This window comes from Talpa occidentalis, unplaced genomic scaffold, assembly GCF_014898055.3.
Source record: "Talpa occidentalis isolate TD23 unplaced genomic scaffold, MPIMG_talOcc4v2.1 talOcc4.2, whole genome shotgun sequence".
In the NCBI taxonomy this organism is placed as follows: Eukaryota; Metazoa; Chordata; class Mammalia; order Eulipotyphla; family Talpidae; genus Talpa; species Talpa occidentalis.
Window position 1 is genome coordinate 2,565,689 of NW_023602073.1, and position 71,640 is coordinate 2,637,328.

Genomic DNA, 71,640 nt, shown 5'->3' on the forward strand with positions numbered 1-71,640 from the left:
AGGAGGGTCCCACATGGCACAGCAGACCTCTCCTGCCGCCCGCTGCTCCCCTCAGCAGTGTCCTTCGGTCCTTCTGCCTGCTCAGCTCTCCGCTCTGGCTCTGGTGAATTCTCTCACCCTCCCGCGCTTCTGACTGTACCCAGTGCATGTATAAACAAACAAAGAAATAAATAAACAAATAAATAAAACATGCCTCTATTTAAAAAAAAAAATTAAAAAAAAAAAGACAAGAAAATTGTCCAGTATGTCCTTGTTCCAAAGCATTGATGGCCAGTGTGCACAGGTCAGAGACAATGGGACTTACATACATAGATGTTCTAGAACATAATTCTGGAGTTGAACCCAATTAAATTTGAGCACAGATATTGATCAAGAAATGAATTAATCTGTAAATGCTTAAGAAGCGCTCCTAACATTTTTTAGTGTTTCATTTTCACTCAAGGCTGAAGGGAGCGTTTGGTTGGTTCAAAAGAAGACAGAACTCGAGTAAAATCAGGAGAGAAATGTGTTTCCAGAATTAGGACGGCATTCAGAGGAAGTCCAAACACCAACTTCGATATGGTGATCTCATTTTGCACAGCCTTGGCTGGGCCACATCCCTGCTGCAGAAGCAGTCACAGGTCAAGTCACCTCACAGGAATTCACCCAGCAGATGTAGACTCAGAGAGTGTTCAAGAAGAAGCCTGAACTTGAATGAACATGACAAAGGACTCTGAATGTTGTGCATCAGCATTTTTGTAGAATGTAGACGTTTTGGTCACACACACCGTACCACATCTACCTGGTTGTGACTTAGCCCAAACTCTGCGAAATGACATCTTTGTCATCTGTTGTCTAGAATTCTCGGACAGTCTTCTGGCAGGGGCCACTGCAGCTGCCAAATGTAGAGACGGCCCAGGTATATCTAGGCAGAGGGATCTTCTCTGCTTAGGTGACATGAAGGTAAACATGGGTTAATAAAGTGGGAGCCTACTACTTGGAATGAGGTGAAGTGATTTTTTTCTTCATTTCTACACAAAATTCGACATACTTCGTATATGTGTAATTCATTCTCATGCCAACTAGTGCAGTCATGTCATTTTTCATATGGAACCACCCAGACTTGTCACACCAGGTGCTAAAAAGGCATAGGAGAAAAGCAGCAGGAAGTAAAACTGGAAACTGGTTGTGCCTGTCTCTGTGTGCAGCAGGAGAGGGTGGGGGATACATGGGCATGGCAGGACACAGACTTCTCTTTAACCAGGAAACAAAAACCTGAATGACTTGTAGTATAATGCATGCGTTCTAATTAAGCAAGTGCCCCCGAACTATGGAAGCAACACTGATCTAGTAGAAGAAAATTTAATTCCTGGTCTCCAAAACAAGAAATGGGCCTAATTTGAGAGAAACCAACATCACAAACAAATTGTAGATTTGGGAAGGAACGACGAGCTCCTACATTGGATCTAAAACTTGGGACAGTGGAGTCTTCCATCAAGGGCTGCCTTCCAGGCCACCCCATGGACAAAATTCATCATCACATTTTACTGTTGAGCAGTTGGTACTTTGACCTTTGGTAACTGGGTGGTTCCCAGGAAAGGGGGAGGTTCCAGGTTCCCTGCCCCACCCAAGGGAGGGTGGAGCTGAGCAGGGAGAGAAGAACCTGCAGAAGAGACTGAGGAAGGAAGGAAGCAGGATGGAGCCAGGAGACCTGGAGGTGGCGCATGGAGCCTAGAGACACGTGAAGAAACCGCGCTTGTCCTTTGGTCGTGGATGGGGTGACACAGATGTGGGTGAGACCCGTGGGGAGGTGACCATGGTGGTTTTTGTCTTGATATTGATTTTGCTCTTTTCCCTCCAGACTTGTCTGGTTGTTTCTGCTCCTTTTCTGTGGGTCCCCACAGGAAGGTGCTTTAGACCGTGGCAGGCTTTGGGGCCTTGCTCTGGGCCAATTCCCTCTGGATGGAATTTTACCCACGAGGGGACGGGTCACTTTGGGTGCTTGATTTAGAAACTAGATTCTTTGCCTTTCCTGTATTGTTTCCTAATTGTATTAAAGTTCCATCCCATTAAAGTCTCATATGTTTTGTGCTGATGAGGCGGATGGCAGAACCCATTTAGAATAGGCAGGTGTGCGGGGTTTGGGCTGCCCCTCTCCCTGCCCTATAACATTTTGACTAAGTGCTCTCCCTTCCTCACTTAGTCATGGGGTCTGCAAATTCCAAGCCAAATTCCGGCCACTCCACGGGGATGCCTTCTCTCAAACCTCGGTCCGTTGGGACTTAGGCCACATAACGCCCTAAGCGTCTCAGTATCAATTGGACAACGGTTCCCACTGGCCCAAACATGGCACTTTTGACATCTCGGTTCTCACAGACCTCAACAATTCTGTCCCCGCAATGGAACATGGTCAGAGATCCGTAGGGCCAGGCTGGCTTTCTCTTGTGCCCGCCCCTTCCCTCCCTCCTGCAAACCTGCTGCACTTTCTAAGTCTCCAGACTCCTCTCTCTCTTCGCCCTCTCCAGACCCCTCTTCTGCATTCTCTGATCCCTAGATTCTCAGTCTTCACCTCCTCCAGCTCCCCAATCCAGCCCCTCCCCCTTTCTTTTCACCTCCCAGCCGCCACACCCTCTCCCTGCTGATCCTCTTCTCCCTCCCCACAGGGAAGTGGGTGGGAACTGGAGGAAGACTTAGAGTCCATGTTCCTTTCTCTGTCTGATCTCTCCCAACTTGAAAAGCGTCTTGGCTCTTTCACAAACGATCCCACTACCTACACCTAAAAATTTCATTATCTTACCCAAGCCTATGACCATACATGTCATAATTACATGTTCTCTTCTCTTCCACACTGACCTCTGACCTGTCCCCTAGCCGGTCTCCAACCGGCAGCGCCTAAACCTATAAACTTTCATAAGCTCAGAAAGATTACCCCGTCTGCCTCAAAAAACCCTCCTGACTTCCAAAGGCTGAGGATGGTCCTCAAACCCCTATCCAGGACCTGCTGAACATGGCCTTTATGGTATTTAACAACTGGGGGAACGGGACAGGGCAGAGAGGGAACTCCGTAGTCGCCAGAAGGCTGAGCTTCAAGCTCAGGCCCCAGTAGCTGCCTTGAGACCGCCAGGCCCTGCTCCTCCAACGATCACAGCGCCTGCTGCCCGACAGAGGATGACAATGGGCCCCATGCGCCCCCACCGACCGCCACCGAAGCCTGCTACAAATGTGGCCGAGAAGGCCACTGGTCCAGACAATGCCCCACCCCCCACCCTCTGCCAGGACCGGGCCTCATCTGCAACGTCCAGGGTCACTGGAAAAGTGACTGTCCCCCCACGCCTGGCTGTGGTGGGCCAGTCCTTCCAGTGCCTGCAACTCTTGCCACCGGCGGTCTTGGGTTCGGCAGCTGAGGACTGAAGAGGCCCGGACTCATCAACTCCAATAACCTTTGAGGAGCCCAGGGTAACGGTCAAGGTAGCAGGTAAGACCATCTCCTTTCTGGTTCACACGGGGGCTACCTTCTCTGTCCTCCCCTCTTATTCCGGTCAAGTTTATCCTTCTCAGGCCTGGGTTATGGGTGTGGACGGCCTTCCTTCTCAGCTCAGGGCCACTGGTCCGCTCTTTCCTAGTCATGCCTTCTTTTTTTTTTTTTTTTAAGAGGCATGTATTATTTATTTGTTTGTTTTGTTTATACAAGCACTGGGTACAGTCAGAAGCGCGGGAGGGTGAGAAAATTCACCAGAGCCAGAGCGGAGAGCTGAGCAGGCAGAAGGACCGAAGTACACTGCTGAGGGGAGCAGCGGGCGGCAGGAGAGGTCTGCGCGCCATGTGGGACCCTCCTCTGGTGGCCGGGGAGCAGCCGGGGATCGAACCGGCGCTGCAGAGGCCGCGGGCAGCTTCGCAACCCAGCGCTCAACCGCTGCGCCACCAGGGAGGCCCTCTAGTCATGCCTTCTTGCCCCACACCACTCCTGGGTCACAATCTTCTGACCAAACTCAGGGCTACTCTCTCATGGTTCCACCACCCTAGCGCTGCTCTCATCCTCCCACGGCTCCAAACATCTCCTAATCCTTCTCAGGACTCCCCGCTCTCTCCTTCCACTGTCAACCCCATGTTCTGGAATATCTCTATCATGATTGTTGCCACCCATCGTACCCCAGTCCTCATTCGCCTTAAGGATCCCTCTTCTTTTCCCTCTCACCCCCAGTTTCCAATTTCCCTCACTCACCGTCAGGGTCTCAAACCCATCAGCCAACGACTCCTGGGAAAGAGACTCCTTACTCCTGTCAACTCGCCCTGTAATACTCCCATTCTCTCCATTGAAAAGCCTGATGGTTCTTATCCCCTAGTTCAAGACCTTCGCCTCATTAACGAAGTGGTGGTGCCTATCCATCCCGTAGTGCGAACCCCTACACCCTTCTGTCTCATCTACCGTCTTCTACCACACACTTCTCTGTACTTCACCTCAAAGGTATTTTTTCACCATCCCTCTAAATCCTCCATGTTACTTACTATTTGCTTTTACTTGGTAAAATCCGGACACACACCTCCCGGCAACTGGCCTGGACTGTCCTGCCTCAGGGGTTCCGGGACAGCCCTCATCTGCCTGGTCAGGCATGAGCTAGTGACCTCTCGTCATGTCATCCTCCACCCCGCACTCTCCTCCAGATGTCGCTGGCCTCCTCCTCTGCTGTCCTTCTCTGCCACCTTCTCAGCAACACACTGCACAACTCCTCACCTTCCTGTGCTCAAAAGGAGACCGTGTCTCCCCATTCAAAGCCCAACTTTCAGTTCCCACAGGCGTCTATCTGGGTCTTCCACTAACTCCTTCCTCCAAACAGCTGACGGTGGACCACAAACAGGCCATTCGGGACCTTCCCTCCCCTGAATTGGCAAAACAAATCCTTTCTTGTCTAGGTTTGGCTGGATTCTTCTGTCATGGGATCTCTAATTTTGCTTTCCCAGCCAGGCCACTGCACGACGAAGCAAAAGCCTCCTAAAAAACCTTTCCAGGGCCTCCCAAGTGGCACAGTGGTTGAGCGCTGGGCTGCGAAGCTGCCCGCAGCCTCTGCGGCGCCGGTTCAATCCTCGGCTGCTCCCCGGCCACCGGAGGAGGGTCCCGCATGGTGCGCAGACCTCTCCTGTCGCCCGCTGCTCCCCTCAGCAGTGTACTTCGGTCCTTCTGCCTGCTCTGCTCCCCGCTCTGGCTCTGGTGAATTCTCTCACCCTCCCACACTTCTGACTGTACCCAGTGCTTGTATAAATAAATAAATAAATCTTTTTTTAAAAAAAAAAACCTTTCCAATCCCCCGGAAAGTCTGCAGGGTCACACATATCCTTCTTCAGGCACCTGTCCTTACCCTTCCTGATCCAGAAAAGCCTTTGCTCCTGTTCACAGCCGAACATCGGGGTAAGGCGGCAGGTGCCCTTTCCCAGCCTCTCGGGCCAGCCCTGCGTCCTGTCACTTATCTCTCCAAGCAGATGGATCCCACCATTAGGAGCTGGCAACCCTGCCTTAGAGCCCTGGCGGCGGCAGCTCTACTCACCCAGGAATCCCTCAAACTTACTCTGGGAAGACCCACCCAAGTGCATTCCCCACACCGCCTTCAGGCCCTCCCGTCTCCCCGCTCGCTCTCCACTCTCACTCCTGCCCGCTCACAGGACTTCCATGTGCTCTTTATTAAAAACCCTCTAGTGAGTCCCACTCAGTCTAATTCTCTCAACCCAGCCACTCTCCTGCCTGTCTCTGGCCCCCTTCTGCCACTCATTCGTGTCCTAAAATCCTGGACGAAATGCAAACCTCCAGACTGACTCCTTTGTCAGATGCCTCCTGTGTTTGTAGACGGCAGCTCTTGTGAAGATGCGCGCGCGCGGTCAGCGGAGGGCCGCCTAGGCCACGTTACCATCAATCAGCTCACCAACTGCGTGGACACCTACCCGGACAGGATTGGCCTCTCCCTACTCAGCCAACTGCTCCAGGAACACGCAGACCGGTACTTCCCCAGTCCTGCCTCGGATCTCGACCTCCTCAACCAACCTTCCCCACCACTGCATCCGGGAGACCAAGTCCTGCTCAAATCGCTTCAGCCAAAGCCACTGCAGCCTCGGTGGACCGGCCCATGCACGGTTATTCTCACCACGCCTACAGCGGTAACACTTCTGGGACACCCCTCCTGGCACCATCTATCAGGGGTCAAACGTGCCCCCGAAGAAAAACAGTATGTATGTCGTAACCTGGGTCCTACTAGGATGTGCATTTCTTGTCAAAATCTCCCCTAGCTCAGTGTCCTGTGTATGGAAATTCAAAGTTAGGGAGACCTTTGTCTCAGGATCCACTGAGATCACCCACTATGTGGGTACTGCGGAGTGCCCACAGGCCGGATGCACAGCACCCATCACTCTCACCCTAACTCTTTCATCGATTACTAACCCTATGAACGCCTTGTTTTGTTTCTTTACCATCAAACCTTAGATCACTGCAAAAATACCTATAGAGAATATGGGGGGTGCCCTTACCAGTCATGCACAGTGCACCTTCCAGACAAAGGCCAAATGTTCTCTCTGGTCCATCATAATAGGGGCTTCAATATGAATCAAGTTAGCTCTGCTATTTCAGATCCTTGGGACCAACGTTGGGTACAGGGAGTCCAAGCCGCAGTGTGCACTGGCTGGCATTCCTATCCAGTGGCAACACTGTCCATCTCAAGGGAATATGTCCCGACACAAAATGCCACAGTCCAAGTCTCCCAGGACATCCTCCATTCAGAACAAATCCTGTAAAATCAGCTAACAGCATCAGAAAAGACCGAGACAACCTCAACCTGGATTCATATAATCCAAAACGCTATAACCTTCCTGAATGACTCTTGTGGGACTAACACCTCCTCTTGTTTCCTCTGTGCTTCCCTTCAGAGGCCTCTACTGGCAGCAGGTCCAATGAATCTCAGTACCACTACGACCAAGATAACGGACGCTGCTTGCCAGACTCCCCAACTCTCAGTCCCCCTATGGGACTCCAATCACAGCTACCCCTGCCAGCAAACGGATGCCCTTGTCAGCTTTCATGCCCGTGCTTCTAACATTTCGGTTACTTCTGTGCTCCGAACAACAGCAAAGGGAAACTTTTTCTGGTGCAGTGGCTCTCTCTCTCGGTGTATTAATTCTGCTACTCCAGGCCCACGTATCCAAGTCCTCGCGGTCCCACAGTTAGCTCTGTACGGACGGTCTGAGCTAGGTTGGTTATTCTCACCACATCGGACTAAGCGGGCGGCCTTTCTCCCAATCATGGTTGGAATCAGCCTGGCATCATCGATAGCAGCCGCAAGAATGGCAGGTGGGGCCCTGGGACACAGCCTGATTTCTGCCCAGGAATTTCATGAAAGAATAGATACCTCCTTAGAAAAAACCTATGTGTCTTCAGCATCATTACAAAGACAGCTCACCGCCCTGGCACAGGTCACTCTCCAAACCCGGCGGGCTCTGGACTTGTTAACAGCTAATAAAGGGGGTACCTGCCTGTTCCTCAGGGAAGAATGTTATTACTAGTAAAACCGGGGACTCCAACTCTCCACTGACAAGGTTTCAAAATCCTAGTGTCATGGCTCCTCCCACTCTTGGGGCCAATACTAATGATCACCTTATTTTTTCTTTTCTCTCCTCGCCTCCTAAAATTCATACAGGCTCGCATTCGGGAAATGTCTCCTACCACCTTTAACCAACTCCTTCTCCACCCATATTCTCGCGTCCCTGCAGAAGACCCTCATCACCAGGCCTGAGCCACCCCCTTGATTTTTGCCCCTTTCAGCCAGAAGTAGCCAAAGAGAGAAACTTCACCCCTTTTCCTATCAACAAAAGGCTGGTATGAAAGGTCCATGCAGGAGGCAGGAATGCAGAAGCCTACCAGGAAGCCCACCTGGGGGGCAGGAATGCGGATACCTGCCTGGAGGACTCAGACAGTGAGACTCCCCCCTCCCCGGAGAGTCTCTTCTCAGACAAAGAACCTCTACCTGCCCCACAAGACTCCCCCTGCCCAACAAACTTTTTCCTGCCAGAGGAGCCCAACTTCCCACCTGACCCCTGCTCACCCTTTAAAACCCTGCTTCCCCCTAACAACCTGCGCGGCTTCACTGACACCCACCTTGGGTGCGTGAGGTCTGCGCGGGGCGCAATAAACTTTCCCTCCCTTTGAGAAACGTAGCCTAGCTCTCCTTGTCTTTACCACACGGAACCTTTCAGTCACAGCCTCTGCGAAAGGTCAATCAACCCTTGCTGCTCTGGGAAAGATGTGACTGTTCCCTTCCCTCATGCCTGTGCTCACGCGCTCTCCCGGGTTGCCTGAAATGCATAAATGAAGGGCTGCAGAGACCCTCAGCAGCACGAGGCCCGCACCCTGACCCAGTGTCTGCGTCTCCTCATGCCCCTCCCTTATCATTCTCTACAGTTGCGCCACCGCTGTCCTACTCTGAAGAGACATCAGGACTTTAATAAACTGTCAATGTATTCCCTAAGGACAAAAGGATGAAATGATTTGAACTTCAGCATGTTTCTCGGTCTAATTTCTATGCCAATTGGGTGATTTAGATCAATCTTTTGAGTCAACCAAACAGCATATCCATTCACATTTTCTTCATACATGATATATGACACCACCTTAAATTTGCAGGAGCAAGTCAGATGTGAGCAAATCCATCCATTAGAGAAGGATCCCTTAGATGTTTGAGGCAGCAACAATCAAACACATGATGTGACGTACATGAGAAAGTCATAGAATGAAGTAATTTAGGCGTGAATTACATTCATCATGTCTATTCATAGCTCAAGTATGGCTGATAGAAAATAACTATACATGACCCAAACCATTGTCTTCAAGTTTTATTTATGTTTTTTAAAGATGTATTTTTATGCATACAAGAACTGGGGTATAGGCCAGAGGTGAGGGGGGTGAGAGGATTCACCAGAGACAGAGTGGGGAACAGAACAGGCAGATCCACTGAAATACACTGCTGAGGGGAGCATCAGGCAAGACAGGAGAGGTCTGCTGCTCCATGTCGGTCAGCTCCCTGGACAGGGATCAAACTTGTGCTGCAGTGGCTGCCAACAGCTTCACAAAGCTGCAACTTAACCCCTTGCGCCACCAGGGAGGCCTCCTGAACTTTTAAATTATGCTAATATTTAGTGTTTTAATCTTGGTTTATGCTCCATGACCATATTCTCATTTTAGGTTATGTCTGGCCAAGTGGAATTAACTTACTACTGCACTGCAATGTCTCAATATGCATCTAATTTTCATTATAAATTACTTTCTCCTATTTTTGCTTCTTTAAAGTTTCCAGTATGAAAATCTGGTGGTTTCATAATATATATTTGGACAATCCATTGGTCATTTTCATTTACGGGTTCTCTCACTAGGCACTCCGATGTTTAGGATGATTTGACTTCTGGATAATCACTGCCACTTCTGGTGAAACTTCTGGACTTCTGGTTAAAGAGACTACAGTAAAAAAATGACCTTTGAATTTTAACATTTCTCTAATGTGAATTCTGTGATGTAGAATAAGACTTGACTTCCAGTTAAAGGCTTTGCCACAGTCTTCACATTTGTAGTTTCTTCCCAGTGTGAATTCTATGATGTTGACTAAGATATGACTGTTTTTTTAAAGACTGCCACATTCTTAACAGTTCTAAGGTTTCTCCACAGTATGAATTCTGTGATGTCGATTAAGATGTGACTTCTGGTTAAAGACTTTGCCACATACTTTACATTTGTAAGGTTTCTGCCCAGTATGAATTCTATGATGTTGAATAAGTTTTGAATTATTAATAAAGGCTTTTCCACATTCATTACATTTGTAAGGCTTTTCCCCAGTATGAAGTTTATAATGTTTAGAAAGATTTGACACCCAGTTAAAGGCTTTGCCACATTCTTCACATTTGTAAGGTTTCAGGCCAGTATGAATTCTCTGATGCTGACTAAGACTTGACTTCACCTTAAAGGCTTTCTTACATTCTTCACATTTGTAAGGTTTCTCACCATTATGAACTCTCTGGTGTTGGGAAAGGCGACACAAATATAGAAAGGCTTTACCACAGTCTGGACACATGTAAGGCTTTTCTCTAGTATGACTTCTTAGAGATCGAGTCAACTGTGAATGCCAATAAAAGCCTTTACCATGCTCTCCACATTTACGCCGTTTCTTTCTCTGATGTTCATTAAGGCTGGAGCAGCAAGTGTTATCTTTGCCATAATCTTTACAATTGTAAGGTTTCTCACCAATTGTCTGATATTGGAGAAGTTTTGAGGACTCCTCAATAGGATCCTCTGTAGATTTTTCATCTTCCTTTCTAATTCTCTGATGTTGAGAATGATTTGACACAAAGTTTAAACCTACCCCATGGTGACAATGTTTTGAATAATCATTTCCATTATGGACTAGGGGACTTCCCATATGTTCCAATATTCCTCTGTGAGAATGTGTGGTTAAAAATGCCACATGGATCTTTGCTAACAGAAACATATTTATCTATACATGCAACACACATAAAATGGAGTTTTACCCAACATGGTTTACACACTGGATCAGTTTTTGCAGGAGAAATTTTACTATGGATAATTGTCGCTGCTCGGCCATCTTCATCGCAACAACTGTTGTGCCCTTCACATGCCTCTTGACATGTCTGATCTTTCAATAATTCTAAATTCTCAGAGGTGTCGATTCCATCTCCTCCCGGTCCCACATTTAGGAATAAATCTTCTGTGCCTGACTGTGGTATGCAGTCCTGGTCGTCTTGAGAAGACATGGCTGGGAGACAGCAAGGAATATTTACCGCACTCACAGCACTCAAGACAAAATAAAATATTTTAACTATTTTATACACAAAATTAATACCAAATAAAGACCCCCGGCCTGATGTTAGACAGGTAACATGAGCACTAGACAGCAACACACATGCTTATAAAAGGTGATGTCCTCAGGGAAAGGTAAATACATAGCAAACAGAGAAAAAGGTATGATATAATCCTATAGCAAAAATACTGTTTCTGCTTGAGAACTTAGAAATGTTAAACAGTTGGGTTTTGGTATGCAGTTGAATGTAATTGTTTTCAGTTTAGATAAGGCTAAATAACTTTTCAACATGGTATATAATCCCCATGTGACAAAAAAGAAACCAGTAAAATACATGGAAAAGGAAATGAAAACAGAGAATGATGTCATATGTAACAGGTTGGGTGACAATGCTTTACAATGTTTGTAAATAAGATTACAAACCAGTATACCTCAATTAGCATATAAAATGAGAGCAACTGGAGGGAAATCACCCACAAGAAAGGAAGAGAGGAATAATACAGAGCTGTACTAGGGAGGAAATGAGGTATAAAATGGCTGAGAATACAGGAATCATTTTTTAATAAAGTCAATGCCTTCCTTTCAGAAATCCTTTGTGTGTAAATTAATTAAAAGTCCACATGAAAATGACAAATGTGTCTGAAGGAATTAAAAATAAGACCAATTCAATCTTACCTATACGAAACTCAACACAGACATCAGCACACCATGTAGAACGTAAGGTTGGAACTAGATTCTATGAAAACTGATCCATGGAGTCACGTTGATCACACTAATATCAGAATTATATGATCTGAGTTTAAAGCCTCACAGGATGAAAAGAATGCCCCAAGAACATAACAGAAAACTACATGTATTGGGAAGCACTGTAATATAACACATGCACTAACATGAGGACCTGAATGTGTGCAGCACACAAAGACAGAACTGAATGCAGAAGAGGAAAACATAAGATCAAGGAGGGGTTCAAGCCCCAATTGCAACTGGAAGGAAAATAATGGTATAAATTCAGGAACCGGAGTTGACAAACAGGGGTGAAAAATAATTCTAAAGAAAGGTGTGGTATATACACAGGGTGGAATACTACTGAAAAAGGATACATCTGGCCATTTGCAACGACAAGGATGGAATATTGGGGGAGGATGATGCTCAGTGAAATGAATCAGAAGGGGAAAGACTTACTGGATGAATTCACTCCTGTTTGGAATATGGAGAAACAAAGCAAAGAAACTGACAATACAAACCAAAATGAACTCGAGAATTAAGACTGCAGAAGTGAGGGTACTGAAGAGGTAGGGACACTGGTTGTGGGTACGAAAGTGGGAGTGGATTCAAAGATCTACGGTGAGGCCCATAAGTGCACTGGTGGTGGGTGTGGTGGTGACAAACATTTGAGATGATGAGAATCTATTCTCGAATCATATAGAGCAAGGTAAACTCGTGTTTCCTAGATTCTAAATAACTAAGAAATACTGAGACACTGAAAGGAAGCAAACTTCCAAAACATGTGGGATTCAGAAAATAATACTAAGAAGTAAATTTAAAGCATTAAACAATTACACTATCAATAAGAGGGATCTCACCTGAGCAACATAACTTCACACCTCCAGGAATTAGAAAAAGAATAATTTAAGCTCCATATTGGCAGAAAGGAGGACATTTAAAATGAAATAAAAAATACATAGATGTAACATCATGGCCAAAAAGCAGGTGCTTCTCTATGAAAGGAAGTCTGGATTTTGAAAGATCAACAAAATGGACAAAACCTAAGTTCAATTCAGTAAGAAGGAAAGGCAGAGGACTCGGTGTCCGAGAGGAGACGCCCCCAGGGAAAGTAAGACTAAGACTCCAGGACAAAATAGGAGCATGTCTGCAACCCCTGAAACAGAGCTTCCTAGACATATTTAGGATGCTTTCCTGTACCATTGCACCTGCCAGCTGCGGCCTCTGCCAGATTCATTCCACCTACCTGGGAGGAGGACGGGATTTGCACTTCTCTTCACATCCCAGGGCTCCACCTTTTGCTCCAACAAGACGACCAGGTCAGGCTTAGACATAGCAAGACCTGTTTATTAGGACAGGTGATATGAGATGGCCTGCAGATTTTCAAATTACCAATACAGGATTGTGCTCAGTAGAGAGGAGAATACAGAAGGTTCTAGAAAAGGATCACTGCAAATACTTTTTCTGACACCACCTTTACCAGAAATCATTTAAATTTTCATATCCTGGGGCCTCCCTGGAGGTGCCAGGGGTTAAGGAGCATCCTGTGAAGCTGTCCGTGGCCTCTGTAGCGAGAGTTCAATCCCTGGCCGGCCAGGGAGTGGCCTACATGGCGAGGTGGACGTCTCCTGACTCGACCGCTGCTCCCCTCAGCAGTGTGCTTCGGTTGATCTGCCTGTTCTGTTCCCGGTTCTGTCTCTGGTGAGTCATTTCACCCCTCACACCTCTGGCCTGAACCCCAGCTCTTGTATGCATAAATAAATAAATCTTTAAAGAAATAAATTTTCAATCCTGAGAACCATTTCCAGACATCTGAGTCATAGGAATGTGCAATAACACACTGATTTTAGCTTGTAATAAGGAACTGATTTTCTTGAATGAGCACTAATAGAGCAGGCTGCAGATCACCTAAGAGAGGAGAAGTTTAAGTCATGATCAAACAGCATGAGACTTTCTTTCCAACAAACTCACACTGTTTTTCTGAAAATCAGGGATGTAAACGTAGCCTACAAATCTGGACATCCCAGGAGCACACACACACAGCACAGGAAACGGTGAGGGCAGATGAGGAAATCTGGAGGGATATTCTCCTCACCCAAGGACGCCAGGTTCCTGTAAGTCTCTAACATCACGTCTCGGTAAAATTCCCACTGTGCCGGGTCCAGGTAGTCCTGCACCTCCTGTGAGAATTCTACGGCCACATCTCTGAAGGTCAAAGGTTCCTGAAATCAAGATATACAGTTACCATGTGGCCAACAACGGAGCTCTGAATAGGGTATGAGGTGAAAAGAGAGTTTTTTTGAGAGTATCCTCATGGTGGCACAAAGGGTTCAGTCTCAGCACTATGAAGCTACGACAACTACCGAAGGATGAGTTGGATCCCTGACCAGGGATCTGACTCACATGGCGCAGCAGACCTCTCCTGTCTCCCTGCTGCTCCCCTCAGCAGTGTATTTCAATAGATCTGCCTGTTCTGCTCCCCACTCTGTCTCTGGTGAATCATCTCATCCCCCAACCAATGCCCTGACCTCTGGTTTATATATAAATAAGTAAAATAAATCTTAAAAAAAGGGAGACCTGGTTCTAAGAGAGAAGAATGCCCTTATGAGACCCATTTTACATAGTAACAGTCTAATGCACCCACTGAGCCCAGAAGATCACATATGCCCACAGAACCACCATGGACGCTATAATTTCAGTGATGTCAAATCTGACCCAGGGCACACATTTGTACAGCAGGGAGGCAGGACAATTGGAAAATTCATAGTAGACTGACCTGAAAGACTGGAAGGAAATTGTAAATAATGATCAAATACTAAGCAGAACAACAAGAAAACAATCATATTTGAACCCTTGGTGTCCATTATATATGTTGAACTATGTTATCACTTTTTACAATTGAATACATGATAAAATTTGTTTATTTCTCTGAAAGTATAAACAAGTTATGAAGAGAATGTGTGTGAAAAGACTGGCATTTCCATTGATATTCACACCAAAAAGAATGAAATAGCTGTGATTATTTCATTCAAGTTAAAGAAGGAGGGGCCTCTCTAGTGGCACAAGGGGTTAAGAGGCAGCACTATGAAGCTATCTGCAGCCACTGCAGCATGAGTTCGATCCCCGGCCAGGGAGGTGACCCAAATGGCGCAGCAGACCTTTCCTGTCTCGCCCGCTGCTCCCCTCAGCAGTGTATTTCAGTCAGTCCGCCTGTTCTGCTCCCTACTCTGTCTCTGGTGAATCCTCTCACACAACCCCTTCTGCCATACCTCTGGCCTGCAGCCCAGCTCTTGTATACATAAATAAATAAATCTTAAAAAAAAAAGTTAAAGGAGGTGAAGGACCTGAACACTGAAAATTATAAAACTCTAGTAAAGGAAACAAAAGATAAGAAGAAATAGAAAGATGTCCTGTGCCCCTAGGTGGGAAGAATTAACATCATAAATGGTTTATTGTCCAGAGCTATTTACAGAGCTAATACCTATCCACATACCAAGGAGGTTTTTTGTAAGGAAAGAGAACAATCACTGCATTTATGTGAACCCACAGAAGGTCCCAAATAGCAAAAAAAAATCTTGAGAGAAAAAGTGAAATGTAACGATCACACTTCCTGACTTCAAAATATATTAAATGCCAATGGTAATGAAAACATTATTTTACTGGAACAAAACCAGAACTCAGAGCAATGGAAGGCAATTAAAAACCCAGAAAGCAAATACTATAAATACGAAGAGTTCATCTTGGACAAAGGAGCTAAAATCATACAATTCAGACAAGACAGCCTCTTTAATAAATAATACTGGGATGGGAACCCCTGGCGGTCAAGGAGTTAAGAGTCAGTGCTATATATACAGCATGGCCATTCCAGGCCAGAGAGCTGACTCACATGTGGCACAGCAAACCTCACCTGTCTCCCTCACTGCTTCCCTCAGCAGTGCATTGCAGTGGATCTATGTGTTCTGCTCCTTACTTTCTTTCTGGTGGACCCTCACAAACCCGGAACATCTGGTCTACACCCCAGTTCTTCCATGCATAAATATATCTTCCTAAAAAATGGTTTCAGGAAACATGTATAGTGACTTGCAAAACTAAGAAGCAAGACCCATTCAAAACTCCATATAGAAAACTAATTCCAAATGGCTGAAACGTTTGGATATAAGAGCCCAAAGCATGAAGTACTGAAAGCAAATAAGGGGTACACTATAGGACAGCTGCTACAAAATGCATTAGGGAACACAACCCCAACACCAAGGGAAAGAAAAGCAAAATTCAACATGTGGGACAACACCAAACCTAAAAGCTTTTGGAACTCAAAAGAAACCAGCATAGAAACAGAAAGGCACCCTATAGAATATAAAAAATATTTGCATGTCACACATCTGACAAGGAGTTCATTCCAAAATTTATAATGTATCCGGGCCTCCCTTGTGGCGCAAGGGGTTAAGACACAATGCTAGGAGGCTATTCCCAGTCACTGCAGCATGAGTTTGAGCCATTAGAGCAGTACAGTCCCTGCGGATAACGGTGCAGAGATTTCTTTTTTTTTTTTTTTTTATAGAGGCATGTTTTATTTATTTGTTTGTTTGTTTGTTTGTTTTGTTTTGTTTATACATGCATTGGGTACAGTCAGAAGCGCGGGAGGGTGAGAGAATCCACCAGAGCCAGAGCGGGGAGCAGAGCAGGCAGAAGGACCGAAGTACACTGCTGAGGGGAGCAGCGGGCGGCAGGAGAGGTCTGCGCGCCATGTGGGACCCTCCTCCGGTGGCCGGGGAGCAGCCGGGGATCGAACCGGCGCTGCAGAGGCCGCGGGCAGCTTCGCAACCCAGCGCTCAACCGCTGCGCCATCGGGGAGGCCCGAGATTTCTTAAAGAAATAAAAATAGAAATTCCATATGATCAGCAACACTTTTTACCCCAACGTGAAAACTCATTATAAGATTCATCTAGACCTAAGAGTAGAGCAGCACTGTTCCCAACTGCCCAGCTAAGCTAAAGAAAACAAATCACTCACCAGAGATTTATCCATTGTCCACTGCTCTCAAAGATGCCAGAGGACTCTGGAGGCGGCGCTGGGAGAGGTGATGGAATCCTGCAGGAGAGAACTGAGGCAGCTGGTCCCGGGTCCTGGAGTCTCCTGTCCAGAGCGCTCCACACACTGCCTGGGAGAGACCAGAGTCACTGCGCGTGACAGCTGTGCTTACACTCTGAGAAGGAGCAGGAAAGGACCCATAAGTCCATTATTAATACTATTTGGGTTTACCATTTACCGCAAGTTAATAAAACTGATGATTCCTAAGACTGACTAGTAGTTCATGTGAAGAACTAAACAAAAGTTTCAAAGATGATTAATCACTTAAAAAGGGCTTTCCCTGGGCCTCCCTGGTGGTGCAGGGGTTGAGCACTGGGCTGCGAAGCTGCCCGCGGCCTCTGCAGTGCCAGTTCGATCCCCGGCCGTCAGCGAGGGTCCCACATGGCGCGCAGACCTCTCCAGCCTCCCGCTGCTCCCCTCAGCAGTGTATTTCAGTCAGTCTGCCTGTTCTGTTCCCAGCTCTGTCTCTGGTGAATCCTCTCACCCTCCCGTGCATCTGGCCTGTACCCAGGTTCTTCTACGCATGAATAAATAAATCTCTTTAAAAAATCCCTTAAAAAAATTGGTCAGAATTTCAAAGGAAATGATGCACCTTGTCCACTTCTTTGGCAGGACACTCCCAGGAATGTTCCAGAGCCCGGCTTCCCCGGATTCATGTCCTCGTACACCCCGGTGCCCATGCCCTGGATGTGCCTGGGGTGTCCCCCCAAGGGAACGAGGGCGCACAAGCACGGGAGGAAAAGCTCTTTCCCAGGGGTCTGGCCTCCGGGACACCGTCCTCCTGGGGAGACCCGGGGTACCGGCCAGGCACGCGGCGGGGCGGCGGCCACGATAAACGGGCACAAAGGACGGGAAACTCTTACCCGCCGGCCCGGTCAGGGCCCGGGACCCCCGCAGCCACGCCGAGAGGGACGCGAGACCCCGGAACGCAGCCCCATCCGCGTCCAGGCGGGAAACGGCCGCGCGTGCCCCAGGGTGAGCTCGGGGTCCCCGCGGAGAAAACGCCCGGGGACCCGCGGAAGCCACACCCCGGGGCGGGCGCTCGTGGCGGGGGGTTCCGCATCCCACGACAGCCGTCCCAGGGCGTCACAGCGCACGGAACTCCCGGAAACGCGGAGGGGCGGCCGTCGGGGGGCTCGCCCGTGTCCAGGGCGGGGACCCCGCTCCCCTCGCCCCCGAGCCTCGGCCCGGCGGACCCTCCCGGCGCCTGTTCCGGGCCACGGGCCCCCCTCACCCGCCTCAGGCCTCCCCCGGCGCCTCCCCGCCGCGCCCGCCCCCCGCTCCCGCACGCGGGTCCTCAGCCTCACCCCAAGCCCAGCCCCGGCGACAAAGCCGCTCGCAACCCGCGGGGGGGGGGGGCAGCGACCGCGGAGGCCCCGGGGCCCCGGGAAAGACGGGGAGGACGCGGGGCCGCGCCTGCGCAGACGAGGCCGGCGAGGCCGGACGCCCCTGGGCGGAGCCCCGGGCGGGAACCGCGTGTCCTCGGGAGACTACATTTCCCACAATCCCGCGCGCCGCGCGTCCGGAGCGTCAGGGCGGGTCCTCCCCCAGTGGGGCTCAGGGACATATTGGGTGGTGGGGCCACGTGAGCGCAGCCTCGCAGACCGCCCGGCGCGCCGGAACCGAGTCTGTTTGGCGAGGAAAAGGAGGAGAGTGTTTTGATGCCAGAGAAGTGGGTTCCTCTTACTCTGCTCTCTCCCTGCGCTTGGGGAGCTGCACCCCCAGGAGGGTGTTTAGGGCACACTCCCTGGACAGCATCTTGAATAAACCCATGTAACGGCCTTTCTTGTGTCGTAGCTTTGCCTTTCTGGGCGCCAGTGAGAGACCAGCTTTGGAGGCTCCCAGATGGGACTCTGTACCCTCAGACCCCATTCTCTCCATGCACCGTGTTGTTAGGAGTTGGCGCCTCAACTCCGTCCGGGGTTCCCAAAAACTGCACGGAGCCAGAGATGCAAAAGCAAAAAGGCTTTATTGCTAGCTTATGCTAGGGCCCGACTCTGCCTGGTGTACTGACACAGCAGTCTCATCAGGTTGAGAGAAGGACCCCTTTAAGGGTGACAAGTTGTTTTTTATACTCTGTTACAGCAGAAAAAAGGGACCTTTCATATCAGAAAAAGGGGACCTTTCACAACGGGGACCAAGTTCAATCTGATTGTGTACCTTTCTTTGGCAGCCTTTAAGTTTCGTTCACCCTGGCCTCGTGGTTCTTGTGGTTTTACCCTGCAACGGACAGCTGTGCTCTTTAAAACGGTCGTTTTCCTTAAAATGGCTGCTGTCTTGCTATGTTTAGTCCTTTAACATCTTACAGTGTGAGGGCTTAGAGCTGCTGGAGGCCTCCAGGCTGAGCCAGGGTCCTTCCACCTGTATCTTAAAAGGTCTGAGTTTGAGGGGCTCGCAGTCTCCTCATTTCTCGCTAAATGGGCTTTTAACGACATTTTCCATCCTGCCAGACAGATTTTAAGAGTTACCGCATCCTGACCAAAAACTAAGCAACTGCTGCGTGACCCACTACCAGCACTGCCTGCCTGTGACGGACATCAGGCCCAGAGACACACACTCTCTTCCCACACATTCTGTCATTCCTAAATAATGCCTCCTAATATATTTACATGTAGCGTTCAACATGTATCACAGCCATGAGAGTGTTCGTTGTATAGGCCATGAAAATGGACTGTTAAATAGGGTACGATTTTATAGGTCCTGATTGAGAATTGCCGTGGCATTGCTTCTCATTGTACATGTGACTAGTTAAAGTAGAAATTGTTAAGAGTCACCGTTCAACAGAAGACCAGACAAGGAATGGAAATAGAGGAATTCATGACACAGAGATACTGATAAATGTCCACTCACACCTTGTGCAGCTATGTGGATGCGTCAGAGTTCAGAAGGAGAGAGTTGCAGGAAATGGGGCATGTGAATGTATTAGGCTACCTAACTGGAGTGCTTCAACTTTTCTGAACTGAGATTATATTATTTGAGGTAAACCTAAAACAGTAAGACTATTGCCCACTCTGTGGAGGTCCAGGGCCAATCATGGGGAGGGCCTGTGAGGGACTACCATTGCCAATATGTGCAAATGAGCTCATGTAATGAAATTATATGTACTTGTGATTCTTCAGGGTGTGATTGAGGCAATGTAGCAAGATCCTCTATGAGGGTACCATGGAGTGTTGGACGAAAGTTCTTGACAATACTTCTACATAATTATCAATATACACATTACAACGTCCACTGTTACTAAACAGACAAAAGTGTAGTTGTTGCAAAATACAATCAAAACTATTTGAGATTTGAGGCCTGTGTGAATGGAGCCTGACACTGTGTTGACAACCAGTTTATTGTTCCTATAGTTTACCGAATCCTTGAACAAGGAGGAATTGGTTAATGTTGATGAAGGATAATGTAATCAGGGTCTCCCTGGTAGCCTAGAAATTAAGTCTCACCCTTATTACTGCTAAGGCCTGAGTTTGATCCAGGCCAGGGAGCTTACCCACATGGCACAACAGACCTCTCCTTTCATGCCCGCTGCTCCTCTTCGCAGTGTATTTCATTTACTCTGCCTGTTCAGCTCCTAACTCTGTCGCTGATGAATCCTCTCACCAACGGCACCACTGGCCTACATTCTTGTTCTTCTATGCAAAAAAAAAACAAAATTACAAATAAAGTTATCAAATATACCTGAGGATATACACATAAAAATCAGTCGGGTTTATGGGCCTCCCTGGTGGCAGAAGGGTCAAAGTCTAAGTGGTATCAAGCTGTCGCTAGACACAACAGCATGAGTTCGATCCCCAGGCAAGGAGCGGACCCACATGGTGCAGCAGATCTCTCCTGTCTGGTTCGCTGCTCCCCTTCACAGTGCATTTCAGCAGATCTGTCTGTTCTTCTCCCTACTCTGTCTCTGGTGAATCTTCTCACCACCGCCCCAACCCAACCTCGGCTTCAACCTCTGATCTTATATGCATAAATAAGTAATTTTTTTTAAAAAATCAGCTTTATTAAAACATACTTAGTTCAGCTACCAGTGTATGCTCTTTGGTCAAAATCAAGTTGCAGGCATTTAAGAAGCATTCTTGTTCTTCTGATTCCTGAATCCCATTGTTGGTGGTCAACACAGAGGCTCAATACTTAGCTAATGTGCACACACACAATTCTATGCTCTGTTTTTGGAAAGTCACCTGTTCTTTCATCATATGCCTGTGAAGATTTCTTTTGGAAATGTTAAATAATAGTCCTGATCCCTATTACTACCATGAAGATACACCAGGATTTTAATCAGCTGTCAGCATATTTCCATAAGGAGAAATTGATGAAATGATTTGAACTCCAGCATGTTCCTATGTCTGACTTTTATGCCAACGATGAAGGCCATACTCGTCGTGGTGATTTATTTTTTTTTTAAAGATTTATTTATTTATTTATTTATTTATACAAGCACTGGGTACAGTCAGAAGCGCGGGAAGGTGAGAGAATTCACCAGAGCCAGAGCGGGGAGCAGAGCAGGCAGAAGGACCAAAGTACACTGCTGAGGGGAGCAGCGGGCGGCAGGAGAGGTCTGCGCGCCATATGGGACCCTCCTCCGGTGTCCGGGGAGCAGCCGGGGATGGAACCGGCGCCGCAGAAGCCGCGGGCTGCTACGCAACCCAGCGCTCAACAGCTGCGCCATCGGGGAGGCCCTCGTCTTGGTGATTTAAATCAATGTTTTGGGTCAACTAGAAGCAGCACCTCCATTCAGATGTTCTTGATACATGGCACATTACTGTCCTAAATTTACCTGCAAGATAGACATGAACAAATCCATCTACTAGGAGAATCTCTCAGATGTTTGAGGCAGCAAAAAAGCGAACGCATGACTTCACACACACAAGGGGAGAAAGCCAGAGAATGGAGTGAATTAGAGCTGTGTTACATTCATCCCCACTTCATAATATCCCAAGTGTGACTGATAAAAAGTACACAAAAATAATTATATCTCAACCATCATATTGAATATTTTCTACACTCTCGACATTCATAGGGTTTGGCTCCAGTGTGAGTTTCTGATGTACAATGAGGTGTGATTTCCTGTACAATGTTTTCTTACACTTTAGACATTCATAGCACTTCTCATGTTCCATGAGGGTTGATTTCCAGGAGAAAGTTTTCCTACACTCTTGACTATCATAGAGTTTCTTTCCAGTGTGACTTCCCTGATGTACAAAGAGGAGTGATTTCCGGTAGAACGTTTTCTTACACTTTGGACTTTCGTAGGGTTTTTCTGGTGCATGAGTTGTCTGATGAACACTCAGGCCTGACTTGTGACAGAATGATTTCTTACATCCTTTACATTTATAATGCTTCATGCCTGTGTGAATTTTTTTTAAGATTTATTTATTTTACAAGAACTGGGGTACATCCCAGCCGGGGGCAAGGGTGAAAGGATTCACCAGAGAGAACAAGAGCAGGGAGCAGAGCAGGCAGATGGACTGGAAACATTGCTGAGGGGAGTAGGAGGAGAGACAGGAAAGGTCTGCCTGCACTGCAGGGTAAATGGTTTTTCAGGCTTTTCTGCCCTCCCACAATTAGGATTGCCCCTGCTTGAGGGGGCACCTATAGAGTTACATTATTGCAAACTATCTTATTTACCTCTGTGGGCCATGGGAGGAGTATTGAGAGAGTCACCAAGAGAAGCAGAAGCAGAAAAGCAGGAGAAGAGGCAGGAGAGAGAAGGGTAGAAAGGAAGTCAGAGAAGCCCAGACTTGCTGGGAGCTTGGAGGCCTTCTGGCCTCCTGGCCCCCAGGGAACCTCTGCCTGCCATGTACCTGTTTGCCACACTACATGAGAAAGCTCAATAAAAGCCTGAGAAAGCCACCGAGGGCTCCAGGACTCTCCTTTACCCGTCTGCTGGATCAGAAAACCTGCTCAGTGCCCATCCTGCCCCGACAGGCACCATGTAGGTATCTCCCTGGCCCGCCCAGAAGCGAACCGGCACTACAGAGGCTGCAGACACCTTCACAGCACTGTGCTCAACCTGCTGCACCACCGGGGAGGCCCCCTTATGAGTTTTGATGTACACTGAGGTCTGTCTTCCAGGAGAAAGGTTTCCCACTTTCTTTATAGCCAAAGAACCTTGTAGTGACACTTCCCTGATACCTTTTGTGTAAGGAAATATCAGATGTTTCAGAAGGTTTATCACCTCTTTGTATTTTCTCATGCTCAGTAAAAAGACATTTCAGACAACATTTCACCACATGTATTATATTAAAAAATATTCTGTTCTAACAGAGTTCTCTCAAGCTGACTGGCATGAAATTGAAGCTGAGTTTACCCCCACTTTCTTTTTTTTTTTTTTTTTTTTTTAATAGAGGCAAGTTTTATTTATTTAGTTATTTGTTTGCTTGTTTGTTTGTTTTGTTTATACATGACTGGGTACAGACAGAAGTGCGGGAGGGCGAGAGAATTCACCAGAGCCAGAGCCCAGAGTGGGGAGCAGAGCAGGCAGAAGGACCAAAGTACACCGCTGAGGGGAGCAGCGGGCGGCAGGAGAGGTCTGCGCGCCATGTGGGACCCTCCTCCAGTGGCCGGGGAGCAGCCGGGGATTGAACCGGCACTGCAGAGGCCGCGGGCAGCTTCGCAACCCAGCACTCAACTGCTGCGCCACCGGGGAGGCCCACCCCCACTTTCATTACATGTATGCTGTTCATCTTCAAAATGTTGATGAGTCAAATGTACTGGTTTCTCATCAATACATTTCCTCCTTTTGTTACATGTACAGGGAGTCTCCCCTATTTGAGTTTTATCTTAACCAATGAAAGGTACCATATCATAGGTATGCTCACATTCACTGTATTTCCAGGCAGTCTGTCCCATAAGAGCACCTTGATGTGTAAAGAATATTGCGTCTTTGTCGAAGGCTTTCCCTTGTTCAGATAAGTGAAAAGGGTGCTGAAAAGGTGGGATCATCTGATGACTATGGTGCTCGGGATACCTTACAGTTTGCCTAGTCATACTAAAGCCCTCAAGTTTCTTTGTAGCACGCATCTCATGAGGCTCAGCAGGGATAAACATGTTCTTACATACAGCAAAATTCTCAGGCATCAATGCTGAAATGTTTCCATTTCTGCTATTAAGGTTCAAACTATGACTTGAGTCCAAATAATTTGTTTTCCCAAAGTTCCTCCATGGTTGATGTTTTGCTGTTGGCAACAACAACTTGCCTCAAAAGTCTGTCCTGATTTGGCTGGTTGGCTTTAATCAGGTACTCCACAGTATGGACATCTAAAAGTAGATAAAAATAGGGCCTTGCCGGGCCTCCCCTGGTGGCGCAGCAGTTGAGCGCTGGGCTGTGAGGCTGCCCGCAGCCTCTGCAGCGCCGGTTTGATCTCCGGCCGCTGGCGAGGGTCCCACATGGTGCACGGACCTCTCCTGCCATGCCCGCTGCTCCCCTCAGCAGTGTATTTCGTCAGTCTGCCTGTTCTGCTCCCTGCTCTGACTCTGGTGAATCCTCTCACCCTCCTGTGCTTCTGACTGTGCCCAGTGCTTGTATGAATAAATAATTTTTTAAAAATAAAAAATAAAATAAAAGATAAAAATAACCATCTCTGTGAACATCTAAACGTTTCCTGTGAATGTTAATCTAAAGGCACAAAGTTGCTTTACTACAACACAAAACAAAACAGAGTACCTGGTTTTGATTTTCTGATTGAAATTTCTACCCCAAACAAATTATATAACATTAAAAGAATAGATTTCCTATGGCCAAAACAGGTTGAAAAGCAATCAGTAATGCTTCTTTCATATTGCATGACTTTTTATATTCATGAAGAAATATTTGGTAAACATATTCAATTAACTCTAGATGAAGATGACAGCTAGTAGCATTTAATCTACCATTTAGCCTGCATTCTACTGTTGTTCCTATAACTATGTGACTTAGGTGGTACTTTTTGAACAACAATGCTTTCTAGATGTCATCACTTTCCTGGAAAATCTATTTATCAGATGTGAGTGAGGGACATGTTTCAGTCACTTCAACAAGACTATCGCTTTGAAAATAAGGATTCTGCTTCTACTTTTCTTCAGTTTTTACTTCTCCTTGGCACAGGCCATAGTCATCTGGGTTCTTTTTTTAAAGTCACATCATTATCATTGCGGGGGAGAGGGGGGAGAGACATTACAGGAAATTCTTTTTTTTTATTATATTTTATTTTTTTTTTTTAAGAGGCATGTTTATTTATTTATTTGTTTGTTTGTTTGTTTATACATGCACTGGGTACAGTCAGAAGCCCGGAAGGGTGAGAGAATTCACCAGAGCCAGAGCGGGGAGCAGAGCAGGCAGAAGGACCGAAGGACACTGCTGAGGGGAGCAGCGGGCGGCAGGAGAGGTCTGCGCACCATGCGGGACCCTCCTCCCATGGCCGGGGAGCAGCCGGAGATGGAAGCGGCGCCGCAGAGGCCGCGGGCAGCTTCGCAACCCAGCGCTCTACCGCTGCGCCACCGGGGAGGCCCCCATTACAGGAAATTCTTAATTAAACATTACAATACAGGCTTCTCAGAACCTCGACAGAAATAGAAAACTCTGGCTCACCCTTTTGTCCAACTTTAACTTCTGCAATCCAGGCCGTGTTAGTCACCACTAAAAAGCAATTTTTATATCCTCTGAGATCATCACTCCTGATAGTTTCACTCCACTCCTTGGAACGAGTGTTTCAATGTGATAATTCATGGCACTGGAACATTTTATCTAGTATTTTAGTTTTAGCTATCTCATACTTACATAATTGGAGTCCCAAGTATGTATCTTATTCTTTTGCTTTCTTCCCAGTGATTCCCACAGGAGGATATATAACTGCACATTGCAAACTGCTGAGATGTGAGCCCCCCAACCTGAAACTCTGGGTTCCATGGCTTTAGAAACTACATTCTCCGGTTTCCTCTCCTGTGTCACTGATCATCCCTTTTTCTGCTTCACGATTTGCTGGGTGCTCTTCAAGTCACAGTTTCTGGTCTGAGTGGGGTCACAAGACTCATCGTTGGAAGACTATTCATATTCTAAGTAACATTCTATTCAATCCCCTCTCCTTCTATCACATTTGAGTTCATCAGCTGTTAAATAAATACACCTTCAACAGACAGGCACAACCTCTAACCCAGATAGATTATATAACTATATACAGTGCATGTCAAAATGCAATTATTCTCAAACTAGAGCTCGACAATGAGAAGACTCCATCTCCATAACTAAGCCTTGAAAGCACGCACTCTGAAATAACCTCCATAGTTTTCTCTCATCCTCGCTAAACATTCTGTGTGGCTTTATCTCACAATTTGATATACTTATTTATTGCATTTTCCTTCCTCACAGAACATAATTTCAATAAAGCACAGAACATTTCTTTGATTATAGTATTTCACAAATACAAAATTTACCAGCGTCTAACACTTCCCATGAACGTGCTGAAAGAATAAACAAATGGCTGAGGAAAATACCTGAACAAAAACGGTCCATTGAGAATGCAGGAATATTGCAAATATGGAAAACATGCCTAATGCAGAGAAAGTTAGAGAATAGTCAGGAAGGAGACACCGGACAGGTCTATGAAAATTAACCACCATTCAAAAACTAGGGGAAGACTGACAAGAGAGTCATAATTGAAACTGACTGATGAACACGTCTGATTCAGGCAGACAAGCTGTCCAAGGTTTGGGGATCAGGATAAGTAGCTCCATATGGTCAATGTCTGCCAGTCTCAGTTCCTTCCAGCCTCCCTGAAAGGTGTACATTGACTGACATGAGAAATGCTGGTTTTGGGGTTCTTTATGGTTACTGGCTCTGCTCCCTCCTCCAAGCTGATGCTCACCTCAACATTATTAACACAATGCACTTAAACAAAAAACAATTTTAGGGCCTTCCTGGTGGGGCAAGGGGTTAAGCACAGCACTGCAAGGCTATCCGCAGCTCCTGCTGCAGGAGTTCAACCCCTGGCCAGCCAGGGAGCCACCCACATGGTGCAGCAGACCCTCTCCTGTATTGCCTGCTGCTCCTCTCAGCAGTGTATTTCAGTCAGTCTGCCTATTTTGTTCCCCACTCTGTCTCTGGTGAATCCTCGCACCTCTAGCCTGTACCCCAGTTCTTGTATGCATAAATAAATAAAACTTAAAAAAAAAAACAATTTTGGTCCTTGATCAAGTTGCATACGCTTCAGTTTTGGATAAATGACAAAAGCAGATGGAAGATTATGCACATATTTAACAGTGTAGAAGACAGTGGATGCACTTGAGGATTACAAAGGCGTTTCCTTGCCTGGTGACACCAGGGACTGTAGGTCTGCAGCATCACATCCCGGTACAGGGTCATCTGAGCATCACTGAGGTCCTGCCACACCTCCCAGATGAAGTTCACAGCCACGTCCTCAAATGACACCATCCCCTGTGAGGGAACATTCCTCTTCACTTCAGGGCCATCAGCCTGGGTCAGAGAACAGCAAGTGTGAAAGCATAATCTTCTGTGGGTCTTTGATCTTGTATAGGATGTACTGGTGGTTTTTTTTCAAAGATTTATTTTTATTTATTTAAAAAACTTGTTTATTTATTTATACAATCACTGGGTATAGTCAGAAGCGCAGGAGGGTGAGAGGATTCACCAGAGCCAGAGCGGGGAACAGAACAGGCAGAGTCACGAAATACACTGTTGAGGGGAGCAGTGGGCGCAACGGGAGAGGTCTGCGCGCCATGGGCGCCCCTCACCAGTGGCTGGGGATCAAACCTGCACTGCAGAGGCTGCGGGCAGCTTCACAGCCCAGTGCTCAACCGCTGCGCCACCAGGGGAGAGCCAAGATTTATTTTTTAGGGACCTACCTGGTTGTGCAGTTGGTTGAGCGCAGCACTATGAAGCTGTCCACAGCCTCTGCAGCACGGGTTCTATTTCTGGCTGGCCAGGGAGATTCCCACATGGGGGCCAGACCTCTCCTTTCTCGCCTGCTGCTCCCGCCAGCAGTGTACTTTGGTCCTGCTGCCTGTTCTCCCTGCTGTGTCTCTGGTAAATTCTCTCACCCTCCCGTGCCTCTGGCCTGTACCCCAGTGCTTGTATAAATAAATCTTTAAAAAAAAAAAAAAAAAACTGGGCCTCCCGGCTGGCGCAGCAATTGAGCGCTAGGTTGCGAAGCTGCACACGGCCTCTGCAGCGCCAGTTCGATCCCCAGCTGCTCCCCAGCAACTGGAGGAGGGTCCCGCATGGCGCACAGACCTCTCCTGCCGCCCGCTGCTCCCCTCAGCAGTGTACCTCGGTCCTTCAGCCTGCTCTGCTCCCCGCTCTGGCTCTGGTGAATTCTCTCACCCTCCCGCATTTCTGACTGTACCCAGTGCTTGTACTAATAAATAAATATTTTTTTAAATAAAATAAAAAACTTTAAAAAAAGATTGGTATTTTATTTATGCATACAAGACCTGGGATGCAGGCCAGAGGTACTGTGGGGCAGTGCAGGGCTTCGAGAAGCTTCACCAGAGACAGAGTGGGGAGCAGAACAGACAGACTGACTGAAATACACTGCTGAGGGGAGAAGCAGGTGAGACAGGAGAGGTCTGCTGTGCCATGTGGGTCAGCTCCCTGGGTTGAAATGGAGCTTGTGCTGCAGTGGCTCCGGATAGCTTCATAGTGCTGAGGGACAATTTAGTTGTGAAATATCTGACTATCATCAGAGGAGGCAGCTGACAGAGACTGTTTTTTCAGGCTTCCAGCAACAATCACTAAGCAACCATCCTTTTGTATGTTCATTTCTATTTTGTCTACATCTATTTTCCACAGACTGAGGACTTATCCTGCTGCATGATCGCCTTAGTTGTCACTCATGTCCAGAAGAAGGGGGAGCTGGCTAGAATAAGGAGTAGCTCCAATATTTGGGGGGAAAAGAATGCCATATGGCTCTCCTGGAAGCTTGTGATAATCTGAAGGGATTTTGACCAGGACATAGCAGAATCAATGAACATATGGGAACTTAAAGAGTACCCATTCTAATATTCAACCTTGAGCTGTGAGCCTACACCCACTTTGACTTTCATTTTCTGATTCTGGGGCCTCCATGGTGGCGTGAGGGGTTAAGAGATAACCTATGAAGCTATCCGCAGCCACTGCAGCACGAGATCAATCCCCAGCCAGCCAGGGAGCATCCCACATGGCAGACCTCTCCTGACTCGTCCATTGCTTCCCTTAGTAGTGTATTTCAGTCAATCTGCCTGTTTTATTCCCCACTCTCTCTGGTGAATCCTCTCACCCCACACACCTCTGGCCTGTACTCCAGTTCTTATATGCATAAACAAACAAACAAATAAATAAATAAAATATTTCTGGTTCTGTCTATTTCCGTGCTCAGCTTTTCTGTGGATTTTCTTCTCTTTGAATTATACAGAAGATCTTTTTAACATTTCTTTCAGGGTAGATCTAGTGTTAGTGAACCCCTTCTCTGGTTTTGTCTGTCTGGGAAGACCATGATTACTCTCTCGTGTCTGCAGGAGAATCTTGCAGGTGATGATATCGGTCACTGGTATATTTTATCTCTATTCTGCATTTGTTGTTCCATCCTCTCCTTGTTCTCTGGAAGAGAACTTGGTGATAATATTGCCTCAGTTGGAATCATCTGACTCCCCTGACATCTTTGAAATGGCTGGTGAAAGCAACCTTTTTCCTGTGTTTAACTGCCTCAAATCCCAGATGAGCCCGTATTATACTACATTTTGAATATTATGAAAAAAGTGGTGGATTTTTATAGTTCCATTACTAATGTTTTACTTTCAATGAATTCCTTGAAGTTGACTTGATCTCCAATCATTGAGAGAGCAGTTTCATTGCTATGTATTGTTAATGTCTATTTTTATAAATAGTCACTAGTTTTTACTCTTGGTAATTAAACAACGTGGTACAATTTGATGTAGCTTCTGGATTTGACTAAACAGTTCAAGAAATGAAAAATAACAATATGTAATTTTTTTAAAGTTTTGGGTGTAGTTATGAATTTTTACATATATACATGTATTTTCCCTTCATTGAATTCAAGAGTCAGGTGCTATTGCAATTATTACCTGCATTTCACAGCTAGGGACACAAGAAAAACATTTGAAAAATAATTTCCCCAAGACTCTATAGTAAGTAAGCAAGTAAGATAATTTAAATTTGAACTTAAGCAATTGGATGGCCACATTTTTCATCACTAAGAATTGCTGGGTATTAAAAAGAAATGACATGGGGCCTCCCCTGGTGGCGCAGTGGTTCAGCACTGGTTTGTGAGGCTGCCTGCAGCCTCTACAGCGCCAGTTCGATTCCCGGCCACCGGCGAGGGTCCCACCAAAAAAAAAAAATAAAATAAAAATAAAAAAGAAATAAAAAGAAATGACAGCAATGATCTCCTTTGATTTATACAGAAGGATGAAATACTATCATTTTAATTGATGAATAAATGTTTCCATATAATGATAATTAATATACATAGAATACTCTGATTTACACATTTTCCATTTATTCCTAAAGACAACCCTTATCTTTCAATCTGCCTGGAAGATGTTTGCAGGCCCTAATACCTTGAAATCAATGTTTCACATGAAAATCTTGGTGAAATTTTAGTTTTATTCTAGGGGAGTGCACGTATAGAGATATATGAATATAAACTGCTCAAATTATGGGACCTGGCAAGAGTTGTGCACATCGATCGAGTGCTATGCAAAAAAATCCCAGGTCCGAACATGCAAATGAGTCCTCTTACTTTCCTTTTCGTTTGTGAAATGAAAGTGTTTATTAGGTTTCCCCTGTGGTGCAGGTGGTTGAGTGCCGCGCTGTGAAGCTGTCGGCAGCCTCTACAGCACCGGTTTGATCCCGGTGAGCAGGGCAGGGTTCCACATGGCGCGACAGACCTCTCCTGTTGCGCCCGCTGCTCCCCTCAGCAGTGTATTTCATCAGTCTGCCTGTTCTGTTCCCCGCTCTGGCTCTGGTGAATCCTCTCACCCTCCCGTGCCTCTGGCCTGTACCCCGGTTCGTGTATAAATAATCTTTTTTTTAAAAAAAGAAAGTGTTTATTATTATAAAATAATCTACTTTGTACTCACTGAGTATTTCTGCTGGGAGAAAAACATTAAAACGTTTTTAGCAGACATTTCCAATTTTAAGGCCATTGCAGTTAATCATACAGGGCTGCCACCGTACAAGGCCAAATGTGGCATTTACTTTATGAAGATAATTCATCTAATGCATGTTTCCTTGGGGCATTATTTCATTTCCCTGGAAGTTCCTGTAAGATTCAGAATACAGAATATTATTCACTGTACACAAAAATATAATGGGTCCTTATAATATAGTAAAATATAAATGATATTCTGGTAACCTGGAGAATAGGAAACTCCAGGCGGAAACCAAATTTGTTTCTGAAGCCTACACAGACTAGATGTCAAGAGTTCACTGTGATCTTATATGGAGTTTTCCAGCAAAGTTAGCTAGAATTGCTGTTTGGTTACTCTGCCTTGTGATTTTATGCAAAAATAAGTAAATTGGCCTGAGAGTAGATTTAGTTTGCAAATATTTTGCTGTACTACTGTATAAAATTGGGTCAAGGTGGAGAAAACTTGTTTTTAAAAAAGTTAAACCGGACCTCCCTGGTGGCGCAGGGTGTTAAAGACAGCATTACCGAATTATTGCCAGCCACTGAAGCATGAGGTCGATCCCCGGCTGGCCAGAGAGCTACCCACATGGCACAGCAGACCTCTTCTGCCTTGCCTGCTGCTCCCCTCAGCAGTGTATTTCAGTAGATCTTCCTGTTCTGCTCCCCACTCTCTCTGGTGAATCCTCTCACCCCCACCCCCATGGACTGACTAATTTCCAGGAATGAAGGACTATCATACTAGACATGCATGGACAATACTGGCGGCTGATTGTTATTCTCTAGCATACACTAAAATCCTGAGATCGGGGTTTAAAATACAAAAAACAAGGGGAGTCTAGAGGAAATCTTGTGCCTATAGGTACTTATATACAACGTTTTATTTACTTGTAAATTCTTGAATTGCAACTGCTTTGGTCTAACAACTGTTTAGCAACATCTCATTCCTACTTCCTCAGGGCAGCGGAGCAGCTTTTTATGACAGCAACACCAAGCCCTAGGCCCTTGGTCACAGATAACTGCCCATCGCAAGGGACAACTTGGCTGGGACCTTAAAACATTGAACATGGGGGAGCCCTGGAGGCGCAAGGGCTTAAGGCACAACCTATGAAGCTGTCTGCAGCCACTGTAGCAGGAGTCGGATCCCTGGTCGGCCAGGGAGCTTCCTACATGATGCATCAGATCTCTCCCGACTCACCCACTGTTCCCCTCAGTGGTGTACTCCGGTCAATCTGCCTGTTCTGTTCCCCACTCTGTCTCGGGTGAATCCTCTCACCCACCCCCCACACCTCTGGCCTTGTATGCAGCTCTTGTATGCAGAAGCTCTTGTATGCAGCTCTTGTATGCAGAATAAATAAATCTTTTAAAAAAACATTGAACATGGGGGAGAGGGTATGTTTCTGTTTCATTACCTATAGGACCACTTTGGATTCCAGCAGAAAAGGATTCCAGAGCTCCAGCCATTAGCCATGTAGCTGCCACCCGGGATGCCACCTATGCAGGCCGACAGGAGAAACGAGGACCCTTCCCACTGAATATGCTGTCCTCCGGAACCGCGGATCAAGACTCGATGCCCTTCAGGCTGCTGTACGCTGACATGATGGACATCACCAAGCCCCCTAGACACCACCAACTCCGTTGTGTTTTGTTGTGACACTGTTCTACGAAACTCCTATTCTGATGTCACGGACCTTAGAGACAAACTATAACAACAACAGACAGTAAAATTGTCAAGAGATCAGCTAAAAACTGTACAGACCCAACTGTCTTAGCCCTGTGACTGGACCTGTACATCCATCTGTGTAACTCCATTTGTATATAATCAGACTCAGGCTACATGCAAACATATTAAGCTACAATTTCAAGGAAATGTAAATATGTCTGAGCAAATGCAACACTTGCAACAAAATACACAGGCGGCATTTGTTAAATGCTTATCAGCAGTAGGAGGGAAAGATGTTGTAAATTTAATGATGGGAGTTAGCCAATTTAAATAAACTGAATTATGTAAAAGCTTTGGAAATTATCTTCATGTTAGTTGCACTAATCCCTATTTTTGCATATCTGTTACTTTAAATCCTCTTCTACAAAAGTAAAGGAAGAAACATGTGGGAGTGAAAACAACTGAAAGTTGCTGCCATAGTCATTGTCAAGGTTGCACTAAAAAACAAAACAAAAAAAAGGGGACCTCCCTGCTGGTGCAAGGGGTTGAGGCGCAACCTATGAAGCTGTCCACAGCCAGTGCAGCACAAGTTTGATCCCCAGCCAGGGGGCTACCCACATGGCACAGCAGACCTCTCCTGACTCCCAACTGCTCCCCTCAGCAGTGTATTTCCATTAGTTCACCTGTTCTGTTCTCCACTCTGGTGAATTCTCTCATCCCCCCAACACCTCTGGCCTGTACCCCAGTTCTTGTATGCATAAATAAATAAATCTTTTTTTTAAAAATGGGGGGAGACGTGGAGACCCCTATGGCATAAAGTGCGGAGACAAGGAAACTATCAGGGTCATGGCTGAAAGACTAGGCATGGCTAAAAGATGGATCAGCCTGGGTCAGAAAATTGGCCCTTGTACAGATCAGGATGTTGTGTCAGCGAAACCAGGCCTGTGAGAGAAACTAGATTAGAAGAGAGAACAGAATAATCTGATAATGCAGAACCTTGGCGGTGCATGTGTGCCAGAATACTGCTGAATACTAAGGAACAAAAGAATAATCCACTGTCTTGTAACTAACCTAGGAGGTGGTCTGTCTCCATAAATCTGAGTTGCTCTGGGTGTTCTGGATGACTGAGCCAGAATGAGACCTTGTGTCCCCTGTGTCCTGCTTCTCTTAAACTCTATTTTGTGCCAGTCATTTCTTTATTCCTTGGTTCTTTCAGATTCCTCTCTCAACCCTGCTCTCCGGAGCTGGACCGTTCATGGCAATGGTCACTTAGGATTTTCCTATTTGGGAGTGAGAGAAAAACAAATGTCCCAGGTCACTCGTAAGAGGCAGTTTGCCATTGCTGTGGATAACCTCTGCCAGCAGCAACAGGACTTAAAGGATTCTCAAATCTTCACATCAGAACGACTGGAAGACAAGCAGAGAAAGCTGAGGTTGCTCGTCAAAGCTCTGGATTCTGTTGGACACCAGGCCCCTTTCTGAGACCAGGGAACACCTTAGCTGCAGACCATGTGGAAAAGAGCCAGCTGATGAAGATCCCGCCTTTTGCAATTCAGGGACCCTGATGACAAATGTGAGGTTTGGAATTTAGCTCACAGAAGCTGCATTTTCTCCTTCCATTGTTCTCTAATATCCACCAAGTCTTACTAGGAGACTAAAATTCCCTCACAGGCCCGAGAAGTCAGAAGTTTTCTTTTGAAAATGAACATTAAGCATCCTACAAAGCCTTCTAGAAGGACCAAAATAATTTAACATGTTTTATACTTTGGGGAGGGGTGCAGAAGTGGGGTGTAGGCCAGAAGTTTTGGGGATGGGGAGGTGAGATGACTCACCAGACACAGAGTGGGCAGGAGACCAGGCGATCACTGTTGTAAACAGGAATACAGGATTTCATAAGGATAATTGAGAAACAAAGCATTCCTTATGTAGACAGGCTAAGTTTTCACCACTTGATGTTACCACTCAACAAAAAACTATGAACCAGAGACACTTTTAGGGGGGCGGGGGCGGGAGGGGAGGGATTGGGGCCAGAATGGGGGGGCTGCAATTGTATGGGGAATATAACAATAAAATTTATTATCTAAAAAAAAAATGTGAAACAGAAAAAAAGAAATATAAATCAGATTATATTAAAAAAAAATAAAAATAAATCCCACCATTATTTTCTGATCCTATTGATTCAACTGGAATCATCAGTCTATAGTAAAACATTCTGTAAAATACGCTTCATTGGTCATTTCTATTACTGCAGATGTATCCAAAAGATGATTGAATCTTCGTTCCTACGGAGGTGTTCATAATTCTAACAGATTAGACTGTAGCTTTCTCAGAGACTATTGGCATCCTGGTCAGCACAGTGTACTAAGACCATTTTCTGGTCTCTTGTAAAGGAAACACCTAACTCAAGTGAGTGCTAGCTCTATGGTTTCCAACACCTTGCTGAGCAACACCAGCTGGCATCCATGGATTGAACTCTAGTAAGACTGCACAAAGCCTTGTTCCCTTATGAAAAATAAGCTTAAACTGAACAATAGACTTTGGGGGGTTCGGAGATGGGGAAAATGGGAAGGAGACACTGAGGAGAAACTGGAATGGATGGGGTCCCTTCAGTTAATCCTCAGAGGCTCTGCTCTGTCTGATCTGAATAGGAATTCTCCAAGAGTTGGGGCTTCATGCAAAGAAAGAAAGAATCAAACACTGAGCGCTTTCCGGGGCTAGCTACATCAAAATCAGTTGGGAAAGCTTAAAATAGAGACTGCCAGGGCCCAAGTCTTACAGTATGCCTTGAAATCTTCCTTTGTCTCCTCACTAGTCTGCGGAACAAGAAGTAGAGAATTCTCTACCCCCGTAAGCTCCCAGGCAGTTGGGTTGTCAGTTTGTGCTAAGGTTCTTATGGGAACCAACAGTGCCCTCAGGATGTAAATCCAAATCACATCCATGCATCTCACACTTGGCAGTATTTCCAATAACTAAGCCTGAACTCCTTTAGATTTTACTACCTTTTGTGCACCCCAAAGTGAGGAGAAACCCAGACTGGAGAAATGTGCAGACACATTTGTTCCTTTGTATTGTTTGCATTACCTGTGTCTCCCCATGCCGTGAGGTAACAATTAGAGGCTGTTTTCTGTGGCCTCTCCCTCCGGAGGGGCAAACAGGCAGGCAAGACGTGGCTGCTGAACCTCCTACGCTGCTCTTCTGGTCCCTGCAGTCTCACCAGGGCGATGTCGTAGTCGCTGCCGTTTGGTCGGTACTCCGGGTGAATCACGACCTGCTGAACTCCAATTTCTTCCTCCTATTCCCCCGGCACCTGAGTGTGATAATCCCCAACTCGAACAGCATAGTTCTTAGTGCTGTTACCATACCTGAGAGGCAGAGAGACTAATGAGAGGCTTGTCTTACATGCTGAAATGAGTCAGCAGGTTAATTCTTCAGTAGGTTAATAAGAGACACTGCAGACAATTGGGTTGTCAGTTTGTTACAAATCATTGGCTCCTTTTTTAAATTTAACCTTTTCATTTCTCTGACCCCACTGGACTCAGTTCTATACTCAAAACCCATCACTTCCTGGGCCTCCCCGGTGGCGCAGCGGTAGAGCGCTGGGTTGCGAAGCTGCCCGCAGCCTCTGCGGCGCCGGTTCAATCCCCGGCGGCTCCCCGGCCAATGGAGGAGGGTCCCGCATGGCGCGCAGACCTCTCCTGCCGCCCGCTGCTCCCCTCAGCAGTGTACTTCGGTCCTTCTGCCTGCTCTGCTCCCCGCTCTGGCTCTGGTGAATTCTCTCACCCTCCCGCGCTTCTGCGCTTCTGACTGTACCCAGTGCTTGTATAAACAAAACAAACAAACAAACAAATAAATAAATAAATAAAAACAAAACATGCCTCTAGAAAAAAAAAAAAAAACCAAAAAAAAAAACCATCACTTCCTTTCTCCATTTCAGTATTTAATCCAGATTACCATCTATTTTCTGAAAAAGCAAATGTGAAAGAAGTGTGGAAAATAAAGAGCTAATCATTAACCTGTCATCAAGTGAAAAATAAACAAATAGTGTAGGGCAAAATTACTATCATTGCTGCCTTCATTTTTCTTTTTAATACCGCTTTCAAGCACACTATGTCATTTACTATTTATTATGTGTTTTATTCTCTCTCTCCCCTGCTTGAATAAAAGGCATTCAAGGGCATCAATATCTGTTGTGTTCACTGATGAATCTTAAATACCTAGAACAATGAGGCCCTGGTAAGTAGGAATGTAGCTTATGTTTGTTGACTGAGTGAACAAATGTACATTTTTATGTCTTCTTTCCATAAGGAACTATTCAGTTAAAATAGAAACACAATATTTATTAGATTGATAGCTGTTGGTCTGTTTATCAGCCAACATACGCCTTGATTCTGGAGTAGTTTCTCAGCCTCAGCCCTGTTGACAACTGGAGCCAGATTGTTGTGAGGGGCTGTGGAGCTGTCCTGTGCATTGTTGGAGGTTTAGAGTCATCCCGAGATTCTATTCATTGGATGCCAGGAACACACATGCAAACACACACACACACACACCCTCGTTATGACAAACAAAAATGTCTCCAGACATTGCTAAATGTCCCCTATTGTGCAAATTGTCCTCCACTGACATCCACTGACATAAAACACATGCACCAACCCCCTGCTGGCCACTATTTCCAATCTCCCAGTGAAGATTAGAGCACCTTGCTCATCCCCTTTATTATTTCCTGTAACAATTTTAATGACTTAATTTCCAACCTTTCCATTTTATTTCTCTAAGTCCTCACCTGAAAATACTACACATTTCATTTCTGAATCCTGATGTCAAGCAGTTCACTTTTTGCCACCTTCACAGTTTTACAGTTCTACAATCCTTCAACCCATTTTGACTTCAAACCTTTGACCCTACTCATTTTTTTTTCCCATTTCAATCTGACTGCTACAACTTCTCCTTCTTACAAGTCTTGGATTCACAATCGCTCTTTTGCAAAAAATTAATCTTTCTTTTCTCTGGTGAAACTGTAATTCTGGATTTATCAAGTCACCACCGACTTTGCGCTAGTATTTCGCTGCTGGAATAGAAAAACATACATTTTACAACAATCACCCTAATTTTCCCCCTCCTGTATGATAACAACATCACAAAAGTTTCTATTTCATAAAAATAAATCCCCAAAAGAGATTTAATGTTACGGTTCATGCCGGATGTATGCCCCAATTACCTGTACCACTTTTAAAAATACAAATGTCCAGGTCGCACAGAATTTCATAATTAATAAATTAAATGGGGCCTCCCTGGTGGTGCAGCGGGTTGAGCACAGTGCTGTGAAGCTGTCCACAGCCTCTGTAGCATGGGTTCGATTCCCGGCCGGCCAGGGAGATTCCCACTTGGCGTGGCAGACCTCTCCTGCCTCGCCCACTGCTCCCCTCAGCAGTGCTTTCGGTCTGTTGCCTGCTCTGCTCCCCACTCTGTCTCCGGTGAATCCTCTCACCCTCCCGCGTCTCTGACCTGTACCCCAGCTATTGTATAAATAAAAAATAAATCTTTAGAAAATTAATGAAATAAAAAATAAATGAATAGGGCTGATGTAGAATCATAGGTGATTCAATTTCACAGACTTGAGAATCACCGACCCAAAAGCTCCAAAAGGTATGAGTATACTGCCCTTCCATGCCTAGAATTTCACTGGGTGAAGTAGGAAGCATTCTCATGAGTAGTAATCAATAGCTAAAGGAAAAGTCAAACACATTCCATACATATGCCAAGTTCTCAGATCAAATTATTTGGGCACACACCGCAGTTCGTATTCTCATCAATCAGGAGTTGATATTAAACTGAGAACAAAATATTTTTAAAAATAAAATATTTCCCTGACAAGAAGAAAATGAGCAGCATTCTCTTCAAAAGAAAGGTCTTTAGTAGCACCTCTTTTTTAAAGTTGTCTCAGCGAAACCTAAGCAGTGGTTCCCACACACCTCTCACTCCAGTTATTCTTAAAATAGACTTTATACCTGGAAACCTAAAGAGCATCTGACACAAGATTCGATTAGCTTCCAGTCACAGTATTGGAAATACTCTACTGTCACCTCTCCTGGCAGGTGCTATTACATGCTTCAGGAGTAACACTTTGGCTGTGGTTCCCAATATGACCATGGACTATGAAAGTATCTATTACAGTTCTAGGCTTCTCAAAAAACTATGATGAAATCCTCTTTTTCAGTGTATTTTAAGGTCTTTCTAATAGAGCCTTTGTTATTTTGATAGACTTTATTATATTGAGAAATGCTTCTAAAACAAACATTTCCTGTTTTGGCTGATGCACCATTTGGTTGTTTGCTTTGCTTTCAACTCCCCCCCAAGTAAAAATTTGATGAAATTCCCAGGCAAGTTTGAGATACAGAGGATCTGGGATACAGAGGATCTGCAGTTTAGTAAAATCCAAGATTCAAGTTTGTCTGAGTTTCTAGTGCTAAACCACCACCAAATTAAACACCATTATTAAAAAGAGAGGTGTTGATTTTGATTTTTACTTTATTACAAGTAGTCTTTTTCCTGGTCCCTTATTTAGGTTTTCTAAATTCCTGCTATAAGTGAGACCATCCGGTATTGTTCTTTTTCTTTCTGCCTTATTTTGCTGAGCATGATCCCTTCCAGCTCCATCCATGTTGCTGCAAATTGCAACTGTAAACCAGTGGTGCACTACAGGGTGTGGGAGGAGAGAGTGGGATCAAAGCAAGGTGGGGTGGGAATTGTATGGGGATTATAACCAAGATGAAAATGCATACATTGTGCAAAAATGAAAAATGACATAAAAATGTATAAATTGAAATAATAATATAATAATAAATAAATTTTAAAAATAGAGGTGTTCATTCAGGTTGCAGTCATATTTTTTACATGGATTCAGCTCTTTAAAAAGATAATGTTGTAGGGCCTCCCCAGTGGCGCGGAAGTTGAGTACTGGGCTGCGAAGCTGCCCACAGCCTCTGCAGCGCCAGTTCAATCCCTGGCCGCTGGTTCGATCCCTGGCCGCTGGCGAGGGTCCCACATGGCATGGCAGACCTCTCCTGCTGCGCCCGCTGCTCCCCTCAGCAGTGTATTTCGTCAGTGTGTCTGTTCTGCTCCCTGCTCTGGCTCTGGTGAATTCTCTCACCCTCCCACGCTTCTGATTGTACCCAGTGCTTATATAAATAAATAAATCTTTAAAAAAAAAAAAAAAAGATAATGTTGTACACCAGCTTGTGCACATCTGCTACTGTTAGAATCTGTTTTTCTCTGTTGTTTCGATGAAATTCAAAAAGGGCCTGACTGAGTTGCTTCTAAGTGGTTGACTGAAGCAGCTTATGTAAATGGTTCTATTTGCTTAGGAAAAAATGACCTTCCCTGTAGAAGCTTGCAGTGTCATACACACACACACACACACACACACACACACACACACACACACGAGGAATTAAGAACTGCTTTGGGCATGACTGATAGGTTTATATATATCAACAAGACCATATCCTTTTTTGTTTGTTTGTTTTTATTCCCCATACAAGACCATATTCTTAAGAACTCTACCACACACGAGGTCATGACAGAGTATATGTTAAGCACTTCAAATACTGTATTCTTCAAAAGCAAATGGCACTAGTCTGCAGCTCATCTAACTATAAAGACCTAAACATTTCTGACTCAGAGCTATAATCTTTGATAATTTTCTGCTACTCTAGCATTTCTAGGCAAAAAATCAAAAAGATAAAATCGGGTAAAGCTATATTCTTGAACAAATTCAATTTGCAGTAGATTTACAGAAATAAGTCAGTACTTGTTGCAAGTACATTTTTTCCTCCAAAATGGTATTTGTTATCAGAATAAGCAATTAAAAGGAATTAGTTTAATTCTCAGGAATTTTTCTCTCAATTATACTGCTGCACCACCATAGGGAGAGGGTCATTTTTTGGTACCTGTGGTTGTCATTTAGAATAGAAAATAGCAAAAGCCAGAAATTTACTGTGCAAGATTCACAGGGCAAGTACAAAAAAAAGCTTGATTTATTCAAGTTTCCTCTTCAAACTGCCAACAGGATGCTGCATTCCAACGTCTGCATTGTATCAACACTGGGGAAAATATAAAAAATAAAATTTAAGACCTTTAAATGGTGATTCACACTGCCTTGGTTATCTGTATTAGAATGGCAGCAGATTACTCTGAACCTCACAGTATGTGAAAACTATGGGCAAATTAGAGTTGAACACTAGAGGTCTGTCAGCCTTCCAGTCAAATTCCCTTATCATGTACAGAAGGCTGCATATGAAGTGAGGGTAGCTGAGGATGGTGGATCTGGATCTGAAGTTAACTGCATCCTGGTCTCTCCTGCCAAGGTCATCATTTCTAGATTATTCTGATAGGGGGATTATATTGGGTTGTCAAAAAACGCATGCCATATTTTTTCTATGTTTTCTACGCAAAAATGAGGCATGACTTTTCTGACAACCTAATATAAAGATAACTATTCAATGAAGATAAAACAAACAAGCAAAAAAACTGTCATCCCATAGAAGAAAATAACACAGATGGCAATAGCAATCTATTGTTATTCAGCAGTGACGGCTCAAAAGCACTGGCCTTTATCATCACTGCAAGTATTAGGCACCAATGAAGGTCCAGTGAACATACATTGTACATGCCTCAGTAGCAGAGATACAAACAGAAAGATTTCCCACCAAAAATGACATCGAGGTCCCCTACCAATAGACTCTAAATTAGGCTCCCATGACATCCAAAAGGCAGGTAGCCTTTCAGAGTCTGACTACAATGCTCCTGCACTACAATCTCAACAATTCCAGGGGAAATCTATTTTTGCAAACTTCCGAGTCCCTGATGATTAAGGGACAGTTGTTTTAAACCAAAGTCCCTGAACCTAGAAAAAAAAAAATCGGGTGCTTGTTCTAATCAGGGGTAACTGTCCCTATGCATTTCAAAAGCCTTACTGCAATAAATATGTGAGTTATAGAATAGTGAGGCACATCAAAACAGGAAGTCTATGAAACTGGATATAGGTTACAGACCAAGTCAAATAGATGCACAACACATTTACAAAACAACCTTCACCCTTTTCACATTAGTAGAGTTTGGCATTCAACCCAAAGCACACCAAAATGCTGCATATCCTAATCTGCTCCTCTACTTTTTAATCAGTTGCCTTTCCCTTATGCTGTGCAGATAATGGGAAGAAATCCAAAATGACATATGGAAAAAGTTATCTGTTGACCTAAGGTTAAAATGCCACCATCCTCTAAAGAATCCAATGCCCTTAAGTACATCCATTCTCTGGCAACTGAGCTCCACTTTCATCCTGCAACAATCATTTAAGATGATCGACTCTGTGCCAAGTAATATACTAGACACTTGGCTTATAAACACAAAGGAGACGATTACTGACTTTAAGCAATAATCTAGCAGGACCAGGCCAAAGGAGGAATAATGACATGTAAACAAATAAATCCAACATGTAAGTAAAAAAAAAAAAAAAAAGTAAGACCTTTCAGAGAACCCAACAGTTTGATCAAAGTTTTCTATTTCAAGTGGAATGTGGAATTTGTGGAGGAATCTCCCTCCTTTAATACCTTAAGCCTTGAACTTTTCAGACTATAAATTTAAGCAGAGACTTGAAAGATAGAGTCTTAAATATGATGAGAACAATCTTTAAGGACCAAGTGAATGAATCGCCTAAGCTCTGAGCCCCAGGGCCAGATCTCTGCAGTTTCTTACCTCAGTCTTCTCTATAGAGGAGTAGAATAAAATCATCTTCAGTTCCTGATTTTTGCCAATAATAATCTTTGAGTCCATGTTTTTCAACTCCAACATAATAACAGCCCATGTCTGTTTGGAATTTTACACTTTATCAACTACTTTCACATACTTCTCTGTGGAACGTCACTGCCTTCATCTTACAAATGAAAAAACTGAGGCCCCTAGGCATTCAGTAATTTCCGCAAGTTGAACAATAAACCATCAGAGGAGCTAGAATTGTAACCCTGCTTGGGAGGGCAGGTCTACCCTTCCTCTTACACAGCACCAAGTGTTGATTCCTATCATAGAACCCCTGCCTGCTCGCCCTCCTTTTCTTTCTACCTTATAACCTATCCCCCTCCAGTTCCTACCATACTGGATCTTAATCATTGAAAAACAAGACCAATTTCAGTCATTGCAGAAAAAGGGCATATAAGCATATTACCAAAGATCTGCTCGTGTAGCTTAAAGTTCATTCACAGACCCCTAATCAATGGACTTGATCCCCTCTACCTATCCCATACATCCCCAAATGGCTCATCTCCTAAAACTACTCTTTGATCAGATGTCAAGCCTCAAAATCATTCAACGGGTTCCTACCACCTAGTAAATGAACAGACACTCATTCCCCTCACATCCCAGACCCTCCTGCTTCTCTCTAGTGAGTCTACTACACAAATTCCAGATCGCTACTCTAGTTGATAGCTGCCATCCCTCCAGTACAGCTGGCTCCATTTCCCCCTCTCTACTCTAATCAGACATCATCTACCCCCAGCTCCACTTATAGAAGAATCCAGCCTCTCTGACCAGACCTCACAACAGAACTCATTCTTCCTCCCACACACAGGCCATTTCACCTTTCAGCAGCCCTACAGTTAAAGAAATAAACACAACACAAAGAACCTCTTCCTTGTGTTAAAATGAAAATCATCCCATCTTTCATTAACACCCATGATACTGAAGCCACAGAGAATGCACCAGTGGGACTCCACATGCTGTCACCTGGCTGCTTGTCTTCCTGAGTGTATCACATTCCTGCCACACCCAGAATGCAGCACAGTTCTCTCTGCTGGAGAGTGACAGTGCTTTTGTCCCCAACAATAGCTGAGCACAAGAACACAGAATAGCCAGGCTCTTTGCTGCTTTGTCTGAACAGTGCTCTGTCAGTGCTGCCCAACACTTGCTAACTTCATGGGCAATCACATATTAAGTGGAAGGATGCCACTGCCTGTGAGGTCTTTTTCACTTGTGCTGCATTGAAGCCTTATTTCCTGGAACGAAAGGCGGCATTTTACATCGTCCTTATTCCATGTTACTTGCCAGAATCATCCCATTGAGATTTTTGGTCATTGTGGATTCTATTTTCCAACACATTATTTGTCTTCCCGATCCCCAGGGATCCAAAAATGTGATTAACTTGCCATCAGTGTCCTTTTCCAATGAAATGATTCACATGTTGAATAGGCCAAGGATAAGTATCCCATCAAACCTACTGCATTCTTCGCCATCATCATTCTTCAAATATCCAGACCACATTTTTATTCTCTCCACTCAGTAAATGGATCTGCACTTTTAATGTACATCAGATTCTTCTGAGAGACTTGGCAAGAATGCAGACTCCTGGGTCTCACCTCCACAGATTTCAGTAGATATGGAATAGAGACCCAGAGACCGGATTCTTAACAAAGCTAAATGCATCTAATATTGTGGTGAAAAGTCCACAAGTTAAACACAGTGCCCTAAGTCCTTTTTTTTTTTTTTCCTTCATCAGATCATATTTACAATATCGACGTCTCTCTCCTCTGGGATCTTGTAGCTACAGAAAATTCTCACGATAGCATGGTTCCTGTCTGGTTCTGCACTGTATCTCTAGTGATCTAACATCCTTAGGAAAACTAGGAGCAGAGCAATTACTTGTTGTTATATAATCTTCATCGTCTATCACTCCTGTCATACACAAATGGATTAAACCCGCTGCTCTAGAGGTGAACCCTCAAACTCCATTATTATGCCAGAAATGTCAAAGGCTATGTAAAACATAGGCGTATATCTTCTGTTGCACCATGAACATGAAAGATTAGATAAGAGGAAGTGAACAGGGATCCCAGAAACAGAGATACATGAGAACCTGGCATATGACAGAGTTGACATAAATCAGTGGATAAACATGGAATGCTCAATAAAAGTGCTGGGGAAACTATCCATAAATAAAAGTAATTTGAATCCTTCCTTGTGCCATATACCATATACAAAATAAACAGTAATCAGATTAAAAACATAAATATAGAAAAAATGTTTTAGAACTGGCAAGTGAGAGGCAAGCAGAGTTGTTTGGAAGAAAGGGCACATACCTCTTGAAGCAGTGCGCCGTGGTGAGGACCCAGCAGCTGCTCAGAAGCGTGGCCCCACAAAGGAGCCTGCCATCTCCATGGGAAGACTTCAGCCAGAGGGACACTTGCCAAGGCCAGCCGCCCCTAGGAAGAAAGGGCGGCACACAGCCACGTCGTTAAAGACAGAAAAGCCAAGACAAGCACTCATTAAAATAAGGACACAGAGGCTTCTGGGTGAAGAAATAGGAGCATACAAGAGACCCCAGGACACAAAACCCTTCCTAGGTGCAAAGTGGTACCCCTCCACCCTGGAGCTGACATGCTGGAGAATGACATACAGGCATTTATAAGCACCCCCTCTCTTAGACATTCTTAGAAGGAAGTTGAGGCTTCTTTCTATTTCATGATTGCAAATGTGTTTTCTCCCCTTCTCCTACCTCACTTAAGCAGCCTGAAGTATTTAGTACGCAAAGTGCAGGTTTTCCAATAGAAAATTAAAGAAACAATAAAATTCTATTGAGTCAAGTCTGAAACAAACATATTCTAAACTAAGTGAATCCTTGTAGTGACACATTTTTTTTTCAAATCTTCTGTCAGCTACTTTGTTTCTCCATATAGCTTCTCTGCAACATATCTGTCATATAAATCAGGGGTGATAATAGCAGAACCAAGTCTATAAAAAGTGAGTGAGTGAAGGTCAAAGAACAGTGAAATTATCAATGCAATCTGTATTTAACTCCAAAATATCTTTGATTAGAGAACAATGGGAATAAAACAAATCCCTTAAGCAACAGTAGAAAATTCCCACTTTTTTAAACCTGTATGACTATCAAATAATTCTGGAACATGGACTCTCTCTTCTGAAGAACCCTTTACCTTAAGGAATTTTTCCCACCAATGATCCGCTTCTGCCGCCGGTGCAGTAATCTCAAACCACAAACCGAGGAGAGGGACTCTGAAGCAGAAATAGCGCATTAACTAAACTGTCATACTGCTGAGGGAGGGATAAAGACACAAGGGACAACCCCCCCAGTGGCTTCCGCCTCTATTTTAAGATGCCTTTTCTCTTCAAATTATAGGATATTTTTTCCTCTAATAAAAATAAAAAGTTGTTTTCTCATTTAATCAAGGTAATAAAGTTTGCAAGCCTGCAGGGAAGTTTATGGGGTTTCCCACATTCAGCTCTGAAGGGGCTCCACAGGTTGCAAGATGGCTTGACCCTGTCCAACATATCATTCCGTAAGTGCCTACACCTTGTCCTCTCCTGACTGATTACAGAGGTCGTCTTGGAGTTCAGTAGCATTAAATAAGATGAGAGATCTGCCAATGCAGTGGTAGTTTAAATTACTTGCTTTTCACATACTACACTCCCCCAAGCTACGTATACAACAGTAACTCAGCGAAGCAAAGTCTCTTAACAGGATGGACTTCTGATCTGAAGTTACATGAATTCACATTGAATATTAATCTACAGAAAGAGTGTGCAAAGCCAACGTAAGCATCAAACTGTATTTAAAGGCATAGAGTCATTTCCCTAAGGTAACAGACTTCTGTTAACAGAGCATAAAAAGGAAGTGTCAAATTTAAAAAATACAAGAAAGCTGGCGTACAAAAGGATAAATATAACAAGGTATAGACTGTTTTCCAAAATCATAAGGAAGTGGCATTTTATTGGGATATTTTGTTTCATTTATTAAGAAGATGTAAATAAGTGTAGATAGGCACTGGTTTTCTCTCTGTGAAAAGACAGAAGGAGGGGGTGGATTTGTGACAAGAATATGAAACCTTGCCAGTACTCATGGTCTCTGATAACAATCAGGTAGCCCAGAGCCCAGTAGGGAATCAACACTTGTTATTTCTTTTTTTTTTTTTTTTTTTAATAGAGGCATGTTTTATTTATTTATTTATTTGTTTGTTCATTTGTTTTGTTTATACATGCACTGGGCACAGTCAGAAGCGCGGGAGGGTGAGAGAATTCACCAGAGCCAGAGCGGGGAGCAGAACAGGCAGAAGGACCGAGGTACACTGCTGAGGGGAGCAGCGGGTGGCAGGAGAGGTCTGCGCACCATGTGGGACCCTCCTCCGGTGGCCGGGGAGCAGCCGGGAATCGAACCGGCGCCGCAGAGGCTGCGGGCAGCTTCGCAACCCAGCGCTCTACCGCTGCGCCACCGGGGAGGCCCAACACTTGTTATTTCTTGATGGAGAAAGAGGATTTGCATTGTGTAGCAAGCTGATTAATTTGCCAAATGACCTCAGAGGGACATTGTCAAACTTGAGCCTCATTTGTTAGGACATGAGTCCTCTAGATGACACTACAAATTATAGAAAATTATAAAGCACAAGTTTTCAATAACGTTCCAAGTCAGGTCAATGTACATAATGCCAAGACAAGGGATGATGTAATACTAAGCAAGCCGAACTTAAAGCTTACATCATTCTGGGGAGTAGCACCGGATTGCAAGAAAGTAAAGTCTATTTCAAGCCATAAAATACACTGTCATAACAAGATGAAAGAACAGAATTAATTTCTTTTTTTTTTTTTTTTTTTAAAGATTTATTTATTTATTTATTTATACAAGCACTGGGTACAGTCAGAAGTGCGGGAGGGTGAGAGAATTCACCAGAGCCAGAGCGGGGAGCAGAGCAGGCAGAAGGACCGAAGTACACTGCTGAGGGGAGCAGCGGGCGGCAGGAGAGGTCTGCGCGCCATGTGGGACCCTCCTCCGGTGGCCGGGGAGCAGCCGGGGATCGAACCGGCGTCGCAGAGGCTGCGGGCAGCTTCGCAACCCAGCGCTCAACCGCTGCGCCACCAGGGGAAGCCCAAGAACAGAATTAATTTCATTTATGAAAGGATCTCAGCACATGACCAATAACCAATGGCTTGAATTTTAATTACTTTCTGAAGTAAGCAGTTATTAAGCCTCAACAAAAGGCAAGCAAGCCAGATGCTGTAATCTAGCAGGTCTGAAATGAAATGTTTTAACTTGAGGAATGGTAGCACTAAAACCATGGAAATACATCAGAATAAGTCTTACCACAGCTGTAGAAATGCACAACAATAAGTGTGCAAACAATGAGGAAATAAATAAAACATTTTGTAATTATTGAAGTTTTATGTTTTTCTACTGCAGTTTAAATTATTGAAATTTATTCAATTTATACAAATTAAGTTGTAATCAATATTTAGGAAAAATTGGTTTAGCAAAGTATCCTTCTAACATAAATATAATAATTTATGTTAAATAACACAGATAATAAATCCACAACATATATAATAGAACAACATAGACAAAACATGAGGGTTATAAAGTGTTCGACATACACAAAAGTCCCTCTAAAATGAAAAATAATAACGTCAAATTTATTTGTTTGCATTATTTCTATTAAAAGTTATTAAAAGATGTTATAAAAAGTGCATGCTGGGGCCTCCCCGGTGGCGCAGCGGTTGAGCGCTGGGTTGCGAGGCTGCCCTCGGCCTCTGCGGCACCGGTTCGATCCCCGGCTGCTCCCCGGCCACCGGAGGCAGGTCCCACATGGTGCGCAGACCTCTCCTGCCGCCCGCTGCTCCCCTCAGCAGTGTACTTCGGTCCTTCTGCCTGCTCTGCTCCCCGCTCTGGCTCTGGTGAATTCTCTCACCCTCCCACGCTTCTGACTGTACCCAGTGCATGTATAAACAAACAAATAAATAAAATAAATAAAAATTAAAAAAAAAAAAAGTGCATGCTCCAGTGTAAATGCATGTGCTTGTAAGAAAATCCTGTGTACCAAAATTGTGAACTTACAATTCACACAAACAGGCAATGGATCCTTTTGTAAAATATAACCACACTTTTCTCCAAAATAGCTAGTTTTTCTCCTCATTTATTTAAAACAGTACTGATATCATGAAGAGCTCAGAGCTTTCAAGAACTCTTCTATTCACTTACCTACAAGACATCTATTATACTATATTATACAAACTACATTATACTAAGTATACTAAGAAATTACTTCTCATTTTCCATATGCTTTTAAATTTCAAAGGATAAAATGTTCAAAAGATAATTGTCACTTTTGCGATTAATTAAAAAGAATTTCCCAGGGCTTCCCTGGTGGCGCAGTGGGCTGAATGCAGCACAATGAAGTTTGTCCGCAGCCTCTGCAGCGCAGGTTTGATTCCTGGTCGGCCAGGGAGATACCCACATGGCACAGCAGACCTCTCCTATCTCACCCACTGCTCCCCTCAGCAATGTTTTTGGTCTGTCTGCCTTTTCTGTTCCCCACACTGTCTCTGGTAAATCCTCTCATCCTCCTGAGCCTCTGGCTTATACCCCAGTTCTTGTATAAATAAATAAATCTTAAAAAAGAATAATTTCCCTGTTGTTTAAAATATTATTAAGACTAGAAGTGCCTTTTTGTGACTATTTCTTTCCTCCTTTTCATGAAAGAATGAATTTTCAAGGACATCAAATTGTCAAATTTTGTTTTATTTTAAAATTGACTGAGACTATAGAAAAGGGGTCACCCCAGAGATGACAAAGCCTTTTAAATCTACCTCTTCCCCTGAACCCTGCTATCCCTGTAAGCCCACTCATGCAAGTTCAACCAGAATCACTGATTCTAAATACTAGCACAAGGAAAAGGAATTCTATTAATTCTTGTGGAAGAGAACTCTTTGTTACAGCAGTATTGCTTACAGAAACAAACTGTGCATTGGAGGTATTTCTCTGTTTAGGGCCGCAAAAGAACACCTACCTTTATGACTGTTAGCAGATGCTTTCTTGCTTACATAGTCACAAATAACTCCTGCATCTTCACTGTGACGGCAGTTGTGTCTTCCAATATCTTGTTTGATACAGTCGGCCAAGGACCTCTCATTTCCTGTGCATTTCACATTATCCACGTGTATGGGTCCTTTTCCTTCCTCAAAATAAGCCATGGTTCTTGCTCTGGCAGGACCCCTGGAAACACAGCATTCTCGAGAGTGTGGGGAATCAATCACACATGTGAATAAATCATAACATATACTCTCATTCAATTATATGTTGTAACTTTTATATATTAAAATCAGCATCTATACGTATTAAAAGATCATTTATTTCTTGACTCTGTCAAAAAAAAGGAAAAGCTTCAGAGAGGTGTAACTACATCCTCTTTGTTATTATACCCCAGAGCTTTTGTATCATATCAGTTGCCTTTAATTTAGCTTCGGCTCAGCAAGTCACATTTATTGGCACATCAAAGAATCCTGCCAGTCTTAAACCTTAGCTTTAAGCAGGAAATCCCAAATCTTATTTCCCCTTACAGAGAATAATGCTCTCTTCAAATTGGTATATTTCCAAGAAAATTAAGATATTAATAAATAATTACCTAGGGAGCTAAGAACTAATTTTTTGCCTCACTTAGAAGTACGAAAGTATAATTTTGAACATAGAAAGAGAAAACCAGGAATCATGAATAGAAGGCAGGATTATTTTTGGTATGGTACTTTTTTTTCATAACACAACACTTTGAAAAATTCACACTAAAGCTTTCATGAAAGATTTCAAACTAACATTCAAAACTCAATACTTGAACAATTAGTTACATTATTATGAAAGGTAAAAATGTTAATGTTTGAATCACAGGAAGTTTTTCTTATACCCTCAGATGAAGGAAAGATTTATTAATAAATATTTAAGATAACAAATCAAGACAAAGATGGTATAGCTTAACTAAAACATTATTAATTTCAACAAAAATTTAAATTAAAAATGCTACTTTACTGAAAACCACCCTAAGGAGAGTGAAAAGATAAAACTTTAAAGTTGATGAATATATTTGCAATAGATATCTACAAATATATTTGTTGGTATAGAGTATATATGGGGGAAAGATCCCCTACCCTAGTCTCATGTCTATTTGTAAATTATATAGATGTTCTTTTTTTACTTGCGATAATGTTGGTTTACAACACTTAATGATTTAGGGGTATTGGTTCCCACCTCTTCAGACTATGTGTTCTTTTATGAAATCGCATTTCCCATTAGTGGAAAATTATAATAAAACATTCAAATATATTTAAATTGATCAAATATTTAAATGCTTCTCATTTAAAAACTATTTGATGGCAAATTACAGATTGTGCACTAGAAGATAATTATCCAATTTGCTGTAATAACTTTAATTTACTGATTCACTTCTTAAAAGACTATTCAAAAAGCAATTACAATGTGAGATATTTGGATGCTTTTCTTGATAATTGTTAAAGGAATATTAATGAATATTATTGAAAATTGCTACAAACTAAGCTCATCATCTAAGATAAAATGTAAAGTGGGTTAAATAAAGATAAATCAGAAGCAATAAAAAATGTAGAAATTAAATTTCACAAATATGCTTAGGAACTCTTTTTCCCCTTAAACATGATTTACCATACAATTCAAGCATCAAGTTTGATATTTCCCTTTATATTTACAAAGGTAATACTAGAATTCCTGGATCATCCATACCAAAAAATAAAAGTATGGCCAAAATCCATTTCAAACAGGAATATACTCTGATGGCTGATTTTTGGATAAGGCATTTCACTGAAAATGTAAAAATATTTTTGTTCTTTACAAATGGAGGGTGGAGTGTTAAACATGTATTGAGCAAAGAAAACTTAAATCATTGACTGACTTCACTGAGTCATTTAATGTGGCCTCTTCCTACTGGCCCATATTTTGAAAGCTGAAAATTTCTATTATAAACAGTGGACCTACTGACAACAGGGCAACTGGAGTGGCAGGAGGTCCAAAACCAAACAGCAAATTGAAGTATATAGTACCTGAATAATATAAAAGAAAGCTTTAGAAAAAACATTTGCACTACTATTAAGATAAAAATACTTTTAAAAATAAAAATGATATTCTGCATAGGAATAACAATTAATTTATCAATATTTATGGTATGCAAACAGATAATTCAGGACATATTTTAAAATTCAAACCACTATTAGCTAAAATTTGATAACTCTCTAAACTGTAACATGGGCTATGTATTTGCAGTTCCCAAATCAATACTTACACAAGTTGGGTGCAGACATGCACACAGCCTCAAAAATTTTGAGGTACCTAGCTGAGGTCTCACAAGGAGATGATAGGTCTTTTCATTTCAACTCTCAAATTGTAAACAAGTATCCTTTCCCAGCTAGTTAGGGCTACATTTTTTATACTATTACTCATGCCCCAATGAAGATTATCTAACATGTAGATTGTCTCCATAAGGCAACAGTGAGATGATCAACCAAAATGCAAATAAATAAATAAATAAATAAATGACACAAACTTGACTGCAAAAGGACAACTGTTTGCAAGTATGAGAACTAAAAGAGGACAGAAAAAGATTCCTTGGTTCGAACTCAGTTCCAGCAGCGATGGCTCACCACTTGCTAATTCAGGGTTCAGAGTGACTTGATAGAGCATAACCACTGTGAATAAAGAACCACCTAAACCACAGAGAAAAAGCTAATACCTTTGGCTGACGGAAGCAGTATTATGAACAGTCAAGAATATTAAACTATTTCCTCATTAAATAAAGACTTCGTTACTTAGGAGACAGGTACATTCCTTGAGAGAAGAAAGAAAACGTAAATAGATGCTATTTAGTATTATTAGCCCTATTTAGTATTATTAGCCCTCTAGCCCTCTAGCCCTCTAGTATTATTTATACTTCTGAATGAAATCCGCATGCTGTCAGTATTTTCAATGGGATGATATAGTTAATTTCAGGTAAGAAAAAAATTCATTAGGACAAGTCTGAAAAAGACAAAAGAAATATTCATCAAGGAACCATCCCAAATCATCAGGTTGGCCTTACTTGTAGCCAAGCTGTCGACAGATGACGGCTGCATCTTTATCAGTCCACCCATCATCACAAATTGTGCCCCACTGGCCATGGATAAAAACCTCCCCTCGTCCTTCTTTCTTATTTGCTCCAGGACTTCTCCCCCGGGTGCTCTCTACTCTTCCAGCCTGGTTGGGGCACGAACCCTACCGCGCGCATGGAGCGCGTGGCGGATGCAGACGAGCAGCGCGCGGAGGAAGCTGGTCTGCTGCGCTTGGCCCTGCGCGGGCTGATCTGGGGGCGCAAGTGCCCCCCGGAGTGTTTTCGGGCCCGGCGAGGTGGGGGCGAGGGCCGTCGCGGGCGTCGGGGTGGGCGGGCGGCGCGAGCCGAGCCGTGGGTGCAGAGCGAGGCGGGGAGCCGGGCGCACGCGGCGGCGCGCGGGCCGCTCCTACTGACCTGGCAGGGGAGACACGACGATCACGATCACGATCACGAAGGTGGTTCTCCCAGGGCGAGGCTGGTCCGCTGCGCCCCGGGTGTGCTGACCCCTGCGGCTTCCCCTGCTGACCCCTGCGGCTTCCCCACCTGCGGGAAACTCGCTGCGTCAGGTGTGGCGGGGGGTCTGCGCCCGCGCTCTCCCCTGAGTGTGTCCTAAAGGGAGATTGGGAGGAGGTCAGCTCGCCACCTTTTTTGTTCAACTCTTTCTAACCGTGTGAATGGCACGTGTTTCATCTCTGTGGCTGCGGCTCTTGTTCTCGCAGAGTGGGTGAAGGCCTCGGGAGTCTGTGAAGGATTCCTTGCGCTTGTGTTTCAAAGGACCTTTCACTAAATTGCGTTAAATTCCTTGCGCATGGATGCTCCGCCCGGGCTCCCCAGGTGTGCGCCCTCACCCGCCCCAGCGCCCCCCCCCCACCCGCGTCACCTACAAAAGCGAAGAGTCTTTTAAAGTTTGAAGGATACAGTTCTCTAGTTTCTCGGTTTTTTGCAGGATAAGTGATTCACAATCAGTGTTTCAGCAACACACCCCGTTGATCATACGCCCAGTTGAAGTCTCTGGAGCTCCGGTGACAGCATGCTGTTGTTTATTATTTTTAAAGATTTATTTATTGGGCCTCCCTGGTGGCGGAAGGGGTTAAGTCCGCAGCCACAACAGCACGAGTTCGATCCCTGACCACGGAGCAACCACGTGGCCCAGCAGAGCTCTCCTGCCTCGCCAGCTGCTCCCCTCAGCAGTGTAGATCCGCCTCTTCTGCTCCCTACTCTGGGGAATCCTCTCGGAAACCCCCACACCTCTGGCCTGTACCCCAATTCTTGTATGCATAAATAAATAAATCTTAAAAAAAAAAAGACACCCCACAGTGCAGGCAGGGGCACACACTCCACCCCTCGTGGTTGTGAAAAAGCAGCAGCGTCAGGAACAGCTGCCAAAGAGAAAAGTCGATCCGAGGGAAGAAGATGCTCTCACCCAGGTGGGGCAGGTGGGGACAGCTGAAATGGATTTTAACGTGGAAACCAGGATGATTTATTTTGGGGGTGATGTGCTAGTTCCCCGGAATATTTTGGTTCAATACAAAATGGAATATGGTGATGAAAACACATGAGTGTTTCATGGGAAGCAAAATACACGGGAAAGCAGGAATCTGAGCGTGAGCCAGAGAGCACCTGAGCTGCCCTGAAAGTTTCCTGTGCATTTGAAGTCCCTGTAAAGTCGGTCACAAGGTCTCCCCCGAAACACACCAGACGACCCTTTGAGGGGCGGCTCCGAGCAGATCCGGGGCGCGCACCGGGGTGGGGCTCAGGGCTAGAGCGGGGGTCTGTGGCGTCCAGGCCGCCGCTCTGCTCGGGCGCGGGGGCCTCTGCGGCAGCACCTGGGCCCTGGGCGCGGGAGGCGCGGGGCGGGCGAGGGCGCACCCCTGGGCGCGGGGGCGGAGCATATAAGGCGGCGTCCCGGCGGCCGGGCGGGCTCGGGCCCCCAGCGAGAGCGGCGGCGAGAGAGGACGCGCAGCGGCCGGGACGGGAGCAGACCCCGCGGGAACGCCGGAGAGAGCCCCAAGAGCGTCCAGATGCCCGGGCCCCCCTGGAGCCCCCCCACTTCAGCCCCGCATCCCGGCCCCTCAGCCCCCGGCCCGCCCAGAGAGCGCGGAGAGTCGGGGTTCACCGGGCCCGGGCCTCCTGCCCGCCCTGCCCCCGGGCGCCCGGCTGCGCTGTCGGGGAGAACGCGAAAGGCCCCGTCAGCCCCCGGATCCCCGGGACCCTCTGCCCGTGTGCCCGGAGCTCCCGGAGCCGGCCCGGGCGGCAGGACCCGGCGCCTACGGGAACGCGGCCCCCGAAGGGCTGGGACGGGAGCGGGGCGCGGGGTGCGCACGGCGGGGGCCGCCGACGGACTTGGGCCCCGCTCAGAGCAGGTCTGGGGCGAGCGTCCCTCGAAGCTCTGCCCGCGGGGGGAGGGCGAGCCTGGAGGCGCCGGGAACCCCCAGGAGGCGGCCGCGGCCCGGGAGCGGCCGCCGGAGACTGGAGCGGAGCGGGGAGCTGCCGCGGGGCCCGCCCAGGACCCCGAGCCGAGGCGCAGGCGCAGCGGCGGGGGAGCAGGAGCCCGACGCCCCAGCCGCTCGCCCGGCGCTGACGGGGCCCCCGCCACGGACGGCGGGGACCCCCGAGCACGCCAGGGGCTGGGGCGGGGGACGCCTTCTCCGTGGCGCCCGCCCGGGGAGGGGGAGCGAGGGGATCCTCTGCGCCCCCGGAGAGGACAGTCGGGGCGGCCTGCAGCGGCCTGGGGGGAGCTTCTCCGCAGCCGGCGGGAGCGTCTCAAGAAGCCGCCCAGACGCGCCCAAAGCGGGCGCCCAGGTCGGGAGCCCGGAACGGGGGACGCAGCTGCGGAGGCTCCGGGAGCAGCAGAGCCGCCTCGCGGCCCCTGGGGGCGCGGCCCGTGGGCTGGAGAGGGAGGGTCGGGGCCCGAGGAGCCTCCGGGCGCGGGGGGGCCCTGCGGGGCCCTGGCCTGTGGGGGCGCCCAAGGCGGGGAGGCGCCCGGAGCGGCCCGCGGGGAGCGCGCTCTCCTGGGCGGGCGGTGCCCCCCGGCCGAAGGCGGCCTGAGCGCAGGGGCCGCCCGCAGGGCGGGGACGAAACCTGGTGCGGCGGGGACGGCAGTGAGTACCCCTGGGGCTGGGCGGGTCCCCCCAAGAGACCGGCGGGTCTCAGACCTCAGAGTGCTCACCCCGGGTTGGGGGTGGGGGGCGGCCTGCGCCGAGCCCGCAGCCGGGAGAAGGCCCCGAGTCGCACGCGCCTGCTGGGGAGGCCGGAGTCGGACACTGAGCAGGGGCTCCCCCTGGAGGAAGCGGAGGTGTGGGGGCGATCTAGAGCGAACCTGGGGGGGACGCGTGCACATGAGCTGCTCATGAAACCTTTCGGGGTGCCCTGGCTGGAGGGAGCCCGTTTCGGCTGTGTCCATGGTAGTGCTCAGGGGCGCAGCTCCCCTGGGTGGGCCCTGGAGGCAGGGGTGACGCCAAGAGAAAGCCAGGTGCAGGCTGTGGAGAGAGAACACGTGGCAGTGTGGACGCAGGGGTAAGAGAAGACAGCTGCCTTGGGGGTTTGCTCCGAAAACCTTGGTGGCAAACCTGGGGTAGAGAAAGGGGCGTTTGGGAGGAAAGACACCGTCCACAGCCTGACGGTGGACACCTGTGAGGAGGGGTGTGAGTGCTTCCGGGGCACACCTGAGGTGGGGGCTGTGAAAATAAAGGTTGCTGAAGACAGACAGCAGCAGAAGACCGATGGGAGCGAAGAGACTGAAATAAGGTAAGAGGGGGTAGAGGGTGTAGGGGGGGCAGGCGAGGGCCAGAGGGCCACCCTCGTCTCTCCCGGGGCGCTTCTCCTTTGGTGCCACCGGACACGGGGGTTCCCCAGGGGTCTTGGAGACGGCCATCGGTCAGAGTGTGGAGAGGAGTGAGTTCGGGGGTGGTTCTGTGTCTGTCACTTGCCTCCTTCTTCTTGGGGGGCGTGACGTCGAAATTGGGAATTTAAGAAGTCCTATTGTTACAGGAGGGGGGACCGCAAAGCCCCTGAAATATCCGCTCTAGAAAGGGTCAGCCATCTGCTGCATCCAGAAAAAGTACCAAAAGGGGCCTCTCCGGTGGCGCAGCGGTTGAGCGCTGGGTGCGAAGGTGCCCGCGGCCTCTGCAGCACCAGTTCAATCCCCAGCTGCTCCCCGGCCACCGGAGGAGGGTCCCACATGGCGTGCAGACCTCTCCTGCCGCCCGCTGCTCCCCTCAGCAGTGTACTTCGGTCCTTCTGCCTGCTCTGCTCCCTGCTCTGGCTCTGGGGAATTCTCTCACCCTCCCTCGCTTCTGACTGTCCCCAATGCATGTATAAACAAATAAATAAATAAACCTTTTTAAAAAAAAGGAAAGAAAAAAAGACAAAGCATACATTTAAACAGATCTGGCCAAGTGTCGTGAGGAAGGGATGGTTGCTGGAGCCCTGTGGGCGGGAGGGGAGCGGCTGAGCCCTACACCATGGGACCAGGGCTGCTGCCCCTCTGGTGGCCCAGGCTGCGGCCACGGAAGCAACAGCGTTTTGCTGCCCCCAGGCCCTGCGTGCAGAGCCCCTCAAGCCTCTCAGCGCCGCAGAATGTGTCCAGGTCAGTCGGCCACTCGGGAAGGCTCTGAAACATAAACTGGACAGTCAACAGAGTCACAGGTCAAGGAGCTTCCATTTCCCCTTGTTTAAGGAGAATGATTCTGACAGTGAAACCGGAGTTGTTTTGAGCCAAGTGGAGTTTCGGCTTCATGAGAACGTCCAGAAGTTTCTGATGACAGTAATTATTGGCAGTTTTCTCAATGGAGAGCTGTCATCTTGTTATAGAGCAACCCTGATATTAAACGGGTTCCTGGCTGTGGGTCCTCACCCGCGCGCTTTAAAGGGACTTATGAATACTCTACTAGAGACACACGCCAAAGGGTTAATAAAAGGTTTATTTACAAGAGAAAAAGAAATAAGGAAAATGTACAACTCAGGGAGAAAATGGGGAAATAAAGTCTTTAATGCGTCCTACCCGATCCGACGACCTGGAAACCCAAAGTCACTCTCAGAGCTGGCCGGATGCTGCAAGCTGGCCGAGAGCCCAAAATGGAGAGAGCCCCCAAAGCCCACGTGTCTGCCTTTTGTATCCACCTGGCTGCTTAACCCCACCCTCAGGTCCCAGCCACCTTCCCTTTGGTGGTGATGGGATTTGGAGTTCCCAGTGTCTTTGGCTTTGACCTGGGGTGGGGGTGGAGTCCACAAAGCCTATATGGAATTTGCTTTGGGACATCCTTTTCCCCCTAACAATCTCAACTTGGGAAAAATGTACACGTCGGGCAGGTGGGGTCCTGGGAGGTGATCCTGACAAGGCAGCCCGGGATGGGTGCTCCGATAAAGGAGAAGACACTTATGCGATGTCCAGGATGTCGTCATTCAAGACACCATTTGCATCGCTCACAGTAAACGGCCCCAGGTGCTGTGATGTGGAACCCGGAACACCGGGTGCTTCAGCCTCTAATTCCCTCCCTCTCTCATGGGGGTGCCTGTCTGGCTGGGGGCATCTGCCTGATCATTTGGGAGCTCCGGCTCCTCGTGTGTTGCTCCGTCCTCCTGCGTGTCGGTGGAGTCCTCTGGCTGCAGCCAAAGGCGGGGTGGGGAAGGACCCTGGGTGAGGTGGGAGGTTTCCTGAGCAGACCTCCCTCCTGCCCTGCTCGGGTGGCTGCCGCTCCCGCAGGCACCGCCGCGGTGGAGACCCGTGATGGGATCTCAGTGTGGCGCAGAGACCGTGTGCCCGCGAGCATCTGGCCATTCTGCCCGCTGCCCTCCTGGAGTCCTCTGTTCCCCTCGAAAACTCAGCTTGTTTAAGTGCTTCCCTTATTTGTGCTCCGGAGCCAAGGCTGCTTACTGTTGAGCGTCTCGGGGAGTTAAATATTTCTGGCCTATAACGAACCTTTATGGAGTCCTTGGTTCTCCTGGGCCGGGTGCTCCCCGCCCTGCACGCCTGGAGGGACATGTTGGCCAGGGTGCGGTGAGATCCATCCCCTCTCTCCTTCCCGGGACAAGAATGAAATGGTGCCATCCTCCTGCAGAGAGGTGGGCATTTGGAATATGCAGACTGCTTGATGCGGGCTTTCTTTTTCGGGGGGAGCGACCTGAGGAGATGCTTTCCAATGCCCATGAAATTCTTCGTGTGGACACGTGTTCACCAGCCGTGTCTTGCAGCAACAAATCGCTGGAGACGATGTGTAAGTGCCTACCGCGAGGACGGTTGGACAGAGGACAGTGGACCGTGTCCCTGGTGCGCTGGGGCAGCTGCAGGTGGACGGTGGAGCGGGCTGAGGAGGATGCGAGGCCCAGCAGGGGCCTCGGTCCGTGCGGGGCAGAGAAGAGGCCGCCCCGCCGGGTGCCCAGAGGCGGGGATGCTGCGAACAAGGGGCGGCGAGGGCTTGGGGTGTTGCTGGGGCGGGGAGCCGGGTGCACAGCGCCCCCGCCCGACGGGCGCAGTGGGCCCACCTGTCTCTCCCCGGAGGGCCGGTCTGGCGCGTCCTTGGTCCCCGCTGAGGAATCCCGAGCAGGTGCCCAGCTCGGGACAGACGCCTGTCGCCCCTCGAAAGGCTCCCGTCACGTCCGTGGGCGTGTTGGGAGCAGACACGGGTCATCTCCTCCCTTCCGGGCGGAACTCCCCGCCGGGGCCCACATGGGAGGCGCCCAGGTGTGCCGGCCCCAGGCACCTGCCGGCCGCACCTGTGTGTTCCCGCCCGCGCCCACAAGCCCCACCTGAGCCCCGGAGTGAAGTCCGGGCCGACCGGACCCCAGTTTCGGCGCGACCCGTCTCCTCGGGCCTGGGGCCTTTGGGGTCGCGGGAGGAGCAGGTGAATCGGGGGTGGGCGGGCATGGGAAAACCCGAGTGCGGCTGCCCTCAGAGAGGGGCCTCGAGGGCCGGCGGGGGTGCAGTGGGTGGGAACCGAGAGGCTTGGCTGGAGTCTTCTCGGGCTGGGAGGACCCTGGGGGTCGGGGCTCATTCCTGAGCGTGACCTTCCGTGACCCACCTCCCTGGACGGGTCCCCCGGTGCGTCGTGCTGAGTGGGAGCACCTGGGGTGGGTGCACCGGGCCTGTCCTGCTCCCCACACGCGTGTTCATCTCAGGGACGCGCCTCAGGGTTTGGGGACCGCGGGGTGACATAGTCCACGGACGTCGCCCCCTCCCCGCCCCTGTCTGGCTGGCAGGAGAGCACCCCGCCCCCAACCGGGTCTGAATGGTGGCCCCAAAGGAAGGGGAGCCGGTCTCTCCACCCCACCGTGTGCCCTGGGGGCAGGTGATGAGGATCTAACCCGGGGCCCCCAGCCGCTACCCTCCAGAGAGGATGTTCAGGAAGGAGGCCACAGGGCCTCCCTGGGGAGCAAGGGTCAGAAGCTGCTCTGTGAGGCTGTCCGCAGTCTCTGCAGTGCGAGTTCGGTCCCAGCCAGGGAGCTGCCCACTGGGGGCCGCAGACCCCTCCTGTCTCCCCGCTGTTCCCCTCAGCAGTGTTTCAGTAGATCCTCCTGTGCTGCTCCCCACTCTCTCTGGTGAATCCTCTCACCCCGCACACCTCTGGCCTGTACCCCAGTTCTGGTATGTATGAATAAAAAATGAGGAGATAAACCCTCCACATGATTAGGTCACGAAGGGCAGGAGGCAAAGTCCCTCTGTTCACGCTTCTTTTCCACTCGGGTAAATTCAAACGTTTTTTGGAAGAAAGTGGATCAGGCAGCTTCCTGGGTGCAAATCGTCACTTTATTTTTTTTTCAAAGATTATTTATTTATTCAAGAACCAGGGTACAGGCCAGATGTGTGGAGGGCGAGACAATCCCCCAGAGCCAGAGCGGGGAATAGAACTGGCAGTCTGAGGAAATACACTGCTGAGGGGAGCACCGGGCGCAACAGGAGGGTTCTGCCACACCTTGTGAGAACCTCGTAGTCTGGCCGGGATCGAACTGGCGTTGCAGAGGCTGCGGACAGCCTCAAGTGCGATGCTCAACAGTCTGGGCCACCAGGAGAGGCCCCGAAATCAGACTGCGGGATCACAATGACCTGCGGCTCCCCTCTTGGCTCCCCTTTGGCTAGATGCTTTCAACTATCAGTACAAACCACATCTGATAGAATGAAAGTCTCCCCGTAATTTGAGCAGAGGCCATGCCAGGGTCTGTATTGCTTCAGGTTGTACTAAATTGCCTTCTGAGTGGAAACAAGTTTTTTTCTAGCTGGCCTACGAGGCTGTGATTGAATAGGGAGGGAAACCAGTGACTCTGTGCGTTTCATTTTTCTAAATTGTTGATAATGTAAGTTGGGATATTCCTGGGATTTTCATTTTAGGTTTCTCCACCTACCCATGATACTTGGGAGGTTTCTCCCATGACGCCTCTGAGCTCCATGTCTGAAACAAAAATTCTCATTTGAGGCTGGTATATAGAGAGAAAATAGACTTTTAGAGAAGCATGAAAAATATTTTAGTAAGTTTATTCCAGTTTTATCTACTGCAACGCGTGTAGTAGGTAGATGAAGAAATGGGAGGAATAAAGCCCCAGATAGTTGACTTTTTAATACAAAACTCGCTGCGAGTGCGCTTGGGATACACGTTAGTGCTCCGTTGGTCCCAGTCTTACCACTTGCAAAGCCTCGACTGGGAGACACAATAGGAAACGGTCATCTTAAGCCCTGGACGGCACTCTGCGGAAGGCTTTGTTTCAGCCCAGATGGTCAATAGCGCCCTTAGTTGTCTGGGCACATCCACTGACTGACCAGGGAAGAACTCCTGGTGATAATCCAGCGCCTTTCGGCTTTGTTTAAGATGTAGCAAGGAACCTGTTGGGTGGAGGCAGCACTTACATGTTTTCACATCTAGTTCTGCCGTTCCCTGGTTTATTTTCTGCCACGTGGGGCTGCTTCTAGTACTGAACATGTGGCTGATGCCACTGGTTGCTTTCACAGGGATCCCAAATTCCAAATCCTGAAAGAGGGTGTAAGTCTGATGTTCTGGTATCCACTGGTGTCCAGCGTTTGGAAATGCGCTGGGCTTATTTGGAAAGTTTGGATTCTCTGAGCTTTCTTCTGAAGAGTCTGCAATCACTGTCAGTCTCTCCACGATGGGAGAGGTGTTGCAGAGTCCAGCCACATTCCTTAGTTGCCTGGCCTTCATTACCTGTGTCAGGTGTATCTGGACACTTCAGGGGCAGCCTTGGCCCTCTCCAACTCAAGACAGCTCCTCCCAAACACTTTATCTGCAGAGAGCCATTGAGGAACCCCCTGTGCGCCAACATTTCTTGATTTTTCTGCTGTGTGCAGTGTTGTGGATCTGTGATTTCATTCATCTGTAAACCACGCTCAGCAGTGGGTATTGCTGGTCCCATTTTATACGTGAGAAAATTGAGACTTGAAGGAAGAGCAGCTTGCCGAAAGCCCATAGATATTCAGCAAAATGGACTCCAAAGCCTTTGCTCTCTATCAAACCCGTTTGCCTCCCTAGAAGGATTTGGGCCTCTGTCCTTCTCCTGGGCAGGAAAGCACTCCCTGTGGACTCTGTAGGGGGCTGCCCTCCTGCCCTGTGGAGCAGCTGTGATAAGGGCTCACTGCAACCTGCATGGGGCTCTTTGCACTTCTGTCAACACCCTCCTGTTGAGCAGGAAGCCACACTCACATTCCTCCAGAAGGTTAGTGAGAGAGCTGCAGCAGAATTTCATTTTTCTTTCCCTTCTGAAACAGAAATATCACTCAACTCCTTTAACAGTTGACTTCCTAAGTTGACTTTGAGTGTAGGTGATGCAGCAAGCCCCAGACCTAGGATTTTCAAAATGTCCTTGGCCAGTTATTACCAATGACTGTCAAATGTGTTCTCGGTGGTCTGGGTGTATCCCATGGGAAAATGCCGGACACCAATTGAGATGTTTACTTTTTGGATTTCCTGAGGCCAGCTCTCCTTAGGTTGCCCCCACCCCAATCCTAGATCCAGACCTAGGGCTCCACTGCCTGAGGACTCTGCTCCACCCACTGCCTCCGTTTTTCTACTACAGAGGCTGTGGAAGTGGGAGCTCATTAAACAAAAAGATCAGGAGTTCACCCTGCATTTCATTCCCTTTTGGAGCCAGGGTGGAGGGCAGAGAAAGAAAGCTGTGCTGCTCCACAATGTGGCTGCAGACTTTGCAGCCATTGGGCCGGCCTCCCCTTGGGCAGGAAAGTGGACAGACAGGGAGTGCTCCCAATTTCAGGGGTGGCCCTACTGAGTGGCTTCCAGCACTTGTTACAAGAACAGTGAAGACCTCCTGGGCAGCTGCAACAGGCGATAGGCTCGGTGGTCTCACTGGATCTTGAGCTGAAGCCAGGACTGTGCTGAGTGACCCCAGTCAGTGAGCAGTGCAAAGCAGTGGCCTCCAAACCTTCCTCTTCCCCACATCCCAGTCTCTCTGTGCTGGAGTCCTGGACAGGGCACCGGAGCATCTGGCTCAGTCAGGCTACTAAAGTGTTGCACTACTGAACACTCTTGAATCTGCTGCACCCTTTCTGTTTACACAGTGAGCAGAGTAATAGCAAGACTGTGCTACACGTGATGGCTCTGCACTTAGCTAGGCTGTCAGGAAGGCCGGGCTCTGCCCCACGGTGGCCTGCTGCCATCGCGTTTCCCTTCCTGTGCGGGTCTCTGCTGTCCCTGAAGCCCTTCTGAATGTAATGACTTACTTGTAACTCTGGAGGGTTATGAACTCTGAGGCAGACATGGGAGTGGGTCGGTGGTGGTATTTAGCGTGTGCGTGGGGTTGTTAGGTGCTGCACCTCCCCCTGCAGTGACCTTCAGGGCTAATGGCTGTTGCCATGGTCCCTGAGGTCCGGCGTGGGCAAGGAACCACGCACGCAGGGGGAGAACAGCAAACTGCCTAAAGCTTAGATAGGTCGGATGCCTGTTAAGAGATAACGACCACCAGAAGCCGCCACAAAGTTGGTTAAAAGAAATGCTGCTCATACAGAACCTTATCTCGCTTTCTCAAGGCCCACAAACTTTATTCTGCTACAACTGTCTTTCTAAAATCTTTCCTTTTTCTGGTCATTGGTTGCTAATTAAAAAACAAACTTAATTTAATAATTCGGCTCATTCAAATGAAACATTACTAAACACTGTGTAATAATAGAATTGTTGGTTTAATAATCTTTGTATTATGTGCATAACTTTAGTACCCTTGATCTTAACTGCATTATAAAATAAATTCACCCATGACAATTAATTATGAGTGAAAATGAGTAGGGAGTCGCAGTAGTTAGTGCAACAAGAATATAATTACAGAGAACAAGAGAAAGAGTTAATAGCCTGTCTACTTAGGAATGCGGCTAGGTCCGATGTATTTCGGACATAGATCCCTGCCCTGTCAATGATCAGCTAAACCTATGAGCAAGCTGCCTTCGTTCACTGATGTTCACTGTTCCTATGCTTTTAGAAAACATATATAGACTGGTCACAAACTCAGAGAAAATTACACTCAGATTTTCACTCTCTTGAAGTGTGTCTGTGTGTCGTTTATTCACCGAATCCCTGACCACCCCGCGCAATCTCTCAACCCTGAGACGGCCTCATCGTCCACTGCTGTGCTGGTCCAGGGCAGTTAGGGGGAAAGGCTGTCCTAAGGCTAATCCCATACAGGCTTTGTGGACTCCACCCCCACCCCAGGCCAAAGCCAAAGACACTGGGAACTCCACATCCCATCACTACCAAAGGGAAGGTGGCTGGGACCTAAGGGTGGGGTTAAGCAGCCAGGTTGATATAAAGCCAGACCCGTGGGCTTGGGGGGTTCCCCCATTTTGGCTCTAGGCCAGCTCGCAGCGTCCTGCCTTTAGGTTTCCAGGTTGGCGGATCGGGTAGGACGCATTAAAGACTTTATTTCCCTATTTTCTCCCTGAGGTGTATATTTTCCTTATTTCCTTTTCCCTTGTAAATAATCCTTTATTATTTTTTTTAAATAGAGGCATGTTTTATTTATTTGTTTGTTTGTTTTGTTTATACATGCACTGGGTACAGTCAGACTTGCGGGAGGGTGAGAGAATCCACCAGAGCCAGGGCCTCCCCGGTGGCGCAGTGGTTGAGCGCTGGGTTGCGAAGCTGCCGGCGACCTCTGCGGCGCAGCGGTTCGATCCCCAGCTGCTCCCCGGCCACTGGAGGAGGGTCCCACATGGCGTGCAGACCTCTCCTGCGGCCCGCTGCTCCTCTCAGCAGTGTACTTCGGTCCTTTTGCCTGCTCTGCTCCCCGCTCTGGCTCTGGTGAATTCTCTCACCCTCCCGCGCTTCTGACTGTACCCAGTGCATGTATAAACAAAACAAACAAACAAATAAATAAATAAATAAATAAAAACATGCCTCTATAAAAAAAAAAAAAAAAATGTGTTTAAAAGAATCCACCAGAGCCAAAGCAGGGAGCAGAGCAGGCAGAAGGACCGAAGTACACTACTGAGGGGAGCAGCGGGCGGCAGGAGAGGTCTGCGCGCCATGTGGGACCCTCTTCAGGTGGCTGGGGAGCAGCCGGGGATCGAACCGGCACTGCAGAGGCCAAGGGGAGCTTCGCAACCCAGTGTTCAACTGCTGCGCCACCAGGGAGGCCCGTAAATAATCCTTTTATTAACCTTTTGTGTGTGCCTCTAGTGGAGTGTTAATAAGTCCCTTTTAAGCGCACGGGTGAGGACCACAGTCAGGCAACCCGTTCAATATCGGGATTGCCGTATAACAGCTGGCGCCCAACGTGTTTTCCAAGCTTCACCCGTGGCTGACCAGCCCAAAGTAATTTTTCTTGCGTTGGTCACCATCTTCAGGGAGCTCAGGCAAATTGCTAATTGGCCTGATAGGAGCCTGTCTCCCGGTTGGACCGGCCTCCCTTTCCACCCTCTGCTGGCCTAGAGCGTGCACGCAGGCAGGTCTCTGGTGCATAGTCTCCCTTCACTTCACAACAGGAAAAATTGGAAATAATAATACAAAGATGAAATCTTTTGTTGCGAGCCAGCCGCAGCCGTCTGGGTGTCAGGGGTTCCTGAAGGATGGGACGGCGGTGGCGCAACTGTAGAGAATAAGGGAGGGGCATGAGGAGACGCAGACACTGGGTCAGGGTGCGGGCCTCGTCCTGCTGAGGGTCTCCACAGCCCTTCATTTATGCATTTCAGGCAACCCGGGAGAGCGCGTGAGCACAGGCATGAGGGAAGGGAACAGTCACATCTTTCCCAGAGCAGCCAGGGTTGATTGACCCTTTCGCAGAGGCTGTGACCTTTATTATTTTTTTATTTAAAGGAGGCTCATTAGGTCAACAAAAGTTTCTCAGAATAGTCATTTCTCTGAAAGCCTTTTACTAGCAAAAGGCTTCTGCGGCTGCACTCACATGGCCACGTTTCCTGAGTGAAGGATGAACTAAAGGCTGGGGAAACAAAGGGCAGGAAGTTACCTGGGGGAAGGGAGACAGAGGGATTTTTTTCTAACTAACCTGTAAAGTTGAGACTAACATATAACTCATTGATTAAAGCAGAAACCAGAAGGCGTTTATCTAGAAGTTGTCATCCATAGTATGTTGTTTTAATATTGACAGGCTATGAAGGAACCCAGGGCCTGGAGGGCGATGGTGCCAGGCAACCTGCACTGACTCCTCCCTAGGCCCCAGCTCTCCCTTCAGGGAGGAATTCCCCTAATGTAAACAAGGAGTTTTCTGCCTATTACCCTTCTACTTATCTAGGCAGCCTAGTTTCCCTGTCTAACTTTAAGATTAAGGGAAAATTCCTTTCTCTATAAGATTGCTGATTGTAGTTGGAAGGAGTTACCAACATATCATCAGAGGCATGGCCAAAGATGGTTATAGCTAGCTCAGCCAGTCACAAAACTGCTGTCGATTTATTCTCGAATATGTATGTACTCTGACAGCTTCCGTACCAAGTAGCCCCAAATAAACAGAAATGAATCAGCAGGAGTTGACTATGGTGCCTTCTGGCTTATCAAGAGTTTTCTTCTACCTGGAGCTTGGCTCACCTCTGACATTCAACTGTTATCTTTAAATGTAAAGTAAAAGACTTTCCTCTAGTTAGCCCTTGCCTTAAATGGCCACATCTCCATGCTAAAAGACTTGACCAGGGATGTTTACAGCCTTTTGTTCCCAGAAGTTTTGTCACTTGTTCAAGTAAGGCCAAATGTTGAATTTTGCTGCCTTTGGCAGAAAACTACTTATGAAAAATGTAATATTTGTATCACGCACTGCCATTTGCCATCAAACTGGTTATTCAGTGATTGATCAGTATTTGCAGTTTTGCTTTAAAATGCGTATTTTAGCAGTGGTAGAAACTAGCCCTAAACAAATGAGGAGACTCTAGCAGGAGTCAGCTAATGAGATTCCTGATTTTTCAGAAATCTGCCCCATGCCCGGACTTTTGTCAGACGACACGAGTAGCAGGGTCTCCATGATCTTTGTATTCAGGCCTTTCTGAGCTGGTCTGATGTTCATGCATTCAGCATTTGGCCCACCCATTTAGACAATCAAATTGCAACAAATCCTTGCCGCCAGGGGGAACATCACAGCACACACATAACATTCTCACATCTTATAATCGTGTAGTACACCTAAGAGCAGTTCTGAGCAGTGAGGAAGGGAGAGCACTTAGTCAAAGCTCAAAGTACCATCTGACCAACTGTAAAATGTGATGATGTATTTTTTCCATCGGGGTGGCCTGGAAGGCAGCCCTTGACGGAAGACTCCACTGTCCTAAGTTTTAGTTCCAATGCAGGAGCTCGTCGTTCCTTCCTAAATCTGGAATTTCTTTATGATCTTGGTTTTTCTCATATTAGGCCCATTTCTTGTTTTGTAGACCAGGGATTATATTTTCTCCTAGTGTTATAGGGCAGGCCCGATATTGAATGGGTTGCCTGGCTGTGGGTCCTGACCCGCGTGCTTACAAGGGACTTATGAATACTCCACTACAGGCACACACAAAAGGTTAATAAAAGGTCTATTTACAAGTAAAAGGAAATAAGGAAAATGTACAACTCAGGGAGAAAATAGGGAGATAAAGTCTTTAATGGGTCCTTCCCGATCCGAGACCTGGAAACCCAAAGGCACTCTCAGAGCTGGCCATGATACAGTTAACAAGTTTGTCTTTCCCCATTTCTTGCAATTCCCCTTATCTAGCATTGGCAGGACTGATGGCTTGTCTTTCCCATTTGTTGCAGCTTCCCCTCTCCTTGGGAAGAAAAACAAGCTGGCGCCACTGGTTTCCCTGCAGACCCTTCCCCCTCGCCCTAAGAAAAACAAGTTGGCGATCACCCCTCTCTGTGCCTTGACACCTTCCCCTTCCCTTAAGATGAAGGAGCTGACACCCATCCATCTCCCTGTTGAGCTGGTGCCCACTTGTCTCTGTGCGGACCCCTTCCCCCTCCCCTTCGCGGACCCCTACCCATCTCCCCCTGTATAAATACCCCTGCCCACTGCCAAAGAGGAGGACGGTGGTTTTTCGGACATGAGTCTGCCGCCCTCCTCATTTGTCGACAAATAAAACCGCTTTCCTTTTCCTCAAACTCAGTTTCCTTTTATTGGCTGAGGGAAACTGAGGCCGGCGTTCGGTAACAATTTTGGCGAGCCAGCCAGGAGGTGGATGCCACCTGGCTCTCCCAACCCCAACTCTGACTTCCAAGGGACGGAGCAGTTGGCCGCGGCAGCGCACCATGGCTCACCTATCTATGATGGTCTGTGCTGTCAGAGAGGGGCCTGGGCATCCCGGGTGGCATCCTGACCCTCCTGCTGAGAGGGAGCGCCCTCTCTCTGTTATAGAGCAACCCCGATATTAAACGGGTTCCTGGCTGTGGGTCCTCACCCGCGCGCTTTAAAGGGACTTATGAATACTCTACTACAGACACACGCCAAAGGGTTAATAAAAGGTTTATTTACAAGAGAAAAGGAAATAAGGAAAATGTACAACTCAGGGAGAAAATAGGGCAATAAAGTCTTTAATGCGTCCTACCCGATCCGACGACCTGGAAACCCAAAGTCACTCTCAGAGCTGGCCGGACGCTGCTAGCTTGTGGAGAGCCAAAATGGGGGAGCCCCCCAAAGCCCACGTGTCTGCCTTTTGTATCCACCTGGCTGCTTAACCCCACCCTCAGGTCCCAGCCATCTTCCCTTTGGTGGTGATGGGATTTGGAGTTCCCAGTGTCTTTGGCTTTGACCTGGGGTGGGGGTGGAGTCCACAAAGCCTATATGGAATTTGCTTTGGGACAGCCTTTTTCCCCTAACAATTCCCCCCTTTCACTTTTTGCCACCATTTCCATGGTGATGAAGATCGAATATATGGAGGTTGGGATGCAGTCAGATATGATGGAATAAAAATTAAAAGGGGGGATTTTAACAGGGTGGTCCCCAGGAAAGGGGGAGGTTCCAGGTTCCCTGCCCCACCCAAGGGAGGGTGGAGCTGAGCAGGAAGAGGAGAAGCTGCAGAAGAGACTGAGGAAGGAAGGAAGCAGGATGGAGGCAGGAGACCTGGAGGAGGCGCATGGAGCCTAGAGACAAGTGAAGAAACTGCGCTTGTCCTTTGGTCGTGGACTGGGTGACACAGATGTGGGCGAGACCCGTGGGGAGGTGACCATGGCAGCTTTTATCTTGATGTTGATTTTGCTCTTTTCCTTCCGGGCTTGTCTGGTTGTTTCTGACTCTTTTTTGTGGGTCCCCACTGGAAGATGCTTTAGACTCATGGCAGGCTTTGGGGCCTTGCTCTGGGCCAATCCCATTTGGATGGACTTTTACCCACGAGGGGACGGGTCACTTTGGGTGCTTCACTTAGAAACTAGACTCTTTGCCTTACCTGTATTGTTTCCTAGTTTTATTAAAGTTCCTTTCCATTAAAGTCTCCTATGTTTTGTGTTGATGCGGCGGATGGCAGAACCCATTTAGAATAGACAGGTTTGCGGGGTTTTGGGCTGCCCCTCTCCCTGTCCTATAACATCTCCAGGAGGATGAGGGAGAGTCCCAGCAGCTGCCAGAGTTCTTTTTCCTCCGGGGAACTTCCCAAGTCCTCCTCGGGAGAGGCACAGCTCTTCTCTGCACCCTGGATTTACCTTTGAGGAGATGGAAACTGGATGGAAAACCGCGGTCCCCTGGCGTTTGGTGTAAGTTCCCCTGGCGTGCACGCCAAGACCTTGGCCTTCACACATTCAGGAGGAATCTGAGTCCCCTCGCAGAGGGAGTTCAGGTCTCCTCATTTGGGAGGGAGTCTATGAGTCTCCCTCCATTTGGAGCGCTCTTTGGTGTGTTAGGCCCGGTTGAGTGGGAACTGGGAAACATTTGGTGTTTTTTACTTGATGTCTATTTGGTATTTGGTATTTGGAGTTTCCCGTTTGTTTTTTTTTGGAAGCCAGGGATTTAGTTAAACTTATGAGAGGTGCCGAATTTGTTTCATCTGAAAGCCCCTTGGGGAAAATATTAACTGAGTGGTCGACCTGTAACTATAAACCTATGTCTAAAATGCAGCTCCTATCACTGTTTCCCTGCAGGAGCCCAGGAACAACTGATAGTGGGGAACAGACTGATGTTTTTTTGTTAACACAAAAGCCAGGCAATATACTCTCCTTTTTCCACATTGGTTGGCTCACCTATGAGTCCCTTTTATCTATGCTCTTCTAAAATCTTACCCTGACATTCCATGTCAATTCAGATGCTTTGGCTTTAGGCAACCTAAGTTAACTCTGACTCTTCTAGGACATTGGCAGACGACTGGAAGGACTGGAATTGTTCCAATGAGAAAACTGGGCCTGGACCAGGGCTTCTACTTGATGTTGTTTTTGGAGTTAGTGGGTCTGGAGTGCGGGGTCCTTGGGTTCACTCTGGGAAGGGTGTTACCAGAGCTCCTGTTTCAGAGACATGCAGCAAGCTTCCCAGGCGAGTTTCTCCACGAGACAGAGACATTAGTTATATTTAAAGGGCAGGTTTATTAGGGAAAGGGGACAGGAAAGTAAAGGAGACACAAGCAGGCAGGAACAGCTGCCCCAGAAGGGACAGGTTTGCTGAGAAAGGTCTGCGTGGTTGCAGGCGGGTGGCTTTGAGGGGAGTGGCCTCCACTGAGGGAGGTCAGTGAGGAGAGGCTCCAGAGGGACAGGTCATGGGCAGGCAGGGAGGCTGCTGCCCTGCAGAGGGAGAGGGTTGGTGAAAAGAGGAACTGCAACAGGGTGGTCCCCAGGAAAGGGGGAGGTTCCCTGCCCCACCCAAGGGAGGGTGGAGCTGAGCAGGGAGAGAAGAAGCGGCAGAAGAGACTAAGGAAGGAGCAGGATGGAGCCAGGAGACCTGGAGGAGGCGCATGGATCCTAGAGACACGTGAAGAAACTGCGCTTGTCTTTTGGTCGTGGACTGGGTGACACAGATGTGGGTGAGACCCGTGGGGAGGTGACAATGGCAGCTTTTATCTTGATTTTGATTTTGCTCTTTTCCTTCTGGGTTTGTCTGGTTGTTTGTGACCCTTTTCTAAGGGTCCCCACTGGAAGATGCCTTAGACTTGTGGCAGTCTTTGGGGCCTTGCTCTGGGCCAATCCCATTTGGATGGACTTTTACCCACGAGGGGACGGGTAACTTTGGGTGCTTCATTTAGAAACTGGACTCTGCCTGACCTGTATTGTTTCCTAGTTTTATTAAAGTTCCTTCCCCTTAAAGTCTCCTATGTTTTCAGTTGATGCGGCGGATGGCAGAACCCATTTAGAATAGGCAGGTTTGCGGGGTTTGGGCTGCCCCTCTCCCTGTCCTATAACAGAACCTGCTTAAGCACAGGTGGGCAGGCGGAGTGCTGCCGGGAGCCTGTGCAGAGACTGCACGGATATAGTTGTCTTCTGTTTGGGAGGGACTCACCCCTTGTGAGCCTTTGGGTTAGTTGCTGATTCTGGATAACCATGTAGAATCAGAGAGGGACCAGAGATTCTACAATGGGCTCCGTCTCCATATCCTTACCTTTGGAGTCTGCTGGGCTCAATCTCCATATCTTTATACCTGCTTGGGTGTTGTGCTTTGTAATCAAGGCATTGGAGCCTGAGGATCTTGGTTTCCATAGCTGTGTCAATGGCTATGCTAATCCCTTCTAAAACCTGTGCCTCTAGCTCTTGGCATTTTGTGAGCCAGGTTTTTGGTCTTGTGGACACCTCCTTTTCAGTTTTTCTATTCTTGTCCTCCATCATACTTACCTTACCTTTTCCCTATTTTATGCAAATAGTTTTGTGAATCTGATCTTTTTTTTTTTTTTTTTTAATAGGGGCATGTTTTCTTTGTTTGTTTGTTTGTTTGTTTGTTTGTTTATACAAGCACTGGGTACAGTCAGAAGCGCG

The 71,640-nt window shown here is 47.0% G+C and overlaps 2 protein-coding genes and 2 long non-coding RNA genes across 4 annotated transcripts; all 4 read right to left on the reverse strand.

Annotated features, from left to right (window-relative positions):
- Window positions 1-6,825: 6,825 nt before the first annotated feature.
- Window positions 6,826-17,485, reverse strand: LOC119253266 (zinc finger protein 239-like). Its single transcript, XM_054698289.1, is given in 5 exon segments — window positions 6,826-10,772; window positions 12,787-13,448; window positions 13,636-13,762; window positions 16,551-16,743; window positions 17,221-17,485. A coding segment is annotated over 1 exon segment (1,110 nt). The 5' UTR covers window positions 10,488-10,772; window positions 12,787-13,448; window positions 13,636-13,762; window positions 16,551-16,743; window positions 17,221-17,485; the 3' UTR covers window positions 6,826-9,377.
- A 1,248-nt stretch (window positions 17,486-18,733) lies between these two features.
- Window positions 18,734-30,914, reverse strand: LOC129146364 (uncharacterized). Its single transcript, XR_008552976.1, has 3 exons — window positions 30,699-30,914; window positions 20,137-20,260; window positions 18,734-19,071 (listed from the first exon to the last, which is right to left on the reverse strand). It is a non-coding gene; the product is annotated as an uncharacterized LOC129146364 (long non-coding RNA).
- Window positions 30,915-32,221: 1,307 nt separating this feature from the next.
- On the reverse strand, window positions 32,222-35,426 carry LOC129146363 (uncharacterized). The gene is made up of 3 exons (XR_008552975.1): window positions 35,185-35,426; window positions 33,480-33,688; window positions 32,222-32,448 (listed from the first exon to the last, which is right to left on the reverse strand). It is a non-coding gene; the product is annotated as an uncharacterized LOC129146363 (long non-coding RNA).
- A 22-nt stretch (window positions 35,427-35,448) lies between these two features.
- On the reverse strand, window positions 35,449-52,516 carry LOC119253276 (neurotrypsin-like; the record flags this gene model as incomplete). Its single annotated transcript, XM_037520859.1, is given in 6 exon segments — window positions 35,449-35,770; window positions 44,534-44,656; window positions 45,389-45,467; window positions 49,247-49,452; window positions 52,331-52,437; window positions 52,508-52,516. Coding segments are annotated over 6 exon segments (846 nt in total), but the record flags the coding sequence as incomplete, so codon positions are not given.
- Window positions 52,517-71,640: the final 19,124 nt, after the last annotated feature.